This window comes from Triturus cristatus, chromosome 5_2, assembly GCF_964204655.1.
Source record: "Triturus cristatus chromosome 5_2, aTriCri1.1, whole genome shotgun sequence".
Classification (NCBI taxonomy): domain Eukaryota; kingdom Metazoa; phylum Chordata; class Amphibia; order Caudata; family Salamandridae; genus Triturus; species Triturus cristatus.
In genome coordinates this window covers 580,752,765-580,824,853 of record NC_140588.1, presented here as the reverse complement: position 1 = coordinate 580,824,853, position 72,089 = coordinate 580,752,765, and positions in this window count along the sequence as shown.

Genomic DNA, 72,089 nt, shown 5'->3' with positions numbered 1-72,089 from the left:
GCCAGCATTCACCTTGCCAGGCACAGCCCTATTCAAGTGCAGGACCTACCCCTCCCCTCACACCAAGGCAGGACGCTCTATTCAACCCCGGTCTGACTCAGCCTGCCCTATCCCTCCAAAACCAGACAGCCAATACACATAATAGCAGAGCACACTGGAAGGCTTAGGCAAGAAAGTACCTATACTCTAAAAGTGGTAGTTTCAAACACAGAATATAAAAATAACCTTCACTAAAAGATGTATTTTAATATTCTGAGCTCAGGCATACTAAATTCGTTTTTCTACCATGTTCTGTGGGTCAGTTAGGACTATAGAATGTAATAGCCCAGACCTCCCATTCTGGCCTAGGGAGAACAGGTAGCCTTACAGTAGTGAAAAACGAAATTGGGTGTAATTCACTACTAGGACATGCTACACACATCAGGGCATGTCCTACCTTACACATACAATGTGCTCTATCATAAGGGGGGCTTACAGGATGCCATGGGAAGGTTTATGGGCTGGGAAGTGGGTGCACTTCACAGCCAAGATGGCAGTTCTGGACTGCACGCAGACACTGCAGTGGCAGGTCTGAGACACACTTTACAAGCTGCTTCTGTGGGTGGCACAAACCAGTGCTGCAGGCCCACCAGCAGCATTCGGTTTACTAGCCCTGGGCACACACAGGCCACGCTACTAGGGACTAACAGGTAAACCAAACAAGCCAATCATGGAGGTACCAATTCATATGTCATCTTTACAAAGGGAGCATTCGCGCTGTGGCACTGAATGGCAGTGGCACAGCGCCCAGAGCATCTATAACCAGCAAAAACAGAGGAGACACAGCGAAAAAAGGAAGGGTGACTCACGCCAATGGTGCCAGGTCTAACATGCCCATATAATGAGTACTCCTTGATTGGAGCCATACTCATTGGTACTTGCTGTGAGAAGCATCACTTTCATAAAGACAGTGTCTGGAGAGCAGTCTGGAAATGTTATGTGAAAAAGAACCATATTGCACCAGTTCTGAAGCATGAGACAGTGGATCCACATCCCCAGTATTGAAAATATGCATTACAGTTTTAGGTCCGAGTGCTTTATGACCAAGTAAGGGAGTGCTAGTGTCTGACTGACATCCTGTCTCCCAGGTGTAAGAGAACATCATCATACCTGCACTTTCTGCTGGAGGACCTGAGGGTCTGCCCACAGCCTCGAACTTGACATGCCTGCTGAGAAAGGGAAGAAGTCAGTGTGACCCTGCAGGAGGATGGATTGTCGAAGAGAAGCCCAGCATGTTTTCCCAGACAGAGAGGAACATCCAAAGTAAGTTTGCTTCTTGAGAGAACAAAGCCAGGAGCTATCTGTGCTGTGAATGGGTCATCTGGCCCTTCTCTGCAGTTCCTGGTGAGAAGTGTACTTAAAGATTGTACACTTCAACCTCCATTGTGTCTGCCTGGTAACCACCTCAGGCCTCAATCTGATGCTGTTGCTGATGGCAGAAGAAGGAGCAACATTGCCACCAAAGAAGATCTGCTCCATCTGGGAAGGCTGCAACGGACAAGAATATATCCTAGCTGACCAAGTAGCCTGGTGGGGGCCATAGGACTCATCTGCCATAGAATAATATGAACTATAATTGATTGGGTCATGCTGGCAGGAGAGAGTATTGGGACCAGGGTATGAGGCCCACAGAAGATCGTAACTAGGAATACCACCTTGCATTCACTATCGAAATTGTATTGTTTAACATTTTAGAAAGACAAACACTTGGTTGGACATTAAGTTATGGTGTCTATTGGTTGGCCGCTGAGTTCTGGGCTCCTGTGAGTTGTTGACCCCCCATACACAACCTCCTTGAGAAGCAGGTAACTACTCTCCCTCGCTACCATGAGATTCCTGTGCAAAAATTATTGCACAGCCACAGAGGACAGGCTCCACAACACCAGGTGGCAAACAATTCAACCACCATGGTTGGGGTTCAGTACAACTTGTCTGCCCAGTAGACCCCCCCAACAGGGTCTGACAACCTAAATATTAGTCTTAAAATAATTTATAATACTGTCTTTAAAAATAAACAGAGATGTAGAGGGAGGTCGTTCCAGGGCTTGACTGCAAGGTAGGTGATGGAACGTCCTCTGCTGCGACTTTGATGTATGTGAGGCATGTGAGTGAGGGGGAGAATGGCAGAGTGAAAGTATCTGGAGCATTGGTGGAAGTTCAGGTGGTGGTTGATGTATGCTGATCCTTTGTTGTGCCGGTCTTTGTATGTGTGGGTCAGTATCTTCTAGTTGCATCTCTTCTGAATGGGAGCCAGTGGAGCCTCCTCAGGTGGGGAGTGATGTGGGTCTGCTTGGGGGGGATCAAGTCTGGTAGCAGAATTCTGTATGGTCTGTAGTCTCTTCAGGAGATGTGAGTTGATTCCTGCGTAGAGTGCATTGCCAAAGTCCAATCGGCTGGTCAAAAGGGCTTGGGTGACGGTACGTTTGATGTTGAAGATTTTACGGAGCATGCGAAGAGTGAAGAAGCAAGTAGAGGAGAATGCATTGATCTGGTTTTTCATGGTGAGTTTACTGTACAAAATGATGCAGAGGTTGCCAGCATGGTCTGTTGGTGTGGTTGAGGGTCCTAGTTACCAGGAGTCGTTCCACAGTGAGGTGTTGTTCCTGAAGATCAGTGCTTCTGTTTTTTCTGTGTTGAGTTTCAGGCAGTTGTCTTTAATCCAATATGCAATGCTTATCATAAACCTGTGGAAGATGACCCTTATGGTGGAGGGCTCCTCTAATAATGAGAGGAGGAGCTGGGTGTTATTGGCGTAGGGTATGATGTTTAGTCCATGGGTTCTGATGATGTCGGCCAGGCAGGTCATGTGGGTATTGAACAGGGTGGGGCTGAGGGATGAACCTTGAGGGACACAGCAGATGATACTTTTGTGTTCATTGATGTAGAGAGGCAGGAAGATTCTCTGGGCTCTTCAATAGAGGAAGGAGGCGATCCATCTGTGGGTGTCTCCTTCGATTCCAATGTGGTGGAGTCTCTTGATAAGGATGTGGTGGGATATGGTATTGAAAGCTGCTGAGAGGCCCACGAAGATCGGGCTGCGTTTTCTCCTCAGTCAATGAGGGCTCTGATGTAATCAGTGGCAGCAATGAGGGCGGTTTCAGTGCTGTGGTTAACGCGGAATCCAGACTGGGAGATGTCCAGCAGGTTGTTGTTCTCCAGGTGTTCCATGAGTTGGCGGTTGTTGGACCTGGCATCTTTTGGCATGTTTCTCCTGTCTTTTTGCTTTCTGACCTCCTGGTTCTCACTCTGTTTTTGCTGGTTTAGTGTCTCTGTGCATTTTCTCACTGCTGATCAATGTTAAGGTGCAAGTGTTCCTACTGCAAATTGTGTTTATGTATTGGTGCTTCCATAGTTGGCTTATTTGATTTACCTTTAAGTCCCTAGTACAGTACACTGTGGGTGCCAAGGGCCTGTAAATCAAATGCTGCTAATGGGCCTGCAGCACTGGTTGTGACACCCACACAAGCAGCCCTTCAAAGGGTTCTCAGGCCTGCCACTGCAGTGTCTGCGCGCAGTTGTGACTGCCATGTCGACCTGGCAAGTGCACCCGCTTGCCAGGCCCCAAACCTTACCTTTTCTTACATGTAAGGTACCCCCACCGGCAGGGTGCAGTGTATGTGAAAGATAGGACATGTACTGGTGTGTGTAACATGTCCTGATAGTGAAATACAGAGCATTTCGTTTTTAGGTTGAGTCTGAGCCAGCGCGCAAGCGCTGCTCTGGGTATGATCTGTCGTAGTTCAATACGGGAGAGAACCCCGCCCATTCTTTTCATTGGCTTGTCTCATTGGCCTTCATAAATGCTGGCTTCTGATTCCTAAATAGGCGTGTTAGTCCCTCCTTAGTACGGCCATGTCTTCATTTGTAACCTCCGATGGCTACTGGCCCCTTTACCTGGTTGTTAAATGGTATGTGTACTATTTATTTATTGAGTTTATCCTACTAGGCACGACAACGACGTGCTTTGCTTACATTCAACGGGCCATGCCCGCTTTCACTTTCAAAACAGCCCGGACAATGGCGACCATTTGCTTGCAATGCCATAGGTATCGCATTTAAATGCAAGACCAATAGCATTGCAAATTTCTTTTTGTTTTCTTTTTCAGTCTCCATTGGTGAGCAGTTGCATTTCCCCCTTGCAGGGCAGCTTCACCCGTGTATCCAGGGAGCAGTCGTGTAACCAAGGTGCCCTCTCAGCACGGCGCTCGAGTTGGAGACTGCCTTCACAGAAGCAGGTCTTGACTCCCTGTCAGCTAGAGCCTGGTGAGTGGGAGAGGCTGGCTGCCTTCAGCCCCTGGCTCCCGCACTGAGTGTGCCCTCCAAGGTGCTGACGCGGCAGCATAGCTTCTCACCTGGAGCAGCAGCGCACAGCCATGCATGAAGGGGAGGGCTGGAGGCGCGTGGCGGGATGCAGGGCTGGCAGGATCCTTCCGGGGGATGCTGCCGGCTCCATGCATTTATGACCGTAGGAGCATCATAAAAGCAGCAAGCCCCTATGCAGCCATGGCCGACGCTGGATGAGGGGATAAGAGATGGCGCTGTGGCTGCCACACACAGTGCCAGCTTCACAGGTCCTTGACTCACAGCCTCCTCCCCCATGGCAGTGCCCGCTACAGGTACTCCCAGGGAATGTTACCACCCCCTTTAATGCCTCTCTAACTCCGTCTCATTACCCTGATCCTCTTCCATGCTGTCTCTGTCTTGTGTCACAGTGTCTGTCTCCTGTACTCTCCTATTGTCATTCCTTTTGTTATCTCGTCACAGTCTCATTTCTCACTTCCTCTCTCATACCTTACCCTTTGCAACCCTCTTCCTCTCCTCGTTTTTAGTTTCAGCCACAGCATCCTTAATGGCTCTGATGGCTAGTTAAAGGATCACAAATGAATATTGCTGTATTAGTTTTCAAAGCCTTTTGAGAAATTCCAGTCCAACCTAGTTTTGTCCACAAGCCTTGTTCACAGGCCATGCCCAGCTGGGATTACAGAGCATTAAAATCCCAGTGGAACTGGATCATTCACTGCTTGGAAGTATGACAGGCAGATTTGTTTCCTGTGTCTAAGTAAAGGTAAAAGATTGAAAGAACACTTGTTTCACTGCACCTAAAGTTACGGTCAGAGCCGCCCGGTTTCGATTTGTGGAACCAGCTTCAAGTCTCTGTGTCGGATCAACATTCTGTGATTCTGACCAAATTACTTAACCCCCCCCCCCCCGTGCCTTAAAAAATGTATTCTTGTGTAATGTAAATGGTGTTCGTGTCGAGCACTCCCATATCTTTGGGTCGAGTTCGGGCCGGGGGCTGTCTGATGCACCAGTGCTCATGTGTGTCAGCTATCTCAGCCCCCTGAGCACATAGAACAATGGGAGAGGTACCATTGGAAAGGGAAGAATCCCCCTAGTGGATCCTTGCTTGGGGATTTCCCAAGCAGGGATCCAGCCACTAGACACCAGGGAGGGGGGAGCGGCCCCTTGGGCAAGGGCCTTTGCTCCCCCCATAATGAATTGGGGACATTCAGTCTTTCCACCCCCACAAAAATTACAGTCTTTCTCCAATCTGCCCCCACAGGGGGCAGAAAGCCCACTAGAAACCTGGCATTTTGATGGTAATTTAAACTAGGGGTGGGGGCTGCCCAAAACGGGCATGCCAATGCCCCCACCCCCTCCCGCAAAAATTGCAGTCTTTCTTTCCGTGCCCCCTGGGAGGCAGATGGGGGCAGTAGACCCCAATCTGCTTCCCGGTGGGGCAGAAAGCCCACTAGATACCAGGATTTTTTCTAAATTGAATTAGGGGTGGTGGCTGCCCAATATGGGCATGCCAATGCCCCCACCCCCACTATAAAAGTACTGTCTTTCTACCCCCCCCCTGTGTGGCAGATGTGGGCAGGGGGCAGAAAGCCCACTAGAAACCAGGGATTTCAAATGCAAATTAGGGGTGAAGGCTGGCAAATACGGGCATGCCAATGCCCCTTCCCCCTGCCGCAAAAGTACAGTCTTTCTGCCCCCACTGGGGGGGCAGATGGGGTCAGTAGCTCCCAATATGCCCCTTTGGGGGGGCAGAAAGCCCACTAGACAACAGGATTTTTTCCCCAATGAATTTAGGGGTGGGGCTTGTGCAGATGGGCATGCCAACGCCCCCACCCATCCCCCCCACAAAATTCCAGTCTTTCTGCCCCCCCTAGGGTGGGGGCTGCCCAGAATGGACATGCAAATGCCCCCACCCTACCCCCCAAAGATAACAAAAGACTTTCTGCCCCCAGGAGGCAGATGGGGCAGTAGCCCCTGAACTGCCCCCCCCGGGGTGGGCAGAAAGCCCACTAAGCACCAGGGAGTTTCTTTTTTTATATAAGTTGGGGTGGGGGCTGCCCAGACAAATGTCCTACCCCACAGCATTCCCCTCATTCTCCTGAGTAAAATGATATCTCACTTATGTGGGTGTCCAATTCAGAATCGGCTAAAAACATATTTTGAATCAAATGTAGCCCTTACAATTCTCTGTGCTATACCCTTAATCCCTATGTGTTTAGCTCTTCCCAGTCACAGGCCCTTGCCCCACCAAATCAAGTGAGGTATCATTTTACTCGGGAGACTGAGGGGAACGCTGTGGGGTAGGAAAGTTATGCCGGCATGGTGATTCCACACAAAAATATGTGCAACATTTGTTTTTTTCAGCTACATTTGAGGGATCCTGGGTAGGAGAATGTTTGGGGATCCACGCAAACCATACCTCGCCGGGTGTCTAGTTTTCAGAAATGTGTGGGTTTGGTAGTTTTCCAAGGTGACCACCGAGCCCGGGGCCAAAAACCCAGGTGACCCCCCTTGCAAAACCAGGTTGTTTTGTGATAGGTAATTTTGATGTCTCCTCAATACGTTTTGGGTCCTTGCCTGTCGCAGGTACTTCACCCACCCACGGGAGTGGGGTACCATTTTTATCAGGAGACCTGGGGGAATGCTGGATGGTAGGAAATTTGTGGATACATGCAGATTCCTGAACTTTCCCACACAGAAATGTGAGCAAAATTTAATTTGTGTCGGCGAAATTTGAGATTTGCAAGGGATTCTGGGTAGGAAAACGTTTGGGGGTCCATGCAAGCCATACCTCGCTGGACTCCCCTGGGTGTATAGTTTTCAGAAATGTATGGGTTCGGTAGGTTTTCCAAGATGGTTGCCGAGCCTGGGGCCAAAAACTCATGGGACCCCCGTTGCAAAACCAGGTTGTTTTTGTGATAGGTAATTTTGATGTCTCCTCAATACGTTTTGGGCCCTTGCCTGTTGCAGGTACTTGACCCACCCACACAAGTGAGGTACCATTTTTCTCGGAAGACTTTGGGAAATACTGGGTGGGCGGAATTTTGTGGATCCACGCAGATTCCAGAACTTTCCACCACAGAAATGTGAGGAAAATGTGTTTTATTTGTCAAAGTTTGAGATTTGCAAGGAAGTTTGGGTAACAGAACCTGGTGAGAGCCAGACAAGTCACCCCATCCTGGATTCCCCTGGTTGTCTAGTTTTCAAAAATGTATATGTTTGCTAGATTTCCCTAGGTGCCGGCAGATGTAGGGTTCAAAATCAACAGCTAGGCACTTTGCAAAAAAAGGGTCCGTTTTCAATTTGAAAATGTGGTGTGTCCATGTTGTGTTTTGGGCCGTTTCCTGTCGCGGCCACTACACCTACCCACACAAGTGAGGTATAATTTTTGACTTTCAATGCATTTCTGCCTTCCAAATGTAAGACAATGTGTAAAAAAGAAGTCACATTGAAAAACGGCCTATAATTCATATGCTGGTATGGACACCCACAATTTCGGAGATGTTCAAATAGCTACTTTTCTCAACTCTATATTTTGTTCCCATTTCAGAAATACATAGGTGACTTTCATAGCGATTTTTCCCTGTTTATATTTTTCCAAATGAATTGCTATATACCCGGTACACAATAAAAAACCATTGCAAGACTCTTCTCAGTTATTGGCTCTGGGTTCCTCGGGTTCTTGGTGAACCTACAAGTCCTATATATCCCCACAACCAGAAGGGTACAGTGGATGCAATGGTATATTGCTTTCAAACATTTGTCATACTTAGTAGACGTTACTGGTGAAAACGTTGGCACAAATGGCTGTTTTTTTTAATTCATTTTCAATTTTCTCTATTTTCAACTATTAGTTCCTATACAAAAACCTTGAAGGATCCACACAAATGACCCCTTGCTGAATTCAGAATTTTGTCTACTTTTCAGAAATGTATAGCTTCCCAGGATCCATCATTGCTTTCATACCCATTTTTACCATTAACTGGAAGGAGGTTGAAAGTGCAACAAATAGAAAAAATAGGCTATGTCCCAGAAAAACGCCAAAATTGTGTAAAATTGTTTGGTTTTCTGACAAAAGTCTGCTTGTCCCTGAAATCCGGGAAGGTGGTGATTTCAGCACCACAACCTCTTTGTTGATACCATTTGCAGGGAAAAAACCAGACGCTTTCATCTGTAGCCCCTTTTTCCCATTCACCCCTCCAAAAATAAATCGCTGTATTTTGGCAAATTCTGGGTTTCCTCCAGGGGAATCAACAAACTCTTGGTACCTTTAAAATCCCCATGATGTTGGATCCATTTGATGTGGATACCTTGTGTGGTCAAAAAGTTACAGGAGCCTAAGCGCGATCTACCCCAAATAGCAAAAACAAGGCGTAGCACCGGGTGGGGGGGGGGGAGGGGAAGGGCCTAGCAGCGAAGGGGTTAAAAAAAAAATGCAGAAGTAAAAATAAGTGACTAATCTGAGCTACATTTTTCTATCTTTCTATATACGGTTTCGTTTCGGTTGTGTGAAATAGAACTTTAGTGTTGTCCAGAGCTGCCGCTTTTTTTTTTTGTGCATACCGTTTGCTCTCTAGCTTCACCGACAGATGTGTTGCTCGCAATATGTATTTTTGCGGTGAAGCATTTCTGTCTTCGGGTATGTCTTCCCCTTATAGAGAATCCAGACAGCTGGTCCTGAATCCATGCTCCTCTGTCCAGATTTAGTTTTCTGCATGTGCATGCTATGATAACGGTCTTTGTTTTCGCCCACCCACCAGGTACATTAACTTAACATATCCTTTGGTGCAAGCTGTTTCTGGCAGCAGTTGTATATGTGCTCATTTGCCAACACTGGCTTGCACGGTTTTTCATCAGTGCCTTTGCCTTGCTTTTTGTTGTGCATGCCAATTTATTTAGGAATTATCATTTTTTCCTTTGCAGTGTGCGACCACTGAAGGGCATGCAGTGGGAAAGTCTGTTTACTAAATTGAAACTTTTCGTATGCCAGACAAGGCACCAAATTAGGGTGCGACTACTTGTTTATGGTAGACCAATAGCCCAAGGGACATGGCAAATATTGCTGTGATGTGCAATAGGATATGGGTGGAGGTGATTGGACAGTGTGTAGTCAAGACATTGGATTGGCACAAGGCCAATCTAGCTGTATGCAGTATTGTGTGCCAATTGCAAAACTGTGCCAGGAAATTTGGTCCAGGGTTGATATTACTACCGTCTTTAACATTTTTTTAGTTGGTTACTAAAAACCAGTACAATTGTAAATTCACAATCTAAAGACACCAAACATAAAAACAATTAAAGGATGAAGCTAGATAAAAAAACTACTCGATATATATGCTGTCATTGCCTGATAATTTAAAACCATACACTTAGTGACTGTTTGTATCAAGCTTCATTTAACAGAACCTGACTGTATGCAAGGAAAAAATACATCAATAATCACCTTAAATGAGCATAATCCACTAAGCCTAGACTGGAAAGGGTAGTATAAGATATGCATTAATAGCATAAAGTGCATTGAGTCACAATTTATAGCGAAAAATAAATATTCACCATATTTTCACATAAGTGTTCCATAACTGGAGCAAGTAAAATTCATCTACAGGAGAAAAAGCGCACCAGTATTCGCCATAAGTTGTTCAGATGATAACTAATCCATCACAGGGGCAAGTAAAGGGCCATGTGCCGGGGTAAAGTGCAACAATTCATAAATTACAATAAATAACAAATGGTCACTAGAAATTCACATAATAGAAGCTGATCCTTAAATAAAGCAGGAGAGAGCAACATGCAAAAGTGAATTGCACTGATTGGTGCCATAACTTACCCTTTAATAGAGCAGATAAAGTGCCAGGTGCAGCAATGGAGTACATTAATTCCTAAAATGTCAAAAGTGTATAAACTGGGGCGAGGCCAAGCAAGATGGCTGAGAGGACATAAACCGCTTCAGCTCCGGACCCCTGTGGCTGCCCTAAGCATTTTTCAGCACACATAGAGTTCTGGAATGCGCTCAAATCCACGTGGCATGAGCCTGCGCTAGACTGCAGCACAATGAGGGGCCGAGAAACTGGACCTGCAGCAGGCAGACGGTCTGGAGGTGAGAGGCATCGTGGACCCGGATCGATCTCCAAAATGGCGGCGAGATCAAAGCAGACCGGGACGGCCTTAGCGGTATGACTTCCCGCTCCCCCAGGCCTGGCGGACTCGCAACCCCTTCGGCGAGGAGCCCCCCTGAGGGCAGCGACACCATTACGTGGGCTCTGAGACCAGGAACCTGCCGCTTCAACCGGTGCAGCGGTGAGCACCTCGCGGCATAGTTAACTGGGACTCCGTGACCTGTGAGGAGGAGGGAGCGGACCAGGAAAGAGCGACAGAGAGAGAGAAAAACAGCGGCCGCCAACTGGATTATTATCTGGTGAATGTCCCGCCGGTGGTGAGCCTTCTATGCACAGGGGTCTCTGTGAAGAGAGGCCAGCCTGACCTCAAAATGGCGCCTGCGGGACGAGGAATCTCCGGATAGCGCCCAGACCCTGCATGCTGCCAATAAGGGAGACAAGGTAATATGCATGTCTCAGCCCCTGAGTCGTCCCGTCTGAAGTAATTATAGACTTCCAACTGCCTCCATTCGGCTGACGACTTCTCATGAGCATCTGCTTGACTTTTAGATGGCCACCAAAGTGTAACTGCCAGCAGCAGGCCCACCTTCACGTATAGGTGAATGGGTGTGTGGGGCTATATCTAAGCTGTAATTTCCGACGGAGTTCGCTACCCGCTACAGCCAGTGCACCGCCTTGCCCATATGCCACCAAAGATATCTCCGAATAAAGTATCCCGCTATTTTGCTACTGCAGACAAAAGCACTTCCTCTGACAAGACGGACCAGGTGGCGGCCATGGCGCTCACTAGGGAAGACATGGTGGCCACTTTACGCAACTTCAAAAGCGATCTATGTCAGGAGATAAAACAGGATCTCCGCGCCTCCATGGACCAACTGAAAGCTGATCTAACGGAGAAGATGGTAACCCTTCGCCAAGATGTGGATGCGGCGGGCACCAGGGTGCTGGAGGTGGAAGTGCAGATGCAGGATCTTGATGCCTGCACTAACAAACTGCATGACGCACAGCAGAGCTTCCAGACCCAGCTACATCAAGTACTTCTGAAGGCCGAAGACTTAGAGAACAGGTCTCAGAGGGAGAACATTCGTATCTGGGACCTGGAAGAAGGTACGGAAGGGCCAGACCTCGAGGCGTTTGTAACAGGCCTCTTTGCAGAGCTACTGGCACCTCGGCAGTTGAAGATAAAGATTGACCGAGTCCACCGGGTGGGCATTCCACAGGCCGGAGAACGCAGGAGGACGCGGGACATCTTGGTAAAATTGCACTCCTTTCAAACGAAAGAAGCCATCTTAACAGCAGCAAGGAAGAAAGAAGTGGCTGTCTTCCATGGATCTAAATGCATGCTGTTCCAAGAACTGGCGCCTTCCACGCTGGCACGCAGACAAGCGTTCCGTATTATCACTAACAAGCTACGGGATAAAAACACACGCTACCGATGGACCTACCCTTTCGGTCTCACCTTTGAATATAAGAAAAAATCCCACCATGTGACCGAGATAGGCAAGGGCCTACGTAGTTTGGGCCTATCATTGCTGGATGATGACAACACCTCGGGCCCCTCAAACAGCGCAGATCAGCCCCGAAGAGAGTCTCGTCCGTGGCAAACTGTCACAGAGACCAGGCCAACTACTAAGTGAGGTTCTTCCAAGAATAAAATTGACCTCATACAACATGATATATACAGACTCAACAACGAGACTCGAACACTGAACCCTCGCCTTTGAATATAAAAATAAGTCCCACCATGTGACCGAACTGAACGAGGGGCTGTGTATTTTAGCCTCCCAGTACCGGATGGCGACGGCGCCTCGGGCCCCTCCACCAGCGAGGGCCGACCCCTGAGGGAGACCCGTTCCTGGCAAACGGTCACAAAGAACAGATCGACGCCTATGTGACCATCCTGTTGAGTGCAGAGGGTTATGATAATTTTGACACCCATGGATTCCCCTACAGCGCTCAAGCGTGGAGCCACTGAAGGTTGGCGCAATGGGACATCAATGATACTGAAGATACGCACCATGACTTCGATCTAAAATGCCCAGGTGCTACAGTCACAATAGAGTTTTACAAGTATGCTCTATGTTATTGCAGCATGGCAGCCGGGGGTACGGGCCTTGGGTGCTCTGCTCGTAATGTTGTTCCTCTTCTTCACGAAGATTCTAGCTGAGAGCCTGTTGGTGATCTGCATATTTTTTATTGGTTTTGTTGGGGATTTGCTTATGGGGGGGGTTCCTGGTGGTGGTGTCGGGGTGGCACGAGATTCTCGGTTAAAAGAGGGCAGGCTCTGTAGAGCGGCTGACCTAGCTACATTGCAGCAAAAGCGCCTGGGGGGGCGGATCGCAGGGGGGGACCAATGGGCTGGAGAGGAGCACACAGATTCTGGGATGGTCTCAATAACGCCCAGGAACATGAAAGGTCTCAATTCGCCTCAGAAGCGCCAACAAATCTGGAAATATATCAATGACCGCCAATTCAAAGTTGTGGCGCTCCAGGAAATGCATTTGAAAAAGTCTGAGGATATGCGGCTCCACCACAAGGCTTACCCGTTAATCTATAAATCATCGACAGGTACCAAACACAATGGGGTAGCACTGCTCTTCCTGGAACTCAGCCAAATTCCAGCTGGAAGCAGTTAAGGCTGACCGTGAAGGGAGAGTCCTCATGGTGAAGGAGGCTACGAGGAATCATGTGCACATTTATCTCCTTTTATGCACCTAACTCGGGGCAGGTGACGTTCCTTTCCAACACACTCGACTTAATAGGGAGCATTCACGGAGGGCCCAGTGATTCTTTTGGGGGACTTCAAACTTACATGGTATGACACCTTAGACAGCTCCCATGCACACAGGGCGACCCTCACTTGCTTCCCCAAAGGGATTAAGCAAATATTCCTCACGTTAGGTCTCCACGATGCGTGGCGGACATTGTACCCCGACACCAGAGATTACACGTATTTCTTTCACGTCCACCACTCCTATTCTAGGATTGATTACATTTTCATTAGTCAAACACTTCTGGGACCCCTCCAGGCCACCCAGATCTTGCCAATCTCAATTTCAGACCATGGTATAGTATCTGTCAGCATAGCGTGGGGTGGGCCTAAACCTGACACATCTAGATGGTACTTCCCGACCTCCATCACCCAGGACAAGTCCCTCCGACAACATTTGAGGTCCGCTATTACTGAATTTTTTACACTTAATGCCCCGGCAGACACCTTCCCGCAAAATAACTGGGATGCTTTTAAAGCGGTCCTAAGGGGGTAAATACATTCAACTTAATGCAGTCCTTAATAAACAAAGGGTGAAGGAGCGCTTAGCATTGGAAGATAAACTTGAGGGTGTTGAAAAATCACAAAAGGAAACACCCACCCGAGCGCTTCAACGACAGCTCACCGCGTTGAGGGGCAAACTTTGTGCCATTTACAATAATAGGGCAGAATACACACTGCTTAAACTACGACAGACTTCATACGCACAAGGGGACAAAGTGGGGACCCACTTAGCACTTCAGCTGCAACAGAAAAGGGAACGCGCGTATATAGGGGGCATTCTAGACGCAGACGGTCACCTTACTCATGAAGACACCATTAAAGCCAATATCTTCGGTGCCTTCTATGGAGACCTCTACCGAGGCGCTCCCCCTGATCCCGCCCTTCAACAGCAATATCTCGATTCAATAGAGCTCTCACGCCTGACTTCCAACTATACTATCAGGAAGCTCAGCTGAGGGTGGTGACAGAGTGGATGGTTAGAGAATCCGATAAACACTGGCTCCACATGGACAGGGCGATTGTGGGGCAAACTATCTGGAATGTCCTGTGGAAAACAAAGACCGACAGGCCGGTAAACGCATACCTTAGCACACCCACATGCACCACTCTTACAGTATGGGACCAAGTCACGAAGCGGGAGGGATGGACCACTTTCCCCTCTCCTTACACTCCAATCCACTTTAACCCAGCCTTTCCACCGGCAATGAGTGAGGAGCCCTTTGACAGTTGGCGGGAAGGTGGCTGCTTAAAACTATTGGATCTATTCCATAACTTTGACATTTTGACATTCGAAAGCTGCAAACGAGAATTCCAGGTTACCCACAGGGAACACTACCACTACCTTCAGCTGAAGCACTGGGCCACCCTCCCACACGTGAGAGAAGCCGCTACTAGAGAACTCACGGCTATGGAGAGGCTGGTACACAAGGCAGGCACCATGAAGGAGGCGATCTCCTCACTGCATACCATGCTCCTAAATATATTACACGCCCCCTGGGCGTGCTACATGTCCTTTTGGGAACAGGTGCTGGGGCGGGAGATCACAGGTGAAGAATGGAAACATCTCTGGGGCGACATTACTAAACATAATCACTCGGTGGCCCTGAGGGAAGCACATTAGAGTGAAACCCTCTCCTATACTGAGGAATACATTCACCAGCTGCTACAGGACCCTAGGAATCTCTTTCTGTCATCCGATACACCGAATATCGATTTCACACTCAATGACAAAATAGCTAAACTCGAACGCTTGGAAAAGAAACTAATTCGTACAAAACTTCATGGTCATTTACTCACCAAATATCTACAGGCGAATATAATACCAGTTGGGCTACAGATTAGAAATGAACCTGCTATTTTTGTAGATCTACCAAAATTCAAAGAGGGTTTTAGTTTCATTGCTAACAATGCTTCGCGACATTGGATGGTTCTCGGAGTAGAAACTGCGGCCGAGCAAGTTCAGACTTTGACCAGAGAAATAGCCGCCCTCAAACAAGAAATTGCAGAGGATTCAACCTTGACCAACGCTAAAAGTGCTCTTGAGAATCTCACAAAATCACTCAAAGACTTTGAAACCACTACGCAGAATAAAAAACTGGATAAACTCTCCAAAGACATCAGGTTCTATGAGAAAAAGAACACATATCCCTATCTCAACGAAGACTACTACAAACAGGATACCTCTGGCCGCTTCACAGGCAGAGGACGAGGGGCCTTCAGAGGAAGAAGGAACTACACCACTTTTTCCGATTCTACGGTTAGTTCTGACAGTGATCCAGTTCTCCAGTGTGTTGAGATTGCCCTAACAAGGAATTTTTTTGCATGCAAGGAACAGCTATACCTCCAGGTATCCGGGACATCGATGGGGGCTACCTTTGCCCCAAGCCTGGCATGTATCTATGTGGGCCAATTTGAGGCTTATTACATCAACCCAGATACCAATCCCTTCCAGAGGAACATTGTCCTCTGGAGGAGATACATAGACGATGTGCTATGTATCTGGAAAGGCTCAGAAGAGAGACTCAACGAGTTTCTCACGTGGCTCAACGGCCTTGATGGATGTTTGAAATTTACATGGTCAGTGAGTAGTACAACTGCAGTATACCTGGATCTTGATATACAGGCCGAAAATGGGGGTCTGACTACTACGGTCCATCAAAAACCAACGGACAAAAACTCCCTACTGCACTACAGATCATTCCACCCTAGAGCACTCAGGGATAACTTGCCCGTGGGGCAGTTTCTGAGGTATCGCCGCAATTGTTCCAATTTACAACACTACTCTGAGCAATCCCAGGTGCTAGCCACTAAGTTGAGGGACCGGGCATACCCAATTAAGGTCATCAAACAAGCAAGAAAGCGAGCTTATAATACCCCGCGCGCTGCTTTATTAGAAAAAACCCCTAAGAAAAGCAGCGACTGCATTCCAGTAGTGACTACTTTTGGTCCACTCTCCACTAAAATTCGACAGACCATTCGCAGACACTGGCATCTGCTAAGTACTGCGAACATGCAAATGCCACCTCCCCGCTTCGCATTCAAGCGATCAACGAACATCCGTGATCGTCCGGTCCATACAAGACCAAGACAGGACCCCCGTGAGACCAACATTCCGCAGGGACATTACCCATGTGGGAGCTGTTCTGTGTGTGCGTTTACATCTGCCACTAAAAGTGTAACTCTTGCAAATAACACCACCTGGTTTTTAAACCAGTTTAGCAATTGTAACACAACTAATGTTATTTACAGACTGACATGCCCCTGTGACCTCCACTACATTGGCCTCACTAGCAGGAAGGTCAAAATCAGGATACAAGAACACCTGAGTACATTACGTGCAGGGAGACTAAGTACCAGACTGGTGCAACACTATCAGTCCCAAAAACATATGCCAAAAGATGTACGGTGGGTGGTCCTTGAAAGGGTGAAGGGGGACCTTTTCAATATGGAGACCAGATTAAGCACCAGGGAAGCACGCTGGATTTACCAGGAAGGGGTGGACAAAAATGGACTTAATGACCTTATTGAGTGGAATAGGGTAAGTGTATAGTCCATCAATCTCCTATACAGCCAGATAAAACTAGCTTGCGGTGGTATGCCAGAAATTTAGGTCCAGGCCCAACCTCGACCAAGGAGTAGAAACAGCAAGGGACTACCAGCGGACAACCTGTAAAAGAGAACTCTGTACCTCGTGGTGAGACAGGTCCGACTGATAGCTAGAAAAGAAATAGTTGTGACTGTGAAGTAAAATCTGGTAAAAATCTACAGAGCTACCTATTTAGAGTGATAGAGACATAGCTCTATTCCACCCCCCCAGGAACGAATAGTGGGCTGACAGGTTATGGACACCAGTCCAAGATGGCGGCGACGCATGACACAGATAGGAGCACCACATTAGACACTTCCTGAGCAGGGCGGTTCCCTTCCGGGTTAGTACACGAGTTGAACCAGGTGTATTTAATTCCAGGCAACAGCGCACCGGGTTGACGCGGTGCTGAGCTAACGCCGGACGCACAAGTGACTAAGGTGGGTGCTGCAGCAAGAGATACTAGTAAAGCAGGGACTCTGTGAATTCTTTAATCAGCTGGAACTTTTTAATTAGCTGGAAGCATGAGTGGTGATTTTGGGGCTACAGAGTGCGAGACGGGAGGGTCTGCAATATCTCGAGGGGGTCCCTTTCCCAGCCCTTATTTTAAATACAACCTCCGAAAACACAATGATGATGGTTTGAGTAGCGAAGATACAGCGTCTCATTACAGCCGCAATTTGAGACGCCGTAACACGTTGGGGAGACTGGAAAACTGTAAGACAGGGAGGCGCCATTGATACTAGTAAAATGAGGCGCAAAACCGAAGGATATACGGACAGTGAGTTATGATATGCCCAAATCCATAATAACAGACTCACGATCCATGATTATGTGTTACAGGCTCACAGTAGGAGCCGTCCAGAAGAGCCCAGAACGAATGCAGTTTATCGCATACCAGAGCTCCAGGGTAAAGGTATACCCGTCCTGGGTCAAATTCCGGTAAATGACATGGCCTATACGCTACGAGGGGAATAATATTCTTTGCCCATTTGCCAATTGATGTCGCTTCGTGTTGTTGTTTGTCTCTCTACCCTTTGTCTCTTACAGAAGTTTTTACGAAAAGACAGGCGGAAATGCAGGGTTGAGAAAAAAACCCCACGCCCTGATGAAATTGCCATGAGTGTACCCAAAGGCAATGAAACATGTCGGCATTTTAAATTGAAGTAGACACACAGCACGGAATAAAATTGTAAGCCAGTGTGTACTAGTTCACTTTTATATATAAGTTGTGGGGATTCCTTGGTGCACACAATTTGGCACTATACCTTTCTTTACACACACCTTAGCACTCTCTAGGTTGTTACCTATTTCTCTTCCCTTACACTCAATTTGTTTTCGGAACGAGGGCTGCTGATGATGAGACCTTGAGGCAGCAGGCGAGTACCTTCCTGCTTAAACCTCCATGGTGGTGCTACCGTGAGGCTCCCTCGTTCCTTTCCTACACTTTTTCACTTCTATTGGGTGTTTTAGAGACAGACATTTGGGATCAATGAGACAATTGTACCTCATATGAATTTCTTCTTTTCTTTTTCTAAATAGGTGAAATCATACCCATAAGCAGCGTTGATGGTGTGACCACATGCTCAATAGTTTGTCTTAAATATAAGACTAAGGGTATAGATGCTTGACTGGTCTTTCACCTTGGGAACAGGTCACTTGTTGTATGAAGTGATCCAGAGGCTCCTGGCCCCAGCTACGACTATAATTACCGAGACAACTGGTACCCTCCCCAAGGTTATTTCCCTTTTTTAGGGGAAGGCCAATGGAGACCACCGCGAGGACGAGGTGGCAACTGGCCAAGAGGGCCTCCGAGAGGCCAGCAGAACCCACCGAGCGCCAATTGGGACAGAGGCCGCGGTACAACCCCGAAACAAGTTCGGTTCCAGCCAGAGAACCACGGAGAGATATCGACGAGGCGCAAAGTCTACAGATGGTAGAGCCCAGTGACAGTCCAGTGGTCAACATCTCTACATACAACCTCAACGCCGACGAACAGGCGGTACTTTGCAAGGGCCTATCTTTTGTCCCAACTGCCCATCCGAACTCATTCAACCTTAAAACTGAACTCCAAGGGTTTTTCCGTAAGATCCGTCTCAGGTATTTTTTTAAAAACAAGGAAGACAGTCTACCCAAGTCGGTCACTGGATTAAGGCCTCCATCGAAGTTTTTTCCACCGGCCAATGCTATGAGTAGCAGGATTTTGGCTTACGAGAGCATGGTTCTGAACGATGTTGGCACTTTACTCTCAACATACAAACACACCATACCGAATACCAGTAAGTCTGAGAAAGCGGCTCTCCAAACCCTCCGAAACAACAGAGATATTGTGATCAAGTCTGCCGACAAAGGCGGGGCTATAGTGGTGCAAGATACGACTGCATACAAATCGGAGATTCTACGGCAATTACAAGACGGTGTTAGCTACTCAGTGTTGAGGTCTGACCCAACGAAGGACCTGATGGAGGAAATCCATTTAATAACTCTGGATGCTTTAAACTGTGGTTTTCTAAGCAAATTGGAATACGAATATTTGAATCAACAACATCCACGACTACCCACCATCTATACGTTACCCAAGATACATAAGGATATCCTACATCCACCAGGTCGTCCTATAGTATCCGGTTGCGGATCACTTTTGGAACCTCTATGTAAGTACATAGACATTTTCTTGAAACCATTGGCAGAAGAAACAGAAACATACCTCCGAGACACCATGCAAGTTATTGCAATGATTGATCAACAACCCTTCAACCCATGCGAGCAGTTACTTGTCACTTGTGACATAGTCTCGCTTTACACCAGCATCCCGCAGGAGCCTGCATTGACAGTTATGCGAGAAGTACTGGATCTAAGACCAGCACCAACAAGGGTACCTACAGACTTTATCATAGCTCTTTTGACCATCGCTATGAAAAAGAATTTCTTTTACTTCCAAGGGAAGTACTATGTACAAACAAAAGGAGTCGCGATGGGGGCTGCCTTCGCACCAGATCTAGCGATCCTTTATATGGATAACTTTGAGAAGCGGTTTGTCCTCACCAACAACCCCTTTTTGGCACATGTCAACACTTGGAAGAGATATATTGACGATATATTGATGATTTGGAATGGTGAGACGATCCAACTCAATTTGTTCCACCAATGGCTAAACCAGTGCGACCCTAACATTCAGTTCACCATGCAGTCCAGCACACAGGAGATACCTTTCCTCGATTTAAAAATCTTCCACGAAGATGATAAACTTCTTACTACCCTATATAGGAAGCCAACGGAAAGAAATTCTCTACTGAGATACAGTAGCCACCACCCGCGCGGCTTGCGCGACAATCTCCCAGTGGGACAGTTCCTGCGGATCCGCAGGAACTGCACGAAACGAACTGACTACACTACAGAGTCTGAGAACCTAACAGCCAGGTTAATACTAAGAGGTTACCCAAAACGCCTGGTTAAGAGGGCCCGGAAGAGGGCATGGTACAACCCACGGGACATTCTGCTTTCGCCTAAACATCGCAATACATCAAGTCAAAATAACAAAATGATTTGTGTTACAACATTCTCCACACGCAGTAATGCAGTGAAAAAGATCATCAATAAACACTGGAACATTATATCCACGGAGATTGACCAACCTGACCCACCGATGCACTCTTTTAAGAAAGCAATGAGCATTAAGGACCACGTGGTACATTCCTTCCTTGAGGACCCGGTTGAACCAACGATTCTTTCACTCTGGAGTTTACCACCAATCATAGGTCACTTCAAGTGTGGTTCGTGTAAAGCATGCCCCACAACTATGCAATCAAAGAAATTTGAATACCAGCATCAGACCATTACTTTACAATCACATACCAACTGCAATTCTAGCAACGTCATCTATGGGATCCTGTGTCCATGTGACCGACTATATATTGGCCAGACACAACAGAAAGTCAAGGCAAGAATCCTTCAACATCAAAGTCGAATCAGATGCAATGTGACAGGTGCACCCTTAGTTGATCACTATCACCAACTGGGACACCATCCCGAAGAAATGAAATGGATCGTCTTGGAAAAGACAGAACTGGGACCTCGGGGAGGTAATATATCCTCTATCCTGCTCATTAGAGAGTCAAAAATGATGATCCGCTTTGACACTATCCTAACTGGTTTAAATGAGCAAGACCCGAGTAATGCCCAATTAGCTACCCTCGGTAGCACATGAACTAGGTTCTTTTTTGCTCTGTTCTCCCCAGCCCTTTCTCTAACCTGTGGTTAACGTTATTTCTGAGACACTGTATGATGTTGACCATGAGCTTTTTCGACCAAATGTACGTATTATGCACATGCATTTTTTGATTGTTTTTCTCTCACCGGAACCATACTTTGTCTTATCCAGCAAGCTTGTATCCATTGACATGTATTAACATTACCTTCTGACGTCATTTTTCTAATGTAACCTCCTTTTATTTTCTCATCTGTAATTGCTGACTGATATGAGCACATATGTCTGTCTGTTTTAACAACCACTGTTCCCCTTTTTCGTTAATATGTTGTGCCGGTTCTCATCCCTGAGACGCTTTGAACCAATGCATTCATTGTATAACAGTTTTTTGTTTTTTTTCTTTTATGTGCTTACTTAATTGATCACGAGCCTCACTGTATACTCTTTATTTTATGCAATGTTGCAATCCCAAAGTGTACAATCGATTCTCTCTTGTTACTTTTACGTGATCCCCTACGTGCACATTCCTTTGATTAGGTTGTTCCCCCGGGCCCCGACGATGCCCTTTCAGTTTTGTAATTTTCATGTACACATTTAATTTGAAATTATTCTATTTACTCTATTTATTTAGTGTGGGACTTTATTTACCCACCTTCTATCTCCCAACTTTGCAATTGAACGACTCGAATGGTCTTTCTTCTAATCTCCCGTGGTTGTCAGCATCCAGCTGCTGCACCCGGTTTAACGTCACGCGGTTTCAGCGTTCTCCTTATCTGGGAGCCGCTCCGCGTTCTCAGTTAGCCGTTGGAGTCGAGCGAGCTCAGTCTGGTACGCCGTCTCAAGGTAAGGGAACCTGTCGGATGACACTCCGTTCACTTGGATCAGTTTGACCCAGGATTTTCTGTCCCTGTCCATTTCTTTAGTCCCCCTTTATCACTCATAGTCAATTTTGGCCTTATTCATTGTTTTTATTATGTGCACCACATGATTAATCGCCCTCTTGTTTTTTCTTTTTGGGTATAAGCTATTCCTGCTGGTTTCGACTTATACATTTTCTCAGTTTTGCGATTTACTGGACTTTTTAGTCCCGTTTCATGACATCTCAGTCTACGGATGATAATGTGGGTTACCTGGTCCTGTTAGCTCTGTATTTCTCTAGTTTAGGACCACCTTTTGTTTCACTTATTTATAGAGCGCTCTCTCCATTTGTTTTTAGAGGCTGTTTCCTCGGTGATTCGTCTCACCCCACATACCGATTATACAGCGGTGTGTTTCCGATGGAGTATTCGTTTCCTCCTTTTTTCAAATAATAAACGTGAGTCTAGATTTATTTGGAGTCATCACCCACCTCCCGTTTTTCTAGCCATTTGCACTCTTGACCTTACTGTCGCTTTTAAATTAACTTGTAGGTGACTCTCACTCCCACCTGACCTTTGAGCCCTTGTGCCCAGATGCCAAGCTGTCACTGATTTGATGCCCTCTCTTTCTCTGGTAATTATGGCAGCCATATCCTTATCCAGTCCTACAGTTGAATGTCCGCTTGGCACTATTCCTTTTTAATCTTCACCTATATCTTTGCATAGGTGCCTACCTTCCCCGGTTCACCATCCTCTTCCGTCCTGAGGAAGACCCCACCTGTAAGGAATTAATTTACCTACCTTTGAAGAGGGGTCGAAACGTCGACATCCCATCATGCCAGTACCCTCAATAGTGCGTTGAGCACTGTGAACTCTCATTTGTATATGGCTTCCTGGCAATAATAATTGATTTTGTCTATGAATGACTTTTGAACATTTGGCACGCCACTAAGGTGCCCAACAATTGATTTGTACCATTGTTTTGAAATTGTCTATGTCACTTACTCAAATACCCTACCCAACTCTTCACTCCCTTCCCATCCCCGTGGCACCCTGCACATCTGTAAATAGTGTGATTTACTGTATGCATTTATATGCCTGTTCCTAGTGTGATTAAATAACACTATGGTTTTGCCTTATAATTGTTGCAATATTTGTTTTGTTGATCTTTCTTAAATCTCCATTTATACTCTGGGACCACTTCTATTCCATGGTACACAAGGCAGGCACCATGAAGGAGGCGATCTCCTCACTGCATACCATGCTCCTAAATATATTACACGCCCCCTGGGCGTGCTACATGTCCTTTTGGGAACAGGTGCTGGGGCGGGAGATCACAGGTGAAGAATGGAAACATCTCTGGGGCGACATTACTAAACATAATCACTCGGTGGCCCTGAGGGAAGCACATTACAAGACTCTCTTCGACTGGTACCTTTACCCCACTAAACTCGAAGGAATCTTCCCTGACACCTCAGATCTCTGCTGGCGGGGCTGTGGGTTGCAGGGGGATTTCCACCACATCTGTGGGACTGCCCGGGTATTCGGCCTTTTGGGAAGAAATCCTCTCTCATATAAAAAGCATACTGGGGTATCCCGTTCCGATTACTATATAGGGGGCGCTACTTGGCATTCGGGATCCCGGCCTGGAACATCAAACAAAAGTTGACAAGGCTATACTGGGGGCTTGTCTGGGGACGACAAAACTTACAATAGCATTTGCCTGGAAGAAGAAAGCCACGCCGGAGATATCATTATGGCATGCCCGGTTGTGGAGAATTCTCTCTATGGAACGTCTTGCAGACATTTTCTGGGATGACTTCAAGAACTTTGAAAATAAATGGGGCCCATTAGTGACCTATCTGTCTAGAGGTGTGCCCTCGCCGGTTTGCCCTCCCTCATTAAGGTCTATGCATCTTTTTCAATTCTAACTACTCCGACATGAGTTGGCTACAGCGCTCATCTCTCCCCTAAAAGCTCAGGCCATGCTCTTACAGTCTCACTTTTTTGACACACCCGGACTACTTGCTTCACTTTTGTATAGCACCACCACCACCAGGGTTGGGAAGGGGGATGGGTTGGGGTGGGGTTTTCTGGTTTATATTTGTTCTTCCTATTGCTTACGGGGTTGTTTTTAGGGTTGAAAGCTCAAAACAAAAACAGCCATCGGCGCGGTTGACAGCAGGGGGTTTGTAGCAGACCTAGTACTATGTGAAACTGGACTTCCACTAGCTGAAGGTTTTGACTCTGGGTCCTGTACACCCTTCTGTACTTTGAGTGTTGTATTTTCTTATGATGCTGAATAAAAAGATTTTTGAGAAAAATAATTTTTATAAACTAACTACAACTATAGTGTAGCCGGCTGATGTGTAATATTGCACATACTGATGGCTAGCACTGTTATGGTCACTTGCTAGACAAACATAATAACCAACTTAGATCTACGGACCATAGGGCAGGAGCTGGCATGATTGCTAAATTCGATTTCTGATGTTCAATAAATGCAATGATCACAAATGTTGGTAATCAAGACAGTAGTCGTAGCTGATATAACTGATTTTTGGGTAAACTTTGACTGGGTGTGTTTTCATGAAGTGTGAAAAGAGCAAATGCAGGCACGACATGCTTTCCTGCAACAGTCAGCGCGCCATGCGTGTTTTCACTTTCCAAGCAGCCCGTGACAATGGCGGCTGCTTCTTCGAATTGGCCTCGCATTTACAAGAGTTTGAGCTATTGGCATTGTAAATGACAATGCCTTTTATTTATGTGTTAATTATCGAAACACATAAATAAAAGGCATTTTCATTTACAATCCCAATACCTTAAACTCTCACACATGCGTGACCTATTCCATTGCAAATTCTTGTTTACTATTGGAAGGCTATCGGTCCCATAGGATAGAATGGGAGATACGTTGTTACACCTTACAAGTATAATTTGCCATTGGTACAAACTAGAGAAAAGGAGTTTGGGCTCTCTGAACTCAGAATTTAATAACACGTCTTTCAGTAAAGATGGTTTTTAAATTATGTGTTTGAAAAAGCAACTTTTAGAAATAAGGCATTTTCTTGCTTAAACATCCTGTGTGCCTCTGCTGGGTTCTGGATTGACTGTCTGTACTTGGAGTGACAGAGGCTGGGGATGTATGTTCATTATAGACAGTCACTGAGGGTGTTGAGGTGTGCCCTGACTCTCCTGGATGAGTCAGGCCTTGGCAGAATAGACCTGGGCTGCATTTAGAGAAGTGGGAGGAGATTTCCGTGCACCTGAATAGGCCTGGTCTGCCTTGCACAATGATGTCTCCACCTCCTGCCAGGAAGCTGGGTCAGAGAGGACAGAACTGGTTTGAACTAAGCACAGAACTCTCTGCCACAAGAGAACAAAGTGAAATGTGGGATAAATATTGGGACCCAGAGCTTTAGGACTCTTTTGGATCAAGGAGGCTGGCAAGAAGAAGAGCTGGAGACACTGTGAGGAGGAACTATCACTCTGCTATGTGCTTTGCTGTGTTGGCCCGCAGTGGATGCTTCTATCTTCGGCAGAAAAAGGACTGGATTGTACTTTCTGCAGTTTCTCCAAGGGCTTGAGGTAGTCCTTGCCCCCTGTTCAAGAAGCTTCAGGAACAGCAAAGACTTTAAGTTCATCTGCTACGAGCACTGGAAACTGTGTGTTTTAAAGCACCACTACACTTCACACCACAGCCCCAACGCCTGCTGGCACTCCTGACTTCAACTACGAGGAGTTTGATCTGCAACGCGTGTGACTTCAAGGACCTGACAACTCCAGCACCAACCTCTGGAACTGAAGCCTGCCAATGCTGGCTCTTCCTGACACCGTAGCTGGCCCGCAACGCCGCGATCAGCCAGAACTGTTTGAATTTGTTGTTCACGACACCGTGATAGCCCCGGGCGGTGTTATCGGCTTTTAAGGAAGTGTATTTTAAGTCTTTTTTTCATTATTGATATTTCTAAGAACTGTATGGTGAAATGTTCTTGTTTTTGGTCTTGTTTTTAACAGAATATTAGATATTTTCCTAAAACTGGTGTGGTGTCCTTTTGTACTGTTTTCACTGTATTACTGTTGGTTAAATGCAAATACTTCACGCACTGCCTCTGAGATAAGCCTGACTGCTCGTGCCGGGCTACCAAGGGGGTGAGCAGGGGTTATTTTGGAAGTGTATTCCCTTTAAACTCACTAGGAAGAAAGGCCCCAACTTGGACAGGGTAACAACCTGCCAACTAGAGGTACCCATTTCTAACAGCGGTTTGATGGCCTTTTCAAGGACCTTGGTGGGTAAAGGGGGCAGAGAGATGGGACGGTAGTTCTTGAATTCACTGGGGTTGGCAGACGGTTTCTTGAGAAAGGGTTTGACATCAGCATGTTTCCATTCATTGGGAAAGTTGGCCATGGCAATGCATGCCTTGAAGATGGTGGTGAGTTTGATGCTGATAGTCTTGCTTCCGAGGTTGAAGATGTGGTGGGGCAATAGTCCATTGGTGCTCCAGAGTTCATGATGGCTTTGGCGTTTTGGGTGGTGAGTAGATCCCAGTTGGTTAGCAGGTGGCTGGTGTTCACCACTGTGGGAGCTATGAGGCTGAAATTGTTGACGGCGGTAGGTTGGGGTCTGAATCGTTTGTAGATGTCAGAGATCTTCTCATGGAAGAAGTCCGCCAGTGTGTTGCAGAGTTCCTGGGAGGGGATAATGATGTTTTCGGAGGTTGAGCGGTTGTAGAAATCTCTGACGATGTTGAATAGCTCTGATAACCTGGTAACTGATCCAGAATCACGAAAGCAATTTGACTTTAAGGGAACTCTCTATTAACCACAACAAAAAAGACACTGGTCCCAGGAAAAGACAGAAGACATAGCTACTTATGCAGAAAGGAAATCAAAACCATTTCTTATTAGTTAGCCTCCATTAGGGACAAAGTGATCAAACCACAGAGGAATGACCAGGCTAAGTGTTATTACTGCATGGGCTGGACCAGCCTAGAGGTAATGGAGCCAGGACAATATGTGAAAAAGTGCGTGGGGGAGAAATATGCTATAAATCTTAAAATTTCAATCAGTGCAGCATCTACTTTTCTACTAGTGAGCGATCATCACTAGTAAAAATGAGTATGTGGAACAATAAGTTAATATTTTACCTATGTATTCAAAACATAAAATAAATGATCTGTATTTAAAACATATTGTAGGAGCATTAAAAGATGATTTTCCTAGTGTGTGCTTATATCACAAATTAAGCAACCAGCAAAACGTCTAATGGGAGAAGCTCCTAAAGGTTGGACACTACCAGCACATACAAAAGGGTGACCCCAAAACAACTTCACACCTAAGAAATGATTTTAGTAACCACTCAAGCTACGAACCACAAACAAATTGGAAAAGTAGAGACAAAGCTCTCCATCTGCACATACTTTTCTTACTTGCTAGAAGGAGTACACCTGGAAAGCCTCACCAGTGCAGGTTTTCAGGAGTGCTTCTGGGAAGGTCATGTGGCATTCACAACAGGATCCTATTCCTGCGGTGTGGAGTTTCACACCACACTTTTTTGTTCCTCATAGGAAGATCCTTTTTTGAAACATTCCTCCCCCTCAAAATCTGGGGTGATCTATTCCTCTTTCTACTTTGGAAAGGGATTCATGTCAGCTATTCTTGGAAAGGGAAAGGTGAGTTTGTGAATGCCAACAAACGTCCATGGGCATGTTACAAACTGCCGTGGCCTGCAATGCCTGTGTTCCCACCGCTTGAGTGGGAATGTTGAAGAACTCAACACTCGCGCTGAGGATTTCCACACATGTAAATAGGCTTACACTTGCCAGGAATCAACTTGTGAGTTCCTGGCAGGCGTAAACAAGGTATAAAAATTTGATCGTAAAAATACCTTCATGACCAAATTTACCTTTGTGATTAGGCCCCTTAGACACTTGAAATGCTAGGGCCCTTGTGTGATACAGCAAAGTTGAAATAAACATGTATATATACTTTATTTGGATATAAAAATATCCTTAAAAGAACACCTCAAAGTTACAACAGCAATACACATTATTAAAAAAGACAAAAAACCATAGCATAAGAGCAGTGGTTGTTAAAAACGTCAAATTGCATTAAAAGCTTCACTGGTGTGTAAATGGTAAAGGAACTTAGTATGCAAAATGGCAATGACAACATGACGTTTAAAAGGCATTCGATTTCAGGTGTTTAAGAGTCAGCCATAAATGCAATCCAATATTTCGTAAAATAGCAGCAGATTGTACAAAGCAGCAGTCAAGTAAGAGCAATTTTAGCAGCATTAAATAGATTGCAGAATGGAATGGAATATCTCTTAACCCCTTCGGTGCTCATGACGGAACGGTTCCGTCATGAGCCACGGTTGAGCTGTGCTCATGACGGAACCGTTCCTTCATGACCACGCCCGCGCAAGATTCCGTCAGCACAGCGGCGGAATTTGCGCAGCATGGAAGGGGTTAAAAAAGGGCACGATGACATACCATTCCCGTTACTGCCTAAAAGTGCATGTCGTATAAAGGTTGTAAAAGCAATATTTAGAGCTGTGTTTTCTGGCATTAAAGCTGCAATAATTGCTTGTCTACACGTTCGGATTCCCAGCCTATTCCACTCAATTTTCAGTTTACGTCTACGTTGTGACATAAAAGAGGGACAAAGGCATACTATGTGCTCCAGGGTTTCAGGAGTCATGCCGCACCCTCCGCACGTTACATCCTCTGACAGACGGCACCAGATGGGCAGTTCTTTTAGGAATTGCCAATCGCCCAGTCTGACAGCCATCAAACTGAGTTTTAGGTGCAAGGAGTAAGTACAGGATAGGTAGGATGCGGGGGATAACCGACCATACGAGATCATTGTTGCCCATGCATGTCTGCGTTTGGCAAAATGAGCTTTATCAATAATCAGGGACCTCATTCGAATGCATTTCTTAATGCTAGTTTTAAATACTGACTTACTAGGGTTGAGGTCCCATAAAGCACCCGCAGACATATCTTGGATCGAATCCTTAAAAAAACGACTATAAGAGCCGCATGGGTTTTTCTGGGAGATATCCAGCCAAATTAAAGACTCCAATGAGCCTGTGTTTGCTTGTCTCAGTTTATGGCACAGATTTAAATACATTCCAGTGCCAGAAATTTCATAATTTAATAAGCCCAATTCAAGTCTAATCTGAGCAGCAGAGGCAGTTTTGGGCAAATGGAGAATTTTTTTGTAGAGTTTGGTCACATGTTGGTTAAAGATGGAGTTTAGTTTCCCCCTAAAAATCTCAGCGCCGTATGTCAATGTCGGCCCAATTTTTGCTCTCATAACTTCCAATAAAGGGGATAGACTTGGGCCAGACAGATTTCTTGAAAGCTTGCAGAGGTTCACCTGGAGATTCATAGCTTTTACTGAAATGGCCTTACGCTGTTTATTGAAGTTGCCCCTGGAGTCAAAATTGACCCCTAGATATTTATATGCATTTCCTATTGTGAGACTCATATTGTTATACAGCCATCCTCCACCACGGTAACGTTTTCTAACGAAAATAACCACTTGGGTTTTCTTTAAATTAACCTCTAATCTATTCATGGTGGTGTAAATTTCTAGTTTATTTAGTAGCCTTTGCAGCCCTACTCGTGTCAGACTAAAAAGGACCAGGTCATCGGCATATAAAAGATTACTTATTGATACACCTTCCATCTTGGGCGGGTGGCTATTTATTTCTTCAAGGGAGGATGGCAGGTCCGCTATGAACAAATTAAAAAGGAGGGGGGCCAGCACACATCCCTGTTTGACCCCTCTGGTTGTCATTATTTTCCGAGAGAGATGTGTGCCAGTCCCCAACTTCACTTGTACCCATGTGCCCGAGTGCAGTTGGATGATCGCATCCAGGAGTTTGGCTGGGATCCCCCATTTTTTTAACTTCTCCCATAGAGCAGCCCTTGGTACACGATCGAATGCGGCTTTAAAATCTACAAAACAACAAAAAACCACCCTGGATGTAACTAATGCTTTATCGACAATTATAGACAATGTCAGTAAGTTGGTCACAGTGCCGGAATTAGCGGTGAAGCCAGTTTGATTCATTGGAATCAAGTTGTTCTGCTCGGCCCAGGATCTCAGCTCCTCCAGTAGGGTTCCTGCGTAAAACTTGGCCTCAATGTCTAATAGGGCAATTAATCTACAGTTGTTTGGCAAGGCATGAGAGCCTGACTTGTAGATCGGGTCGATTATTGCCCCTCGCCATGAATCCGGTAAGTTGAGCTTGTCAATGCGAAGTTAAAGAGATTGGTTAGGTATCTTGACCATAGGTCAATATTTGTTTTAAACAAGGTCTGTGGTAGGCCATTTGGACCCGGAGCGCCATCTGGTCTTGCTTTTAATAATACTTTAGTGACCATTTCTTGGGTGACCTCTAGGTCTTCACTTCGTGGGTCTAAACAATCCATGGACCTGCTCCAGTTCAAATATGAATTTGTTGTTTGTACACAAGTTGGTCGCACACTGCTCGTCACACCAGCAAGTTGCCCCAAAGGACTGTGGTAAATGTAGTGGCGACGGCGGGTACGCCTATGCCACGATGTGTAAAGAGAACAGTATGTGTTGCATTTAGCCATCCCTGGACACGTGTTTCGAGGTAGTTGCCTCTCGTCAGCAGGGAGCAGGACAGTGTAAAGGGGTGCCGTGTGGACTGCCAAAATGTAATTAAAAACAGGTCAAGTACCTCTCATGGCGCGCAGGTGCAGATCCAAGGCTCGTCAGCCCGTTAGCTTAAGGGAGCCGTAATAATTTGTACACAAGTTGGTCGCACACTGCTCGTCACACCAGCAAGTTGCCCCAAAGGACTGTGGTAAATGTAGTGGCGACGGCGGGTACGCCTATGCCACGATGTGTAAAGAGAACAGTATGTGTTGCATTTAGCCATCCCTGGACACGTGTTTCGAGGTAGTTGCCTCTCGTCAGCAGGGAGCAGGACAGTGTAAAGGGGTGCCGTGTGGACTGCCAAAATGTAATTAAAAACAGGTCAAGTACCTCTCATGGGGCGCAGGTGCAGATCCAAGGCTCGTCAGCCCGTTAGCTCAAGGGAGCCGTAATAATTTGTACACAAGTTGAATTTGTTGTCAATGGGTTAGAAGCACATTAAACTATAGACGCTGAGACCTCTGAGGCCCTAAAATGGTCTGTCAAATAGGCAGACCAGTCGGCTTCTGCAATGTTTGCTGTCCCAAATCTAGATGAGCTGGAGTTTTGGCGATAGATTAAGGCCCAGAATCTTTTAGAGTTGCAGTTTTTGCTCTCCCATAAAAGTTTACACCAAAATTGGCCTAGATGGCGCCGTTTGTCAATTTGTATAGCCTCCCTGAGGAATTTCTGGTTGATTTTATACCCATTCAAGAACTCGTTGTTTCCTGGGGATGACTTGAGAATCCGCAGAGCTTTGTCTCTAGATTTCTTCAATACCCTTGTTTGACTGGAGATTGAGAACTGGCAGCTAAAATGAGCCTTGTGTACATGTTGTTTAGATGGAAAACGGCTTATCAATTGGGAGCAGAAGGACGACCACGCGCCAGTGGAGAAAACCACTGCATCGGTGCTTTCTGTTATAAATACCAAGCATGCTTTCATGATGTTTGAGCTGATGTTGTCATTCCATCTTAACCGTTTTAGGTTTTCTGTATAGATTCCTGGGCATGTTGTTGAAGCAAGTTTATGGTACTCTGGCTGTATATTGAGGGTAACCACTTGTGGACGATGATCACTTTCTGATCGAGGAAGAATGCTATAGTTACCCAAGTGGTGGAACAGCGCTGAATTACAGATGGTATAGTCTAAGTAGGAGCATTTACGGCCATTTGTCCAGGACCAGTTAGGAGGAGTATCATTCATAGATTTGCCGTTCATTACCAGAAAACCTATGCTGTAAAATTGCAGCACACAAAGCTCGCCAAGGCCACAATACACTTGGTTTGGGGGTTTGGACTGTGCCTTGACTTCTGTGGTTGTGAATGCAAAAAGCCCTTCATAATCAATAGGATTACCCTGGAAGAGGTTAGTATTAAAGTCTCCGGTAATAATGTAATCTGAATGGAGATAATCCACCGCCAGGTCACACACAATTTTCATTAAACGTGTTAGATGGGCCTTTTTTGAGCGAGTGCTCGGATTAATGTACACATTCAGGAGTAAAAGAGATCGCTGTTTGTTCCATGCGCTAATTTTGACTCCGAGTAACCAGTCTTCGTCAAAGTTCAGTAACTCAATCGGGCCTTTTAAATTATTTGAAACATAGATCGACAGACCACCTTTGGGGTGGCCATAGAGACAGGTTCTGATTGCCGGTTTCCAGAATTCGATGAAACCAATGACTGGACTGATTTGGGAGGCCCAGGTTTCCTGAAGGGCTATTAAATCATGACCAAAAATAAAGGAATGCATCTCCAAGTTGGTGATTTTCTGAGAGAGACCACACATGAACATAGGGTGAGCAAAGACTGTGACTGAGGGGTCGGGGTAGTTATGAGAGGAGATAGGTGGCATCTTGATTGGACTGTGACTGAGGGGTCGGGGTAGTTATGAGAGGAGATAGGTGGCATCTTGATTGGAATAAACATGTTACCTCATTTAAACTGTTCTAGAAGTCACAGTACATAACCTGGGGAAAGATTTAACAAAAAAGAAGATTGAGTGGCACAAACAGCCCACTTAACCTTTATCCGCCTCCACTTTCTATTGGTTGCTTCAGTGGTCATGATTACTTTAGATTAAATACTGTTTAAATGATCCTGTATGAATAAGGCCGGGCAGATTGCTATTTTGCCATGCAAAATAAATCTTGTTTCAGTTTCTGGATCGAAAAAGACTGGTGCTTATTTAACATTGATTCAAAGATCTCATCGTACCTGCTTTACTGTTGAAAGTGACAATTGGTTTAAAAAATGCCATTTTGAGTCACCACATAAAGAAACTGTATGCTCCATTGAAGTTACATTCCCAGTACCTAATGAGAAAACTCAGTAGTCTATTTAAAGTTGCAAAAATCACCTTATGTAATTCATTTCAATAGTCACTTCCAAAGTCTCATTGAAAGCATTCAGACATCCAATGTTTCAGTATACATTCTGTTACTGCAATCCACCCTGTCCTAATGATACTGCACAGACCCCTCAAAAGCTTGTTGTCCTCTATACTTCCCCGCATCCAGTTGGAGATAATATAGCCATACTGTGCATCTCATGCCATTCCCTGCTGCATAGTAGACACACAAAAAGCCTTCCTACACATATAAAAGTAGTAGGCAAACTCACCACACAAATGCTCTACAAAGTAATAGTGCCATCCATGGACACAAAATAAACATTCTGAACATAGTTGACTTCATGTTTTGACAATTCAGCTATCTGCTTCTCCCACCAAAGTTTTTTAAAACATTTTAAAACATTCTGAAAGTGCTACTATTTAACATTTCAGGGAAAAGAAATCCTTCAAAGTGTTGTATCCTGAACAACAACAAAGCTGATTAGAACATTGGAACGTTGAAAGCTCCATTGAAAACAATGGAGTGCTCCGGGCTTATAATGGCTGGTATAAGCCCGGAGCACCAACATTCCAATGTGTCTTTGTTCACAGCTCTGGCTGTGAACAAAGGCTTCAGGGAGCCTGAGGGGATTTCAATCCCCTCCCGCTCCCTGAAGGCTTTGTTTTGTTAGAACATTCTGCCCTCTAGTGCAGAATGTTCTAATAGCCTTATAGCCCTTCGTAGCAGGGCTATACCGGCTTTTAAAGTCCCTCTGCTTTGTTAAAGTCCCTCGCCTTCGGCACTGGCCTTTAACGCTGCAGCGGGCCTTTAACAGCCAGTATAGCCCGCTACGGCGGGCTATAAGGCTATATTAACAGACCTATCATCTGTTTACATGTCACTGTAGAGCAAAGGTCTTCAAACTGTGGGGCGCGTCCCAGCAGGAGTTCATCAGTGGCGGCCAGAACAGCTGGCGGGTGGAGAGGCAGGCGCGTGGTCAGGGGCATGGAGGGCGGTTTGGAGAGGGATGTAATGTAAAAAAACATTTTTTTTAATTAAATACTTACCTTGTCACGAGTCCCGCATCTCTGCTCCAGCTCTCCTCCGTCGTACTCCAGGAACAGGAAGCACAGACAGGCTTCCCTGACCAATCACCATGCTGCAATGCAGCGTTGTGATTGGTAAGCACCCAGACTCCACATACCAATCAAAACGCTGTAATGCAGCATTGTGATTGATCTAAGCATCGTGGTTCGCCGCTCAGCCAGGGCATGTGGGCCTGGGCATGTTCTGTAATGCAGCCTGCTTGGAGAGCAGGGAAAGTGCGCATAAGTGTTTGGCTGGTCTCGGAAGACCGGCCAAACAGTCATGTGCACTTAGGAGTTGGCAAACCACTCCTCCCCTGCTCCGAGAGCAGAGCAGCACGGAAACATAAAATGACAATAACTCAAAGCTAATACCATTTTATATTTCCATTTTTTGCACTGCTTAAAAGCAGTGGGCGATGCTCCTCCACCATAGTGGAGGACCCGCCACTGGAGCACGTGGCTGCATTCCTAGGAGGTACGCAAATGTGCCTGCAAGTACTTCTAAATGAAGATGCCCTGGAAGCCTGACCTTGTTTTATGATGTGTTACACGCCTTTTTCATTTACATGCAGAAGTTGAAATGTTTAAAAACAGTGTGAACTGTAATCCTGAGTGCCTCGGTATAAGGTCAGTAAGAGGTGTGGAGAGGCAAAAAATGTGACAAAAAAGAGCAAAATATTCTGCAATTATTCAGTTATTTTTTTCACTTTCAGGTAACTGCATATAATACAATGTGCATACACCTTAAATTAAACATAAATGCAAGTTAAAGTAATTAGATGTATGTGTGTGATCAGAAATTTAAAGATTTTAATCTTGGTTGGCATAGTGGGGAATTGCAACTTGTGCATTTATTGTGCTGTGAAAAAAACCTGTGAATATGTAATTATAAAGCAATCCTTACTAAAACTCTCAGGAGCGACCACCTCTGGGTAAATTATATGTGATGATATCACTGATGACATTATTCAACCTTTTTTTCTATGCATTACTCTATGAACGAGTATGGCATTAGAGGTATAAAAGTGGGTATAAAAGTATAAAATATCTCAGAATAATGTGAAACCACATTGATGCCATTACACATACAAACCAATAGGGTGAAGAAAACTTGTGTTATGTGCAACATTGATCCTATAATATATACTTCATGGGTAGGTGGGTTCATATTAACAAGCAGCCACATGTAGAAGGATAACCCCTACTTCACACTGTGTTCAATCTATAAACAACTGTTCAGAGAAAACGAAGTTCATACAGGTTCTCAACATCTGTTGCATCAATGCCCTACTACAGATATTCTTTACCTGTCTCAAAAACGTAACAGGCACCATACCTACAGAAGCCGCAGCCCGTGCAGGTTAGAGCGATGGGGTGGTGGGGAGGTGTGGCCTGGTTGGGGGCAATTTCAGAAGATGACGACGAGGGAAAATTACATATATCATTTCCCCTTTTCATCGTCTGTCAAAATCCCCGCCCACCCGGCCCCACAGCCCCTCTGCTCTTACCTGCACAGGCCGCTGCTGACCTACACTAAGAAATGCAGTGGATATAAGTAGAAAAGTGGGCACTGTTAAAGCTGTTTACTCTATGGAGAGAGTGTATTCTGTACCACAATCTTACAGACAGTGAAACTCTCATGAGAAATACACCATAAGTATTAAATGTGTCTACAAGCAACGGTGTTCACTGTATGCAAAACGTATTTCAATAGTTGCAATTACTGCTCCAGAACCCAAAAAGGATTAGTGTTAGATTAGAATAGGGACATATGAGTTAACGTGAGCGGTGGAAATGTGAGTCTGTTAGCTGGATTGAAAAGGATAATGGAGGGATAGAAGAGAGATGAGTGTGGAAAATGTTAATTGGGAGATCATAGTAGTATATTGAGGTTTGGGATGAGTAAAAAGAAAGATGGAGGAGGGGAGAGGCTCTAGAAATGGATTAGGGAGATCATAGTAGCAAAATGAGTTTGGGGATGAGTCAAAGGACAAATACATGAGGAAAGAATTTAGAAAGGGTTTTTTGGAAGATCATAGTAGTAAAATGAGGTTTGGGGTTATCCAAGGAGGGATAGAGTAGGGAAGAGTCTAGAAAGGCTTATTTTGGCGATCATAGTAGTAGAATGACGTGCGGTATGAGTCAGAGGGTGGAGGTAGAGGTAGAGGAGATATTGAGAGAGTTATAGAGTGGAACATAGGGTAGTGTAAAGGAGATAGTCAACTTTTTTTTTTTACAGTGGACGTAAAGTGATACATATATACATACATAAGTACAGAGAGGGTATATCTGTATAAGGAAGATAATATATCAAGATATACATTGAATTTAATAAACTCAGACTTTCAAGTGTTGCTGTACTGTAAGAAAATGTATTTATGTATTGTTTAACTAGTTTAAAAAAGTATTTTTTCAATATTTCAATCGTGAAGCTTTTGTAAATGAAATAGTTATAGCAATATTTACATGTTGTCATAGATAAATAAAATGGAGAGCCTTAAGCATCTAATCAAATAACTTATATGAAAACTATGAAGTGACCTATAGACATGTTAAGCATAGAATATATATATTCTACTCGATGAAGAGAGTGTACTCTGTACCACATCCTTTTTCTAATATACATACAGCATGTTATGTAATGTAGGCTTTTTTGTATATAACTTGGGGGCTCATTACAATGACGGACGGAAGCCCATCCACACTGGTGACGGTGGCAGAAAACGTTTATTTCCCTACTCTGGATGCGGTCATTGCGACCACCGAATTACAATGGTCCAACAGAGGCCATTTTCCATCCGTCGTGGTCTTTCAAGCTCTGCACATTTTTTGCGTATGCAAGGGTGTGCAGAAACACGTTCCGTCCGCCAACCAGATTACGATGTTGCAAACAGCCCTTACCACCACCACGTAAAAACCACCACGTTGCGGATGGCAGAAACACAACAACGGAGTGGAAGAGCCGAAACAGAATCCTTCTAAACCACTGGAGCAGCCATAGATCCTGCACTACAGGCCTTCCCGCTGCTCTACCTTCTGCACCTCCATCAGACAAAACACTGCCGCGCTCAACAGCAGAGGTACGTACCAAACATCTTCACGCATGCAACCCCTGAACAACTACATTTCCCAGCAAGCGTGGCGGCACCATGATGAATGTGGCAACCTGCCAAATGCAAACTGTGAGGCCCACCCAATCCTCATGAGTGACCCTCGGTGCCCCTGAAGGCAATTGGGGCCAATGAGGAGCCCCGCAGTTGCAGAGCACGCACACCGCAATATCAAAAAATGTACGCAAAAGGCTCCCATTGGCTGATGGCTCATTCACATAGTGGTTGCCACACCACAGCGTCCTGGAAGCTGCGACCGCAACCCTGCATAATTCAATTGGGGCCAATGCGTGTCATCGCTGCGGATGCCAGCTACCACGCATGCGAACACATTCTGCATTTGCATTGGCGCCATACGAATTACATCACAACTCATTTGACTAAAAAGATTGGTCCACCCCATGTGTCATGTTGTGGGGCACGAGGCCCCCATGCATATAAAGTAACCACACAGACACCGTACATGTATAGGAGAACTGGCCCAGGGCACGTGTGCCTGGCCCCGTTTGTTGGAAGGGTCACATGTCCAGTGACGCCTGTGCTGGGTGACTGTGGGGTGGGGGGTAAGCCAGCCCTCCGGAAGTGGCTGGTACATCAAAAAAACTACAACAGTGACCAGCTGGTATGATAGAGTGTGACCTTTGAGTCGAGTCTTCACACACATGGTATGTCCAAGAAAAGGAGAGTGAAATTAAATACATTGTCTTGCCTCATGGCCAGCATGGGCTGAAATGAGGGAAGGAGTCAAAAAGAACAAAGGTCTCTCGCACTGTACCAATGTTGCGCAATGAAACATCCAACCTCAGAACATCGCTTGTATATCCCTTGACATCTGACTGGTGTCTCTTGACCAGGGCTTTGTCTTGTGAAGGGCCAGTGATGTAGGCAGACAATTAGAGGTGTCCATTGTCTGCAAATCAGACATACTTGTAATCCCTAGCACTTCCAACGCACGTACTGGTGTGGCGTGCAGTGTGCCTAGCTACCATTGCCAGTAAAAATGTTCTTACACACATCATAGGAGTGCACATGTGGAACAAACAAACAGCTCTGAATGACATCAACGGTCATTGTCAGCCATGTGGGCATGTATTCACAATCCATGTGCATTTTTGCCTCATTCAAGTGAACATTGCAATGCCTGATAGCAAAATCATCACACACTCACACAGGACTGACCCCGTAATGTCCACCTGTGTCTGTCCACCATGCTGTAATCCATGTTGCGTTGTCCAGATGACACTCACGGCACCCTAATTCCGTAATCTTGTTGTGTGTTGTGGGGCTAAAGCTTGCGGTCGTGCAGTGACAGCAGGACATGTAACTCAGCACTGATGTTCGGAAACACAAGTGCTGTGCCATCAAACCACAGGGAAGCTCATCTATACTATATGCCATACACATCGACTTTTTTGGATGTTGCAGTAGTCAGTATGTCGAGTGAGTGAAGACAAACAACGTCTGAGTGCAGGTCACTTGTGCATTCCACCTGACCATGAGTCCTGTCAATGTTGAGGTTGTGTGAGTGTCTGGGTAAGCTGTTCACCACATCTCATCTGTAACTCATCTCATGCATGTGTACCCTGACAGAGTACGTAGGAGGAGATCACCCATCTTTCGACCTGTCCCCAACCTGGCAATGATGGAGGACATCGAAATCATCAGGAAATTCAGTTTGGATCGCCACGCACTATGAAGCCTATGTGCTCAGTTGGAGCCCCATTTGAAGCCCAGCAGAAAATATCTGGCTTAATTGTCTGCTACAGTTAAGGTGATAGCTGCACTGCATTTCTTCGCTACTGGGTCTATCCAGTACACTGTGGCCAGCTCCGGTGGGATGTCACAGCCCATGTTCAGCATGGAGTTGTGTGACGTCCTGTCAGCATTGAAGGACAGCCACGTCCACTTACCGAGGAGGGATGAATTGGCAGCTATGAGGGGGCAGTTCTATGACCTGGGAGGCATTCCAAATGTTGTGGTAGCCATTGATGGTACCTACAGTGCCCTCGTTCCACCACAGGCAAGTGAACACATCTATATGACCTGCAAACACTACCACGCCATCAACATGCAAGTGGGATGCCAGGCGGATCAGATCATCTCACACACGTGTGCTAAGTATCCTGGGTCGGCACATGACCCTACATCTTGCGGAACAGCACCATACCCCAAATGATGGCCAATCTGCACTCCGAGCTGGCCTGGCTTGTTGGTGAGTGGGCTGTGTCAATGACTGTGATGTATGTGTGACATACTGCTCACCTCACATATTCAGATTATACTGTTTGCCTGTTTGTCTCATAACTAGGTGACTCTGGGTATCCCAATCATCCGTGGTTGCTGTCCCCACTGCGGAATCCAACAATGCCGGGGGAAGGCCAATACAATGATGCACATGGGAGGACACATTGTGTGGTGTAGCACACTTTTGGATTGCTGAAGTCAAGATTTAGTTGCCTGGACAAGACTGGTGGTGCACTTATGTACTCACCACTGAAGGTATGCCAGATGGTAGTCGCCTGCTACATGCTACACAACCTGGCTCTGTGCAGAAGGATCCCCGTGATTCTGGATGAAGATGAACAGCAGCAGGCCCGCGCTCCCAGCTCACACATGCCCAGTGACGATGACAGTGTTGAGGAAGAAGGCCTTGACCAGCGTCTACAGCTCATCGTCAACTACTTTTGTTGAGTGTAAGTTAACAATGAGCATGTATGACTGTGTCTGTGTGCCTTGCTGTTGTCTTACAAACCTTGAGAATTTTCGCTGGCATTTTGTACACATACAGGACTATGCACAGGATTAGAGAACTTGGGCAGGCAGGGACTGAGCTAAGCCTGGGCAAAGCACTACGCTACGCTCGCGTAGTTTGCGAAGTTCGCGCTACTTCGCACTACGTGAACTGCACGTAGCACAGTGCGAACACGCGTAGCATAGTGTTGTGTAGTGCTTCGGTCATTTTTTGCTTGCTCGCGGTCCTCAACGTCAAGTTGGCGACCGCGAGCAAGCAAAATGACATCCCGGCGAGACTTTTTCATTGTTCGCGATCAGCAACATCAAGTTGGCGATCGCGAGCATGGAAAATAAACCTCCCGGTGAGATTCCCAACGCGAGGAGGTCAGGTTTCTCATTGCGAGTGGTTGCGTATGCTCGCGACCGCTCGCGATGAGAAACTACCAGTTCGCGTTGAGAAAGCTGTTGCTCGAGTAAAAATCTACTCGAGCAGCAGAAAACTACAGCTCGCACTGTGCAAGATGCCATTTTCAATGACTGCACAGTGCCGGTTGCTTGTCCGCACTGTGCAATCATTGAAAACGACATCTGGCACAGTGCGAACAAGGTACTACGCAGTTCGCGAAGTGCTACGCGTAGCTCGCGTAGTGCGAACTGCACTTTGCGTAGCTTCGCGAAGTGCTACTTCGCGAACTACGCCCAGGGTTAGACTGAGCACCCAGAAGCACCTAGAAGTACTCAGAAGCACAGGACTCAATTACTATAGTGCCTCACTAGCTCTCCTACTCACTCGGAGGTATTCAAGCGACTGTACACAAGTAGATAAGTTGAAGACAAGAAACGCTTTGAAATGAGCATTGTTTACTATAGTGTCAAAACATGCAACATACGTGCCACAACAAGTTGAGAATGGATGAATACAAAAACAGTTACCATAGTGACACATTCATTTCACATGAAGCAAGATGTCATAACAATAATCCCTCCGGACAAAGACCCACGAGCATATCCCCACACCCCTTGCTGGGAAGAGTTGTATGAGATGTCCCAGGTCTATGGGCTTTGTAAGCAGATCCCATTCCTCAGCCAATACATGGTGAAATGTACATCCCATGTGCTGTGTCACTCTTATCACTGGATGGCTCACTTCCCAAGTGTGGGGCCACTAGCCCACCTTTCCATGATGTCTAAAAGGCACCCGTGTCCTGTAGCAGCTGTGACACTTTGTTGAATCAGGGTACTAGGGCCTGACTAGCACAGAATGACAATGGACAATGTCCTCCACCCACGGAGAGAATGTTCAGGAAGTACTCCTGGACCACGCAGAGAACAAGCTCTGCGGACACGTCTCATGTGACAGACATATACTAATGTACTTGCAAACAACTACGCCATGTAAAGTTCGTGCTCTACAGCTGCATGATGGAAGCCGGGCTCATGCCAGTCGACAATGTCCATGACGGTCAGATGACAGCCTCCCCTTGCTCAGGTCTGTGGTACCAAGCGAAACAGACCGCAGAGGTCAGCAGAGTCAAAGCTAATGCAGACAGGGCAAAAGTCAGTGAGCTGAATGACAATTCCTGTCAGTAGGCATGAAAAAGGTAAAAGGATATTGAATTAGTCACCAACAGTTTCTAGTTAGTTAGTAGTTATGAATCCAAGAAGGCAGAGGCAGCTTCGAAGGCAATCATCTTCAGCAAAAAGGACCGCCATCCAATCCAGCAGTATGAAGGAACAGATGTGCTCCTTGAACCACAAGGATGAAAGGAGCATCCCATGGCAACTTGGGAGAGGTTCGATGTAGGCATGACACAGAGGCCATAGCGCAAATGCACTGGTGCAGCTGGCAGCCTGTCTGACACATTGAAAGGCATCCCACAAACGTGTATCAACGAAGCAGTCCTGGTCAAGGACCAACAAAGGACTCACCCACAGCTCATGATCCATGGCAGCAAGGGATGTGTTTGAAAGGCAGACATCCATGGCCCAGTGAAAGGGGCATTTGCGACAGTAGAACACAGGTTGCACGCAGGTGAAATAGGCATAGTGGAAGGTTAGCCTATAACTGATGTGTAGCACAGCTAATGGGACACATCCAAAGAGAAGCTGCATGCAGTCACAGTAAAGATGCAACTGACTGGGGTTCGCCTGGACCACAGGATGGGCAGACATGGCATGAGAGCACTCTTAGAACCGGTTCTCAGCTGTACAGCAACAAGTAGTGATATCAAACCTCTAAATGCAGTCTGGAAATTGGAGGAAGGACACCTGAAAATGAAATGAATGGACAAGGCCGGAGCCCACAAGTTTGAAAAAAGTGTGCAATGGCCTTCAGTATCAGAGGCTTTTGATAATTTTTGTGTCAGTTCCCCGGAAAAAAGTTGGAGTGCTGTGTTCAGTAGTGACTGAATCGCGCGGGACGGTCAAGGCACCTGGAATTCGAAGGTCTCAGGGCTGATGTGTGAGCGACTACTTGTGGAAACAGAAGCCCATTGTGCCTGCACACTTATTGAAGTAAGCTTTCCTGTGGAAATGTGAGGCAACAAATGACTATCCACAATCACATATGGGGGAGTAAGGAGAACAATGCTACATCAATGAAACACGACGTGCAACACTTCCTATATGCATGATGCCTGCCCTGTAACCACAGCAGTTGTGCTCATTCAGGATTCAACTTCGGTTGTAAAACAGATTTAGCGTGGGTATGTTGTCAGGGGCTGTTGTTCATGTGGGTAAACATGCGTAGATCGCACATGTCACATGAAAATCCCTGGGCAACAGTACTTGAGTGTGTGAATGCGACAATGTTACCATCGTCCACATGACAGGATGTGTTGTGATGCTGACTCTTGTGGGCACACTGCTAAGGATTTCGTTGGTCTGCGCTGTGTGATCTGTGACAACTTCCGTCATGTCCATGATGATGTTATTAGGGGGATGGGAGCACACTGCTTCACCCCGCCGCACACTTCACCCCTTAGCATTCTTGTAAATGCAGTTCAGTCATGATGCTTACTTGTCATGTGACTGAGGTGTTTCACCTGAATTGGGCAGGGAGAGGTACAGAGACCCGAGTAGATTGTGGCAGCTTCCTCAGCAGACACTGATCACAATGTATCTTACCCTTACTGATGTAGTAGGACAACGCAACACATATGTGCCTAGAGATTCACAGCACTGACCTGCACCAACCTTGGTGACACACGAGAACGGTAACAGAAGTAAGCTTTTCAACTGAACTGCATTTACCAGGATGCTACGGGCTAAACTGTGTTGAGAGGTTCAGTTGTGTGCTCCAGTCCCCCCGCTGTCCATGTTGATGGTGTTGGCCTGTGTTATCTGTAATGCATATTGTACAGTGTTGCCTAATGGTGTGCTTTTACGGTTATTCCATAATATGTCAACGCACTGTTATTTCCTTGTGTCTTTCCAGGTACCTCCACTCTCTCAATGGATTTTCGCTTTTACATATTTGGATACATGCAATGTGAGTTAACATGCTACTTACTTTAATGAAAATGCTCTTAACACAAAGGCATACTGTTTGAGTTGTGTTTATTTTGCAATGAGTGATAGGTGAGGGGTGAAGTAGAAAGTGATGTTACATGGATAGTTAGGGTAGAACACATAATGGTAGAGTTCCAAAATCCAACTGAACACTCCCATCCTTGTGGCAATGTAGTTTTGTATTTACAACAAAGTCAATTCTCGGTGTTACAGTGGTGACATCAGCGGTTGCACCGAGAACTGGAATGGCACGGTGCTGTGCCACGTGATCCTCCCGGGGTCTTTTTCGGGAAGCCACCTCTGCCGTTTGGCCGGGGGGGGGAACCTGCTGCATGCTCAGAGGTGTCTGTGTTTCGCTGTGGTGTGACTCAACCCTCCCTGTGGCCACTGCTGAGGTGGAGTGACTATCATCCGGCTGGCCACGGGGGGTGGGGGTTGGCAGTGATTTGAGCCGCATGCATGTCCCTCAGGACACACACAAGCTGGCCCATGCACTCCACATGTTGTCCTAAGCGAGTGTCCATGGAGCTCTGCAGCAGGCGGAGTTCCCGCAGTTCTTCAAGGACCTGGTCCATCTGTCCCTGGTTCTGCTGGTAAGCACCAAGGACAGTTAGCAAAGTGTCCAGGGCCTCAGTCTCATTGTCCTCCTGTGGCTGTCCCTCAGTTGGCCTCCCATCTGCTCTGCTGCCACGGACCTGTGGCGGTGCCAGGCGCTGCTGCTGCACACTGTCCCCAGCAGTGTTGGAGGCAGCGGTGGTGATGGTGGAGGTGGCTGTCACACAGGTCATTGCTGCAGGGATCTGCGTTGGCGGTGTAGCTGTTGTGGGAGTAGTGGTGGTGGGGACAATGAGGGCCAGAGACTGAGCTGTCCTGGGCATGCCGGAGGGGCCAGGTCGGTCCTCCTCATCTGAAAAGACATGGGAGTCTGCATCCGAGGGTTCACCTTACTGGGGGGGAAACTGGCTGGGCTCGCCCATGGCATGGTCGCCTGCTGTTGCTAGTGAGTCACCTATTGGAGAGAGGTTATATTGTCAGCATGTTCAGTACACAGCACGACTTTGATGTTCATGTTTAGCACCTTATTATTATTATTATTATTATTAATATTTATAGAGCGCACAGCTACTTCCAACGGAAGTGTCCCGGCGCTAGCATCCATCAAGAGAAAGGGAGAAAGGGAGAGGCTTATTAGCAGACGCAGGAGTCTTTACGGTAATCCAAACAGCCAGGTTTTCAAAGCTTTCCTAAAAGGAAGTTCCGCCTCTAGCTGGCGCAGGTCATTTGGCAAGGAATTCCATAACATAGCTGTTTTAATGGAAAAAGCGCGCCCACCCATCCTTGCCTTCCTAAAGCGCGGGGTGACCAAAAGATTGCAGCTGTTTGATCTGAGTGTTCTTGCTTGATGATATTTCTGAAGCCTTTGTTTTAAATAAAGAGGACCTACACCTCCAGTTGCTTCTTTCTAGTTTTGGAAACAGACTCTGGCTCATGGGTTTTCTTACACATATATGATTATGTAAGGATTTCCTTACTGGTCAACACTTTTTGTTTAGTCTTTTATCTATATGGACACTTGTCTCGTTGGGTGTTTTTTGGAACTTTTCTGCTCTATAGTTCCTGTTCTGCTTCGGATTTTTCACGCTTCATCTGTCACCTTAACCTTTCTTTGTTTTTCACTTACTCATTTCCGTTGCTGTAGGGTTAACTTGAAACCTAGAAATCTTTTCTAATAGTTTCCTTTCATTGATTATTTTTAAGGAGAAGAAATTTTAGAAATGGACAATCAAAGTCTTTTTTGTATTTACGTTAGAACACTCCAATGTTTTATCCATGATTACTTTTACAGCCTTGAGGAAGTCACGGTGGTGACGAAACGCGCGTTGGCTGTTTCTGATACGACATTCTACGTGTCAAGATCTGTGTCTACAAGAATTGCACAAAAGGAAATGTGTATATTAACATCTTCTGACATGGGATGTAACATGTTAGATAAATCTCTTTGTGTCTAACAATTATTAAATCTGTGTTTACAGCATATACTTGTACGTTTCGTAACATTTTCTATATCAAGAGGTTATCTCTCTACATTACGTGGTGCTTGCAGTTCATGAGATCAATTTCCACAATTGTGTTTGGTTATATTTGATTAGAGTGCCGGGATTTCTTTGTGTGTTTGTGCTACGGGCCATGTATGACCTGTTTGACTGATATCCTTGGTAGTGGGATATCTGACCTCGAGTTGGCACCTATAAAATATTTGTTCCATAACTAAGTGTATGTACTATATCGAAATGCCCTATTATCTGACCTAATTGTTTATGTGATTGTGCGACTCAATATCCACCACTACCTTGTGTGTTGGTCAGCCCATGGCACGGTCGCCTGCTGTTGCTAGCGAGTCACCTATTGGAGAGAGGTTATATTGTCAGCATGTTCAGTACACAGCACAACTTTGATGTTCATGTTTAGCACCTTATTATTATTATTAATGTTTATAGAGCACACAGCTACTTCCAACGGAAGTGTCCCGGCGCTAGCATCCATCAAGAGAAAGGGAGAAAGGGAGAGGCTTATTAGCAGACGCAGGAGTCTTTATGGTAATCCAAACAGCCAGGTTTTCAAAGCTTTCCTAAAAGGATGTTCCGCCTCTAGCTGGCGCAGGTCATTTGGCAAGGAATTCCATAGCATAGCTGTTTTAATGGAAAAAGCGCGCCCACCCATCCTTGCCTTCCTAAAGCGCGGGGTGACCAAAAGATTGCAGCTGTTTGATCTCAGTGTTCTTGCTTGATGATATTTCTGAAGCCTTTGTTTTAAATAAAGATGACCTACACCTCTAGTTGCTTTATGAGCCAGCACCAGCGCCTTGAACTGGACTCTTTTCCTTACAGGGAGCCAATGCAGGCTACGCAAATGAGGAGTAATATGATACCGTAAAGGCACATTTCTGATGAGCCTAGCTGCTGAGTTTTGGATACGTTGCATCCATGGGCAGCATTTTCGCGCCGAGCTTAGCCAATCTGTATGTCCACCTTTTCGAACAGCACAATGTACTAAGTGAGTCAAATCCATTCAGAGAGCAGATAAAGATATGGAGAAGGTACATTGATGACATTCTGGTAGTGTGGCATGGATCTGTTACCTCTCTTTTAGATTTCCATGTATGGCTTAATGAACAAAACGATTTCTTACGCTTCACAGCAACTTATGACAAAACCCGATTGCCTTTCCTAGACATCGTGATTAGCCCGGACCAAGGCAGACTGGGGAGTGAGCTATACAGAAAACCTTCCTCAAAGAACTCTCTTTTGAGCTTTCAAAGTCACCATCCAAGATCACTCCGGGAAAACTTACCCATAGGACAGTTCCTGCGTGTTCGCAGGAATTGTTCTGATCTAACTACTTTCAATCGACATGCAGAAGAGCTATCTTGCCAGCTACAAGATAGACAATACCCCAAGAACCTGGTCAGACGCGCTTGGAAAAGAGCCACCAACAACCATCGAGGGGCACTTTTAGAGCCTGCAGTACCAAAACCACCACTGTTGAGAATGACCTGCGTCAACACATTCAGCACATGGTCTAACCATGTACAAAAAACTATCAGGAGACACTGGCGGATTCTAAATGTAGGGAATGAGGCGCTACCACCACCCCTCTTCTCTTTTAAAAGAGGTACTAACCTTAGAGACAACCTAGTTCACACAAGACCACGGGAAAAATCTACCAACATCACTAATACCCTGTGGAACCTGCCACCGGTACAGGGGCATTTCCCATGTGGCCAGTGCTCTGTCTGTCCTCAAACTCAGGCGACTAAAACCATTGATATCGGTACCAACTCACCTTGGATTCTAAGAAAACACACAAATTGTAACACCGACAGGGTGATCTATCTCATAACCTGCCCCTGTTCATTGCGATATGTGGGTATGACCACACGAAAGATCAAAACTCGCATTAATGAACATAAGAGTACTATCAGACGGAATAAACAAGCCACCAAACTCACCAACCACTTTCTGTCTTTGGCTCATAAACCGGAGGACTTGAGATGGGTGGTCTTAGAGCAACCCTTCATCCCCACTCATGTCACAGACATCAGCAGATTTTTGTTCTTGAAAGAACAAAAATGGGTGTTCAAACTCAAAAGCGATCTGTTTGGCTTGAACGACGATATCCCATGGTCATCTTTGTAATCTATAATTCGGAGAGAGACTCACATATGATGCAGCCTTTGGATCTCCATTATTTTTGTACATTAGATATCGCTCTTAACATTTGAAGTGTCTAGTACGGGTACTAAATCAATGGCCACCCCTCCAGGTTCTATGAATATTAAATGTGGCATCACTCCCCACTGAGCTTAGGTTCTACACCCCTACTCTGACTAACATCTGATCCTAGATGAGGACAACCACCAATGGCTCTGTTGGACTACACAATCGTACTGTTTATATCCCGATTGTGCCATTCTATATTCTAAATTAGGTTATGTGGCCCTCCAGTTCATTTAAATATGTTAAACCGCATGTATAAACCCGCAAGGTGAAACTCTAACAGCACATAATTTTCTTATATGCAGAGCAGCCTTTTACACGCCTCGCGCTTCATAGTACACTTTAAATGCATCACTTTGGCAGACATTCCATCATGTCGCCGTTATCAGCTCTGTATAAATCCAAAGGTGAAACTCTAATAGCATATAATTTTTTTGTATGCAGAGTAGCCTTTTACACGCCTCGCGCTTCAAAGTATACCTTGAATGCATCACTCTGGCAGACATTCCAACATGTCGCCGTTATCTGCTTTGTATAGGAACTACGCTACATAACTACATTTCCCAAGTTCCCCACGGACGAGAAATTACACAACCTTTCTGTCCCTTTGAGCGTTCCATATACAATAACGAAGTCGGACGCCCATTGGTCTATATCAGGTTACTCCCTCGTCCGGTCCGCCACCTCCCCTTCCAGCTCAGCTTCTAGCGTGGGGTACCGACGGAGAGGTGAGTCCTGACGCTCCGACATTCGACTTCTGTTCTGACGTTCTGTCTTCTAGTGCGGTATACCTTACACAGAAGTTACAGATGGGACATGAGTCTCTCAGCACAATATGACACGCTGCTATGTTTTTGTTGTCTCAGCCGTAGTTTTCACTGCTCTAGTCACTGAGACTTGTGTTTAATTATTGGCCGGCTCCTCATCGTGTGCAAGCGTTACAGCGCACATATAAATATGTAAGCATATCATGACATCTGTGCCATTAGCTCCTTATCGTATGCCAGCGTTACAGCGCACTTCTAAAGATGTAAGCGTTCTGTGCCATCAGCGTTCGCTTTCCCCTTACTAGACTGTTTGATTCTGCCTTTTTTCATAGTTGCACTCACAAACGACACATTGTGGAAGTCTTTTCCCCCCCTCCCCCCCATCATAACACTATGGGATTAACTACCATGGGGCTAATTTTTGTATGCATTGATGCTCTCTTCCTCATAGAGCGGTGCCTCCTGTCCTGAGCGGATGCCAGGCGAGGCGAGGTACATACCCGAATATTGACGGGTAAGTACTTAACCAAAAAATTTTTTTTGAAATTTTCTTGATGTTTCTACCATTTTGTGCATACAATATTCACACTTGTATTGTGCTCATGACTGTTAGTACACTGTATCTAGCGTTTTCTGTGTTGGATATTGATAATTTTTAGAAATGATTGACTTTTCTCTTCTATTGTAACTAGGTTTCTGGTTTCCCCTCCCAAAAATTCCAGGGAAACGGACTAGCATAAAAGGTCGTATTGGGATTTCATCCCAACTACTAGTTTACATAAGTTTCCTTTGTTCACGTTTTTGCAGTAGCGCTAAAGGTCCTGATGAGAGCTTGGACTCCATAGTCCGATAGCCGAAACATGTAGACCACCACCCTGACAGTTATTTGTTACACTGTCCACGCACTGTTTTTAAAGTGGCATCAAGATAGCACCAGAATAAAATTGTTTGTGTCTTGATAGCCATTTTTAATAGCACTTTTTCCTTTTCCTTTTATATTCTTGGCACTGCAAACCATCACCCTACTTTTGGTCACCCACGACTGGGACTACCATACAACCGCCATTATTACCTAAGTGGTTGGTTTTTATGGTTTAGTTCAGAGCTCCCAAATGATGAATAGCCACCTTTGTGGGTGATGGGAACTCAACCTCTTTGGGTACACCCCAGATGGTTTTCACTCTTCTGAATATATCAGGTATCCACACAGAATATTTTTTAGACCCACAGTATTTTTGGTATAATACGTTGCAGTCTTCTCATCAGATAGTCAGGGAGACCTAAATATAGACTATTCGCGTAGTCAAGTTGAGACGTAATAAGAGCATAGACCACTGTCTTCCTACAATTCATGGGTAGGAAGTGAAGAAATCTGCGTACAGCTTTTAGTCTCCAAAAACATTGAGAGGAGACATGCGTAATTTGTGCCTTATGTGTGAGTTGTGAGTCAAACCTGAAACCCAAGTTCCTTGCAGAGGTTACTGGTATCGGAGGAGGATTTAATTCTGCTGGCCACCATAACTCATTACTAGGAGGACTAGGTTGATTGAAAAATAAAACCTCAGTTTTATCCGTATTTAGTTTTAGGCAACTGTCTGTCATCCAAGACGAGATGTTTACGAGGCATTGCCTAAAATTAACAAAAGCTGTCTCGCTCTGTTCTTTAAAAGAGAAGACAAGTTGCGTGTATCTGCATACGAGACAACATGCACACCCCATTTTTCCACAATTGTCGCCAAAGGGGCAAGATAAACATTAAAAAGGGAAGGGCTGAGTGCCGAACCTTGAGGCACCCCCTGTAACATAGACCTAGGACTGGAAACATGAGGATGTAGAAACACCTGTTGTGACCTATCCTCCAAGAATGACTGAAACCAGCGCAGCACGGTCCCCGTCACTCCTAAATGATGTAACCTATTCAGGAGAATCTTGTGGGAGACCGTGTCAAACGCTGCAGAGAGATCCAGCAGCACCAGCATAGCACAGTTTCCTAGGTCAAGGGTTTCACGGATTGACTCAGCGACCTCTAGGAGAGCCGTCTCAGTGCTATATCCTATCCTAAAACCTGACTGGGAATCATGCAGATGATTATTAGATTCAAGGAAGTTAGAGAGTTGCCTCTGAACTTCCTTTTCCAAAATTTTTGCAGGGGCCGGTAGTAGTGATATAGGTCTAAATTTTTTTAGCTCTGCTGGGTCGGCATCCTCTTTCTTTAGGATAGGCCGAACAAAGGCTTTTTTCCAGTCAGATGGAAAAATACCCGTCTCCAGAGACGTATTCCAGAGAAAATTCAGGGCGTCATTGAGAATGGGCGCTAAGAGTTTAAAAATTCTGGCCGGACAGGGGTCATGAGGGGAACCTGACTTCACTTTTATCAGTTCCTTCAGGGAAGCTTCCTTCTCAAATCGGCAAAAGGTTGCCTAATTGTCAGATGTATTGACAATTGCCATATCCTGCATTTCTACCGCCGGAAAGGCAGAATAGACGGTCAAAATCTTTTCATGAAAGAAAGTAGCAAGTTCCTCACAAAGTGCCAAGGAAGGAGGAATCGTGCTTTTTAGGATCTGGGGCTTCATAAAGCCCTCTACTATCCTAAAAATCTCTCTGGGGGAATTATCAGCCTCCCTAATTTGTTTTGCCATAAAATCTCTCATGACCTTATGTTTCAGCGTATGGAATTTTTTCAGTGCTGCCTTATATACCCTTTTGGCTGAGAAATCGTAGTTCTTTCTCCATGCTCACTCTAGCCTTTTGCATTGACTTTTTTCATGACGGAGTTCCGTATTAAACCACGGACCTTTCATTTGAGATGGCCTTACTTTTTACCTTGGCATTACTATGCATTCATAACAGTTTTGTCAGCAGTTGAACGTGATGTGGAGGTACATACATTGCTCGTTAGCGATGTGTCATGGCTGAAGAAACAAATTCTTATGTACAGATAATGTATTTCCAAGGACAGGTCCTCTGGTACCAACTTGTTGCTCATCCAATTCAGTTCATGCTTGGACATTTGTGTCTTTTCTATGAGTATCTGACTACTATGCCGCAACTTCATGATTTGTGTTATGCTTTTTGTACTTACCTCCTGTGGTTTGTGAGGTTTGACAGAGTTTCCATGCATGTGTTGTGTTGACCAGGGTCTTTCTGCTTTTAGGCAATGGGACTTGGACTTTGACTTTTTGTGATCGCTTTCTTGTATTTTGCTTTGCACTTACATGTGACTTCATCACTGACACTGAATCCAAAACTATGGCAGACGGAAGGCTTTTCCGTCCGCCATCGTAATTGGGCCCTTAGTCAGCACCAATATTTTATCTCATTCCTAACTCCTGTCATTGGCGCCTTAAGAAGATGTATTTCTCCAGATATATCTTTCACTCACACGCAGCTCTTCATATTTATGCTTATTTACTAACAACTCATATCATGATGTGAACATTAAAACTAACATCTTACTTTTCATTTATGCTCATGCCAAATTAATTTTCTATGCCCTCACATGGCTACAACTCATCTTCATATCTTTTGCACTCCTAAACATTCAGCCCATGTGAGACAATTATTAATGTAATCACTTCCTTAACATGTATATTATTGTAAATATTAAATATAAAATGTCATATTTTTGTTCACTCATGTCAACCTAATTGTACGTGATGTTTCTTACTCAAAAGCATAGCTGTGAACTTATCATTCTTATCAAGTCCATATGATTAACATCCAGCCCCGTTGTCATTTTCAATAAGGTTACAAACTAGAATAAAAATAAAACTACTGGCCATTTCTTGTCCAGTACCTCTTTCTTCCCCCCCATAGACCTTGCCCTATAATGTACCTCTAAACAAAAATAAAACATCTGCCTTAAAAAATTCCCAACACCCATTAAATTAAAATCTGCTTATTTTTGCATGTTTTGTTAACTGCCTCTTCCCTCATCAAGTTCATTCACTGCATACTGTTTATAAATTACCTTGCATCTCCTCATCTACATTCAGGTCTCCAGATTTAAAAGAGTCTAATTTGAGAATAAATTGAGATTCCATTAGTCGAAATTCTTGTCTCTGTCTCCTTCTCTTAGCTACAATATAAATCACTCTGGTGCCGATTACGATCCTGTAAAAAATTTCCCCGTACGACTCGTACAAGTGCCGTACAAACTGCCAAGTACGATTCGCATGGGAAAAAGTCCATACGAATCGCATTAGGAATAATTCCCCACACGTCCTCGGGTCGGAAAATGTGTCCGACACGTCCCCGGACGATTTACCGTACAAATGTGAAAAGTGAAGTCCGACCGCGCAAGTACGATCCATCCTGTGCATCCGATGTTACAACCGTGTGGAAAAAACACCGTCCGCACCGAACTCCCATAGCAACCATGGAGACATGTGCCCACATACGTGCCCAACACCCCCCCAGCCCCCGTGAGTACGCGCCGTACCCCCCCAGCCCCCGTGAGTACGCGCCGTACCCCCCAGACCCCGTGAGTACGCGTCGAACCCCCCGTGTATGTACACCCGTGTACGTACGAGTCAAACCCCCACCCGTGTATGTACACCCGTGTACGTACGAGTCGAACCCCCACCCGTGTATGTACACCCGTGTACGTACGAGTCGTACCCCCACCCGTGTATGTACACCCGTGTACGTACGAGTCGTACCCCCACCCGTACGAGTCGAACCCCCACCCGTGTATGTACACCCGTGTACGTACGAGTCGTACCCCCACCCGTGTATGTACACCCGTGTACGTATGAGTTGTACCCCCACCCGTGTACGTACGAGTCGTACCCCCACCCGTGTACGTACGAGTCATACCCCCACCCGTGTGTGTACACCCGTGTACGTACGAGTCGTACCCCCACCCGTGTACGTACGAGTCGAACCCCCACCCGTGTATGTACACCCGTGTATGTACGAGTCGTACCCCCACCCGTGTATGTACGGTACGCACCGTACATACACGGGTGGGGGTACGACTCGTACGTACACGGGTGTACATACATGGGTGGGGATACGACTCGTACGTACACGGGTGTACATACACGGGTGGGGGTACGACTCGTGTACGTACACGGGTGTACATACATGGGTGGGGGTACGACTCGTACGTACACGGGTGTACATACACGGGTGGGGGTACGACTCGTACGTACACGGGTGTACATACACGGGGGGTTCTGCACATACTCACGGGGGCTGGGGGGGGTACGGCACGTACCGGGCCCCCTAATCTGCTCGTTTCACGGCGTACTTCGCTTTTCCGGCACTTTTTGGGTGCCATAAAAATATTGCCGTCCGGACTGCTGTCGGTTCGATTCGTACTTCCTGGGTCGTGAAACGCTGCCTGAAAGCGTCCCGACGTCACGTCGGAGCATTCCCGGATCACATTCGTATGTATATTTTCGTCGGTCGGTGTTTTGTACGACTCGTACGGAAATGGTGTTTCCGTTCGAATCGTACTTGCATGTTTGTGAAGTTTTACAACCGGGTACGGTTCGTACCCGGTTTCTCCAGGATCCTAATCGGCACCTCTGTATTTTAACAAGCTCCCATCACCTTTATGTTATTTTCAAAAATGTTTTGCTACCCCGTAGTTGTTAACCCTACTCTTGATAGCCCTTAGATGTTGCAATACCCACTTACGTGCCTTCAAAATGTTATTTCCCACGTAGATCTTCATACATAGGCATTTCTGTATATAAATGGCATATTCACTTTTACAAGTCAAATTACTTTTAATGTTGATGGCTTGCCCAAATGACGTGTTTATTGTAGAATCATTTTCCCCTTTTTTGCATGCCTTGCATTTGCTGCATTTCCTAACCATCTTTGGGTTTCAACCACGTCCCTGCCTCCATGATGTCACAGTCTACTAATTAAACACAAGGAGATGATGGACAGAGTGCTGAAACTTTTCAGACACTCTCCCCCAGTCACAGTTCTGGTTTAAATCCATCATCGTTTTTTTTTTTAGCTCACTTCGCCACCCTAGATCATACCCAGCTATTTGTAAATCAGTCTTGACCATGTGACTCATGGGACCAGACCAGCCGGAACTGCCCACACAGGTCTTCTCTGGACAGGAAAGAAGCATCCTGTGACCGGTTTCTGGGTTACACCCCTCATAAACCAGATTAGGTTGAATCAAGTGGCAAAGTGAGAAAGGGACCCACTTCTGAGCATACCCTGTCAAATTGGACCAAACAAAGCAAACACAAGGAGATGATGGGCGGATCGCTGTTCAGACACTCTCCCCCAGTCACAGATCGGGGTTGAATCCATCATCGTTCTTCAGCTCACTTCGCCACCCCAGATCATACCCAGCTATATGTAAATCAGTCTTGACCCTGTACCTCATTGGAACAGTCCAGCCTGAACTGCCAAGCCAGGTCTTGCCTGTACTGGAAACAAGTATCCTGGGACCAGTTTTGGGGTAACACCCCTCATCAGCCAGGCTAGCTTGAATCCAGTGGCAAAGTGAGCAAGGGACCCACGTCTGGGCATTCCTTGCCAACTTAGGGCGAACAAAGAAAACACAAGAAGATGATAGACATAGCACTGAAACTTCTCAGACACTCTCCCCAGTCACAGATCGGTGTCAAATCCATCATCGTTCTTCAGCTCACTTCACCACACCAGTTAAGACCCAGTTATATGTAAATCAGCCTTGACCCTATGCCTAATGGGAACAGTCCAGCCTGAACTGCCAAGCCAGGTCTTCCCTGGACCGGAAACAATCATCCTGGGACTGGTTTCGAGGTAACACCCCTCATCATCCAGGCTAGCTTGAATCCAGTGTCAAAGTTAGCAAGGGACACACGTCTGTGCATTTGCTGCCAACTTAGGGTGAAAAAAGCAAACACAAGGAAATGATGGACAGAGCACTGAAGCTTTTCAGACACTCTCCCCAGTCACATATCTTGTTTGAATCCATCATCGTTCTTTAGCTCACTTTGCCACCCCAGTTCAGACCCAGCTATATGCAAATCAGTCTTGACCCTGTGCTTCATGGGAACAGTCCAGCTGGAACTGCCCAGCCAGGTTTTCCCTGGACAGGAAAGAAGCATCATGGGACCGATTTCGGGGTAAGATGCCTCAGCAGCCAGGCTAGCTTGAATCCAGTGGCAAAGTGAGCAAGGGACCCACATCTGGGCATACCCTGCCAAATTAGGGCGAACAAAGCAAACACAAGGAGATGATGGATGGAGAGCTTAAACTTTTCAGACACTCTCCCCCAGTCACAGATCTGGGCTGAATCCATCATTGTTCTTTAGCTCACTTCGCCACCCCAGTTCAGACCTAGCTATATGCAAATCAGTCTTGACACTGTGCCTCATGGGAGCAGTCCAGCCCAAACTACCAAGCCAGGTCTTCCCTGGACCGGAAAAAAGCATCCTGGGACTGGTTTCAGGGTAACACCCCTCATCAGCCAGGTTAGCTTGAATCCAGTTGGCAAAGTGAGCAAGGGAACCACGTCTGGGGATACCCTGGCAACTTTTGTTGAAAAAAGCAAACACAAGGAGATGATGAACGGAGCACTGAAACCTTTCGGACACTCTCCCCCAGTTACAGATGTGGGTTGACCCTTTGTCTCATGGCGGTGCAAATCACAAATTATGGAGCTGCTTTTAAATCTTTTAGAGAGCTGTTTTCCTTCTTGGAGAGAATCTGCTTCACCTTCTTCAGGCCCATTGCAGTCCTCAGTATGAATATTTACAATGTAAAGCAATTTAAAATAAGAGAAGGGTCCAAACTTTCCTTTGCCACGATGGTGTGAATATACTCACCACTTTCAAGGGCGGCTTGGGCAGTACTAAATTCTTTTGCATTGCACAAGCACCAGCTCACTCTTTTGTAAATAGGGGTCAACGTTCCTTAATCTGTTTGTGGATATTGATAGGCAACCAATGAAAGGCAAAGCTGTATGGAAGCTGAGGTATTTTGGAAGATTTGCAGACTCTATATTAAAGTCTACCACACATTACTTTAACACTTTCTCATTATCAGGTCTTTATAGCACTACAACCAATAAGAGCTTGCTTCCTCAAAAGCTAAAATCTCTGTCTAATGCCCTCTTAGACTTCGCCTTATATGCACTCATTGATGCTTCCTTCACCCCTGTTCTGGTTCCTGAGATGCTTGCAATACTCTTCAACATCTCTTGGGCTGCATGTCTCATACTTGTGCACACTTGCCAGTTCAACTCTGATAAGCGTGTCTATATTCTAGGACACATGGACTTTGTTCCTGGTGATGAATCCACCAATCTTCACTAAGGCCTTGGTTACAAGTGAGCCAGATTTATGTGTGGGTATACCATGTGGCTGAAAGTATTGTTCTGAGTATATGAATAGCGGGGGTTACCATACGGAGGTATTCACACAGAATATAGAGTTGGAAGTGTGGACTTACACAAATATCGAGTTGTAAATATTATGACACAGAAATATCGTCAGCAAGACTATTGTCGTCAAGAATATCAAATTAAAGGTAACAAATATTGTTTATAAAAATATAGAAGTGATTAATATCATTAGCAAAAATACAGTTGTTTAAAATATCGATTTTTTAATTAGAGGTATGTATTTCAGTATATATTTTAAATATATTTCATATTTTTTTATATAAGTATTGTTTATGTTATTTAATATATGTGTTACATTGTTAGTAATTATTAATTTAATTTAATTTAAAAAAATCATTTTTTAGTTTCGTAGAGGGTTGTGGGTTTAAAGGGGAATAGGGTGGGAAGTAATTTAATTACAATAAATTAATGAATATTTTTTATTTAATAATATTTATTTAATTGAGATTTTATAGTGTTAATTGTGTTTTATATTTTTGGGGGTAAACTTTATGTGTGGGTTGTGGGGTTTATAGGAGTATAAGGTGGGAAGTAATTTTTTTTAAAATAATTATTAATTGGTAGTTAATGAATATTATTTAATTGTATTGGTAATTAATTATGGTATTGTGTAATTTATTTTAGGTGCGGGTTGTGGGGTTCACAGGGGTAAAGGGTGGGAAGTAATTTATTTTTAGTTAAGTAATAATTAGTTGATAATTAATAATAACTAATTGATAATTAATTTTCCTAATTGTTTAATTATATTTTTTGTAGTGTGGGTTTTGGGTTTATAAAGGTAAAAGGTGGGAAGTTATTTATTTTTAATTAATTAATATTTAGTTGATAATTAATATCAATCTATTAACTGATACTTTATTAGGGTAATTGTTAAAGAAAATGTTTAGGGGTAAAGGGTAGGAAGTAAATACATTTTACTTATTTCATAATTAGTTGTTAAATACTATGAGTTATTTAATTGAAAATAAAATTTAATGGTGTCATTCATTTTTTTACAGTTTAATTTTAGGTGTGGGTTATGCAAGTATATTTTTTTATTTTAGATGTGGATTGTGAATTGTGTGGTGTTAGAGGGTAGGAAGTAAAGAAACTAAATTTAAGTAATAATTTATGTTTTTGTTAATAAATCATTTCTAAATAAAAATATTGATTTGTTTGAAAAAAAAAAATCTTTTATTTAATATAATATTTGTTGGTATTTCTGATATGTATTTTACATTATAATCTATTTTTATTTTTAAAATGTTTAATAGTAATTAGTATTATATTATTTTTGAAATTGTTAACATATTTATATATTTATTTTGTTTTTTTAATATTTTTATTTTGTTCAGGATATTTTGTTTGTTTTTAATTTTTAATTGACTGGAGTGGGAATAGTTAATTTTACCCCTCCCCAATCCAACACTTTTCCTAGTGCTGCACTCGTTAGAGTAGTAAATGTAATTTTTATCCCTCCGGTATCCAACACTTTCCCTACTGGTGCACTCATTGGAGTGGGAATAGTAATTTATATCCCTTCGCTATCCAACACTTTCCCTGATGTTGCACTCATTGGAGTGGGAATATCACATTTTACACCTCTACTCTTTAATAGTTTCCTTGGTGTTGTATTTGCTGGAATGGGTGCTGTAAATATTTTCTATTTATAATTTATCTCTTTTACTACTGTTGCATTTATTGGCGGGAGATTTGTAAATTAAATTTTTATCCAGTGTTAATATTTATTTGTTGTGCTAAATGGAAGTGGTAAAGTGCTTTATATTTATTTTAATAGTTTGCATAGTTTTGTTTAAATTGTAGTGGGTATAGTATGTGTATTAAATGTTATAAATAATGTTGTATTGTTACATTTGAAATTATTATGTTTTGTTCATTTGAAATTATAATTATTTTTAATTAATATTATTTGTGAATTGGAAATTATTTTTGTTAGGTTTAAAGATATTTTAATAGTTTAATGTTTTAATTTAATTAGAATTTTTTATTTTAAATAGATGTTATGTTATTGGCATATGTATATATTTATTTGTTATTTTTTTATAATTTTAAAATGATAAAATACAGAACAATAAGTAGTTTAATAATTCTTTTATCGTAAATATATACATATTAATTATTATATATGTGTGTTTAACTTTTTTGAATTAAGTATATTTGTTGAATTTGTTAAAATGTATATTAAATCGATTTATTTTAAAAGAATAATGGTATTTAGTATATTTAATATTTATTATTTTACTTTATATATATATATATATATATTGTGTTTCCCAAAGATGCTCTCAGCATTTGAAAGGTCACTCGACCGTGCCCCCACCAACCGGTGTTTATCTCCTCGCTGCTGCCTGTTTCAGTTTTGCCATCATTTTGCTCATGGTCGACGCGTTTCGAGGCAACGCCTCTTCTTCATGGACAGCCACACGCATTGAACAACATCTCATTTCAGTGTCATTTTATTAACATTTGCCATGATTGGCTTTTGCGTAGTGCAAGGGGATTAGTGCATTATGGGTATTCTAGTCCAATGAGATGAATTCAAATCCATAACGCTAGTAGTTACAATGTCGTGCCGCAATTTTTAGCCTTAATCTTTACCTTAGTAGGTTTGGCGCATTTGAAGCAGGCTTATTTTATCGCTGGGACACGGTGCTGCACGAAGTCAAACATTTTGCTCCACAGCCTTTCATTTCCAGAAATGGTGCTCCTTTCCACGGCGAGCAGCCGTGCAATCATTTTGTTTCCCAAAGATGCTCTCAGCATTTGAAAGGTCACTCGACCGTGCCCCCACCAACCGGTGTTTATCTCCTCGCTGCTGCCTGTTTCAGTTTTGCCATCATTTTGCTCATGGTCGACGCGTTTCGAGGCAACGCCTCTTCTTCATGGACAGCCACACGCATTGAACAACATCTCATTTCAGTGTCATTTTATTAACATTTGCCATGATTGGCTTTTGCGTAGTGCAAGGGGATTAGTGCATTATGGGTATTCTAGTCCAATGAGATGAATTCAAATCCATAACGCTAGTAGTTACAATGTCGTGCCGCAATTTTTAGCCTTAATCTTTACCTTAGTAGGTTTGGCGCATTTGAAGCAGGCTTATTTTATCGCTGGGACACGGTGCTGCACGAAGTCAAACATTTTGCTCCACAGCCTTTCATTTCCAGAAATGGTGCTCCTTTCCACGGCGAGCAGCCGTGCAATCATTTTGTTTCCCAAAGATGCTCTCAGCATTTGAAAGGTCACTCGACCGTGCCCCCACCAACCGGTGTTTATCTCCTCGCTGCTGCCTGTTTCAGTTTTGCCATCATTTTGCTCATGGTCGACGCGTTTCGAGGCAACGCCTCTTCTTCATGGACAGCCACACGCATTGAACAACATCTCATTTCAGTGTCATTTTATTAACATTTGCCATGATTGGCTTTTGCGTAGTGCAAGGGGATTAGTGCATTATGGGTATTCTAGTCCAATGAGATGAATTCAAATCCATAACGCTAGTAGTTACAATGTCGTGCCGCAATTTTTAGCCTTAATCTTTACCTTAGTAGGTTTGGCGCATTTGAAGCAGGCTTATTTTATCGCTGGGACACGGTGCTGCACGAAGTCAAACATTTTGCTCCACAGCCTTTCATTTCCAGAAATGGTGCTCCTTTCCACGGCGAGCAGCCGTGCAATCATTTTGTTTCCCAAAGATGCTCTCAGCATTTGAAAGGTCACTCGACCGTGCCCCCACCAACCGGTGTTTATCTCCTCGCTGCTGCCTGTTTCAGTTTTGCCATCATTTTGCTCATGGTCGACGCGTTTCGAGGCAACGCCTCTTCTTCATGGACAGCCACACGCATTGAACAACATCTCATTTCAGTGTCATTTTATTAACATTTGCCATGATTGGCTTTTGCGTAGTGCAAGGGGATTAGTGCATTATGGGTATTCTAGTCCAATGAGATGAATTCAAATCCATAACGCTAGTAGTTACAATGTCGTGCCGCAATTTTTAGCCTTAATCTTTACCTTAGTAGGTTTGGCGCATTTGAAGCAGGCTTATTTTATCGCTGGGACACGGTGCTGCACGAAGTCAAACATTTTGCTCCACAGCCTTTCATTTCCAGAAATGGTGCTCCTTTCCACGGCGAGCAGCCGTGCAATCATTTTGTTTCCCAAAGATGCTCTCAGCATTTGAAAGGTCACTCGACCGTGCCCCCACCAACCGGTGTTTATCTCCTCGCTGCTGCCTGTTTCAGTTTTGCCATCATTTTGCTCATGGTCGACGCGTTTCGAGGCAACGCCTCTTCTTCATGGACAGCCACACGCATTGAACAACATCTCATTTCAGTGTCATTTTATTAACATTTGCCATGATTGGCTTTTGCGTAGTGCAAGGGGATTAGTGCATTATGGGTATTCTAGTCCAATGAGATGAATTCAAATCCATAACGCTAGTAGTTACAATGTCGTGCCGCAATTTTTAGCCTTAATCTTTACCTTAGTAGGTTTGGCGCATTTGAAGCAGGCTTATTTTATCGCTGGGACACGGTGCTGCACGAAGTCAAACATTTTGCTCCACAGCCTTTCATTTCCAGAAATGGTGCTCCTTTCCACGGCGAGCAGCCGTGCAATCATTTTGTTTCCCAAAGATGCTCTCAGCATTTGAAAGGTCACTCGACCGTGCCCCCACCAACCGGTGTTTATCTCCTCGCTGCTGCCTGTTTCAGTTTTGCCATCATTTTGCTCATGGTCGACGCGTTTCGAGGCAACGCCTCTTCTTCATGGACAGCCACACGCATTGAACAACATCTCATTTCAGTGTCATTTTATTAACATTTGCCATGATTGGCTTTTGCGTAGTGCAAGGGGATTAGTGCATTATGGGTATTCTAGTCCAATGAGATGAATTCAAATCCATAACGCTAGTAGTTACAATGTCGTGCCGCAATTTTTAGCCTTAATCTTTACCTTAGTAGGTTTGGCGCATTTGAAGCAGGCTTATTTTATCGCTGGGACACGGTGCTGCACGAAGTCAAACATTTTGCTCCACAGCCTTTCATTTCCAGAAATGGTGCTCCTTTCCACGGCGAGCAGCCGTGCAATCATTTTGTTTCCCAAAGATGCTCTCAGCATTTGAAAGGTCACTCGACCGTGCCCCCACCAACCGGTGTTTATCTCCTCGCTGCTGCCTGTTTCAGTTTTGCCATCATTTTGCTCATGGTCGACGCGTTTCGAGGCAACGCCTCTTCTTCATGGACAGCCACACGCATTGAACAACATCTCATTTCAGTGTCATTTTATTAACATTTGCCATGATTGGCTTTTGCGTAGTGCAAGGGGATTAGTGCATTATGGGTATTCTAGTCCAATGAGATGAATTCAAATCCATAACGCTAGTAGTTACAATGTCGTGCCGCAATTTTTAGCCTTAATCTTTACCTTAGTAGGTTTGGCGCATTTGAAGCAGGCTTATTTTATCGCTGGGACACGGTGCTGCACGAAGTCAAACATTTTGCTCCACAGCCTTTCATTTCCAGAAATGGTGCTCCTTTCCACGGCGAGCAGCCGTGCAATCATTTTGTTTCCCAAAGATGCTCTCAGCATTTGAAAGGTCACTCGACCGTGCCCCCACCAACCGGTGTTTATCTCCTCGCTGCTGCCTGTTTCAGTTTTGCCATCATTTTGCTCATGGTCGACGCGTTTCGAGGCAACGCCTCTTCTTCATGGACAGCCACACGCATTGAACAACATCTCATTTCAGTGTCATTTTATTAACATTTGCCATGATTGGCTTTTGCGTAGTGCAAGGGGATTAGTGCATTATGGGTATTCTAGTCCAATGAGATGAATTCAAATCCATAACGCTAGTAGTTACAATGTCGTGCCGCAATTTTTAGCCTTAATCTTTACCTTAGTAGGTTTGGCGCATTTGAAGCAGGCTTATTTTATCGCTGGGACACGGTGCTGCACGAAGTCAAACATTTTGCTCCACAGCCTTTCATTTGACTTCGTGCAGCACCGTGTCCCAGCGATAAAATAAGCCTGCTTCAAATGCGCCAAACCTACTAAGGTAAAGATTAAGGCTAAAAATTGCGGCACGACATTGTAACTACTAGCGTTATGGATTTGAATTCATCTCATTGGACTAGAATACCCACAATGCACTAATCCCCTTGCACTACGCAAAAGCCAATCATGGCAAATGTTAATAAAATGACACTGAAATGAGATGTTGTTCAATGCGTGTGGCTGTCCATGAAGAAGAGGCGTTGCCTCGAAACGCGTCGACCATGAGCAAAATGATGGCAAAACTGAAACAGGCAGCAGCGAGGAGATAAACACCGGTTGGTGGGGGCACGGTCGAGTGACCTTTCAAATGCTGAGAGCATCTTTGGGAAACAAAATGATTGCACGGCTGCTCGCCGTGGAAAGGAGCACCATTTCTGGAAATGAAAGGCTGTGGAGCAAAATGTTTGACTTCGTGCAGCACCGTGTCCCAGCGATAAAATAAGCCTGCTTCAAATGCGCCAAACCTACTAAGGTAAAGATTAAGGCTAAAAATTGCGGCACGACATTGTAACTACTAGCGTTATGGATTTGAATTCATCTCATTGGACTAGAATACCCACAATGCACTAATCCCCTTGCACTACGCAAAAGCCAATCATGGCAAATGTTAATAAAATGACACTGAAATGAGATGTTGTTCAATGCGTGTGGCTGTCCATGAAGAAGAGGCGTTGCCTCGAAACGCGTCGACCATGAGCAAAATGATGGCAAAACTGAAACAGGCAGCAGCGAGGAGATAAACACCGGTTGGTGGGGGCACGGTCGAGTGACCTTTCAAATGCTGAGAGCATCTTTGGGAAACAAAATGATTGCACGGCTGCTCGCCGTGGAAAGGAGCACCATTTCTGGAAATGAAAGGCTGTGGAGCAAAATGTTTGACTTCGTGCAGCACCGTGTCCCAGCGATAAAATAAGCCTGCTTCAAATGCGCCAAACCTACTAAGGTAAAGATTAAGGCTAAAAATTGCGGCACGACATTGTAACTACTAGCGTTATGGATTTGAATTCATCTCATTGGACTAGAATACCCACAATGCACTAATCCCCTTGCACTACGCAAAAGCCAATCATGACAAATGTTAATAAAATGACACTGAAATGAGATGTTGTTCAATGCGTGTGGCTGTCCATGAAGAAGAGGCGTTGCCTCGAAACGCGTCGACCATGAGCAAAATGATGGCAAAACTGAAACAGGCAGCAGCGAGGAGATAAACACCGGTTGGTGGGGGCACGGTCGAGTGACCTTTCAAATGCTGAGAGCATCTTTGGGAAACAAAATGATTGCACGGCTGCTCGCCGTGGAAAGGAGCACCATTTCTGGAAATGAAAGGCTGTGGAGCAAAATGTTTGACTTCGTGCAGCACCGTGTCCCAGCGATAAAATAAGCCTGCTTCAAATGCGCCAAACCTACTAAGGTAAAGATTAAGGCTAAAAATTGCGGCACGACATTGTAACTACTAGCGTTATGGATTTGAATTCATCTCATTGGACTAGAATACCCACAATGCACTAATCCCCTTGCACTACGCAAAAGCCAATCATGGCAAATGTTAATAAAATGACACTGAAATGAGATGTTGTTCAATGCGTGTGGCTGTCCATGAAGAAGAGGCGTTGCCTCGAAACGCGTCGACCATGAGCAAAATGATGGCAAAACTGAAACAGGCAGCAGCGAGGAGATAAACACCGGTTGGTGGGGGCACGGTCGAGTGACCTTTCAAATGCTGAGAGCATCTTTGGGAAACAAAATGATTGCACGGCTGCTCGCCGTGGAAAGGAGCACCATTTCTGGAAATGAAAGGCTGTGGAGCAAAATGTTTGACTTCGTGCAGCACCGTGTCCCAGCGATAAAATAAGCCTGCTTCAAATGCGCCAAACCTACTAAGGTAAAGATTAAGGCTAAAAATTGCGGCACGACATTGTAACTACTAGCGTTATGGATTTGAATTCATCTCATTGGACTAGAATACCCACAATGCACTAATCCCCTTGCACTACGCAAAAGCCAATCATGGCAAATGTTAATAAAATGACACTGAAATGAGATGTTGTTCAATGCGTGTGGCTGTCCATGAAGAAGAGGCGTTGCCTCGAAACGCGTCGACCATGAGCAAAATGATGGCAAAACTGAAACAGGCAGCAGCGAGGAGATAAACACCGGTTGGTGGGGGCACGGTCGAGTGACCTTTCAAATGCTGAGAGCATCTTTGGGAAACAAAATGATTGCACGGCTGCTCGCCGTGGAAAGGAGCACCATTTCTGGAAATGAAAGGCTGTGGAGCAAAATGTTTGACTTCGTGCAGCACCGTGTCCCAGCGATAAAATAAGCCTGCTTCAAATGCGCCAAACCTACTAAGGTAAAGATTAAGGCTAAAAATTGCGGCACGACATTGTAACTACTAGCGTTATGGATTTGAATTCATCTCATTGGACTAGAATACCCACAATGCACTAATCCCCTTGCACTACGCAAAAGCCAATCATGGCAAATGTTAATAAAATGACACTGAAATGAGATGTTGTTCAATGCGTGTGGCTGTCCATGAAGAAGAGGCGTTGCCTCGAAACGCGTCGACCATGAGCAAAATGATGGCAAAACTGAAACAGGCAGCAGCGAGGAGATAAACACCGGTTGGTGGGGGCACGGTCGAGTGACCTTTCAAATGCTGAGAGCATCTTTGGGAAACAAAATGATTGCACGGCTGCTCGCCGTGGAAAGGAGCACCATTTCTGGAAATGAAAGGCTGTGGAGCAAAATGTTTGACTTCGTGCAGCACCGTGTCCCAGCGATAAAATAAGCCTGCTTCAAATGCGCCAAACCTACTAAGGTAAAGATTAAGGCTAAAAATTGCGGCACGACATTGTAACTACTAGCGTTATGGATTTGAATTCATCTCATTGGACTAGAATACCCACAATGCACTAATCCCCTTGCACTACGCAAAAGCCAATCATGGCAAATGTTAATAAAATGACACTGAAATGAGATGTTGTTCAATGCGTGTGGCTGTCCATGAAGAAGAGGCGTTGCCTCGAAACGCGTCGACCATGAGCAAAATGATGGCAAAACTGAAACAGGCAGCAGCGAGGAGATAAACACCGGTTGGTGGGGGCACGGTCGAGTGACCTTTCAAATGCTGAGAGCATCTTTGGGAAACAAAATGATTGCACGGCTGCTCGCCGTGGAAAGGAGCACCATTTCTGGAAATGAAAGGCTGTGGAGCAAAATGTTTGACTTCGTGCAGCACCGTGTCCCAGCGATAAAATAAGCCTGCTTCAAATGCGCCAAACCTACTAAGGTAAAGATTAAGGCTAAAAATTGCGGCACGACATTGTAACTACTAGCGTTATGGATTTGAATTCATCTCATTGGACTAGAATACCCACGATGCACTAATCCCCTTGCACTACGCAAAAGCCAATCATGGCAAATGTTAATAAAATGACACTGAAATGAGATGTTGTTCAATGCGTGTGGCTGTCCATGAAGAAGAGGCGTTGCCTCGAAACGCGTCGACCATGAGCAAAATGATGGCAAAACTGAAACAGGCAGCAGCGAGGAGATAAACACCGGTTGGTGGGGGCACGGTCGAGTGACCTTTCAAATGCTGAGAGCATCTTTGGGAAACAATATATATATATATATTAAACGATATTTTATACAGCTATATTAATGACCGATATTTTTTCCAATAGTTTTGTACTTATTAATATAGGATGTGGATATTTTTGGCATCGATATTTATAACTCGATATTGTGGTATGGGGATATTTTAGGTGTCGGTATTCTGTCAGTGAACCCATACGGACCTCACAATCTGGGGACAATTTTGCTTCCATTTACCACCTACTCTCTTCAGATGGTAAACAGAAGGGAGGAGCAGTGCAGGGCATGGATGGGTGGGCGGCCAGTGAAAGAGCTAGTAGACAGCAGCAGCTGTGGGTTGGCAGTGGGAGGCCTTCATTGTTTCCCCTGTGCCTTGGGAGGGGATGAAAGTGGGGGGCAAGGAGCGACACCAGGCTAAGCTTGCAACCCAAGTCAATTGTTATTTCACTGCCTGGATTTTCCAACCAGTAAAACTGAATCAACGTTGTAATCCAGAGTAATCCAGGTGCAGGAACACCTCGTCAGTTATAATGTGCAGAGTAGAATTCCACATGGTAATTCTCCCCTGCAAATGTTATATTCGTGGCCTAAGTGGCCTTGACAGTTGGATGAACTTTCCACCAACACTGATGCTGGAGTCAGACTATCTTTCTGCCATCCTCTCAGGTGTTCTAGAACTTGTATCTAATTGTATGTGTGTCTCTGCCTAACTCCACAAAGTAATTAACTCTATGAATTGCTTCTCAACAAAGATTTCTACACTTTTATGATTGCTTTCATTAAGTAGAAGATCGATTCTAAAGTGCTTGATGTAGTTGACAATTCGTGACAAACGTTTTCCCCCAATAAGTACCATCTTCATTTCCGAACATACAAAACGTTCTCATCTTCTTCTTCTTTTAACTTACATTCTATCGAATCCAGTGAATGATTTGAAGACGTACAGACAGCTGACATTCCCTCTGACAGAAAGCTCGGGGTATAGCTTCTGATTTCTATCAAGGACCCATATGCCATGTTTGTACTTCCACCTTCCCAGACAGCTTCACTGCGTCAAGGACTTCCCAGGTGCATCTCAGGTGTGCCGCTCGCCGTTGATTCCAGAGGATTGTGCTGGTTGTGCTATCCGGAGTGTTTGGGGATTTTAACTTTGCTGCCCACGGACCTCAACTGCACTGCGGGAGTTGCTGTGTGTGCCCTAATCGCTGGCGGGACTGCGAGGACCAGTGTGCACAGCGCGGAAATCACCGCAGCACCTGGGGCCTCTTCCCGCCAGCTCCTCCCAGAAGTTGCACCATCTCCTTTTAAGACTTGCAGCCCCTGCTTCGCGGGGGCCACTCGCCGTTGATTCCAGAGGATTGTGCTGGTTGTGCTATCCGGAGTGTTTGGGGATTTTAACTTTGCTGCCCACGGACCTCAACTGCACTGCGGGAGTTGCTGTGTGTGCCCTAATCGCTGGCGGGACTGCGAGGACCAGTGTGCACAGCGCGGAAATCACCGCAGCACCTGGGGCCTCTTCCCGCCAGCTCCTCCCAGAAGTTGCACCATCTCCTTTTAAGACTCGCGGCCCCTGCTTCGCGGGAGCCGCTCGCCGTTGATTCCAGAGGATTGTGCTGGTTGTGCTATCCGGAGTGTTTGGGGATTTTAACTTTGCTGCCCACGGACCTCAACTGCACTGCGGGAGTTGCTGTGTGTGCCCTAATCGCTGGCGGGACTGCGAGGACCAGTGTGCACAGCGCGGAAATCACCGCAGCACCTGGGGCCTCTTCCCACCAGCTCCTCCCAGAAGTTGCACCATCTCCTTTTAAGACTCGCGGCCCCCGCTTCGCGGGAGCCGCTCGCCGTTGATTCCAGAGGATTGTGCTGGTTGTACTATCCGGAGTGTTTGGGGATTTTAACTTTGCTGCCCACGGACCTCAACTGCACTGCGGGAGTTGCTGTGTGTGCCCTAATCACTGGCGGGACTGCGAGGACCAGTGTGCACAGCGCGGAAATCACCGCAGCACCTGGGGCCTCTTCCCGCCAGCTCCTCCCAGAAGTTGCACCATCTCCTTTTAAGACTCGCAGCCCCTGCTTCGCGGGGGCCGCTTGCCGTTGATTCCAGAGGATTGTGCTGGTTGTGCTATCCGGAGTGTTTGGGGATTTTAACTTTGCTGCCCACGGACCTCAACTGCACTGCGGGAGTTGCTGTGTGTGCCCTAATCGCTGGTGGGACTGCGAGGACCAGTGTGCACAGCGCGGAAATCACCGCAGCACCTGGGGTCTCTTCCCGCCAGCTCCTCCCAGAAGTTGCACCATCTCCTTTTAAGACTCGCGGCCCCCGCTTCGCGGGAGCCGCTCGCCGTTGATTCCAGAGGATTGTGCTGGTTGTGCTATCCGGAGTGTTTGAGGATTTTAACTTTGCTGCCCACGGACCTGTAACTTGTGGGGAAACTTGCGAGTGACACATTCTTGTTGGTCCTCAGGGAAACTCCTCTTGTGTGTTAAAGGTTACACACTGCCAGTGTAAAATCATTACAGCTTTTTTCACAGGACAAACGATGCACTTCAGCAAAAGAAACAAACGTAAATTTGCCAATCCCACAGCACACGTCGCAGCTGCTAATTTCTTTGCGTGCCGATTTCCTCGTATCGCTCTCTTTCCTCTTGTCTGCATACACCTCAGCAGTCTCTCTCCACCGGCAATTTCCACAGTAACTGTTAGCTGACTAATAATAGGGTATCCACAACCATCTCTCCTCAACATGTAAGTTCACTCTAACGTGTGAGAATCTCTTGTTTCCATGCAACACGGTACAGAAGAAAGATACTGGCACTTACATATTAGGGCGACCGATGGAGTGGTCACTGGTGGGGCTCTTAAGTGTCAGTTTCCTCAAAATACGCAATTACTCTTGAAGTTACTTGAAGTCCTTTTACTTGAATTACTCTTGAAGTTCCTTTCTCTTGAAAATCCTTTAAGCTTCATAAAGCATAACCCAGAACACGCGTTAGTTCCTCCAAATCGTCACCAGTGTAATAATGAAGGATGTCTCGTAGACAGGCCGCTTAGAACAGGTTGTAGGTTTATTAGACAGGTAACAAAGTCCATATAAAGATCATCAGTAAAGCCTCAGATCTCCAGTGGAGCCCCACCAGGAGCAGCCTCCCTGCTGCTCAGCCCCATCTCTCCAACTGCCAACTCCTCCAGTCCCTCACACCCAACATTCTAAGTGACATCACACACATGGCTGAGCAGCAAGGAACAGGACAGCAATGAGGAAGATGTACAAACAACAACAATAGATTATAGCAGGACCTCAACTGCACTGCGGGAGTTGCTGTGTGTGCCCTAATCGCTGGCGGGACTGCGAGGACCAGTGTGCACAGCGCGGAAATCACCGCAGCACCTGGGGCCTCTTCCCGCCAGCTCCTCCCAGAAGTTGCACATTCTCCTTTTAAGACTCGCGGCCCCCGCTTCGCGGGAGCCGCTCGCCGTTGATTCCAGAGGATTGTGCTGGTTGTGCTATCCGGAGTGTTTGGGGATTTTAACTTTGCTGCCCACGGACCTCAACTGCACTGCAGGAGTTGCTGTGTGTGCCCTAATCGCTGGCAGGACTGCGAGGACCAGTGTGCACAGCGCGGAAATCACCGCAGCAGCTGGGGCCTCTTCCCGCCAGCTCCTCCTCCAACTCCACCCCCTATTTTACATACCACACCTTCACGCTCCAGCGGGACGCGCGCGGGGTGAAGCTCGGGGCGAAGACCGGGCAAAGAGCGGGCCGTTTGTGGCCGTTCGAGACTGTTCGTGGCTGGGCTGGACATATCCCTTGGAAAGTGTGCTCCGTCACAGGTAACAAGTAATGGCTACCGGTCTATTGAGGTTGGCCCCTAAGGGCTGTAATGTTGTAGGGACTTTGGACAATTTTATTACACGTGCTAGCAATGTCCTCGCTTATGAGATCGCTGCCACAGAACGTAGGTTATCCCTAGATCCATCGTTAGGGAAGCGATCATCCTTGGGAGCCATTATGACCATCCCTTCCCCCGATAACTCAGTACTATCCACATTAGGTGGCTCTTCAGCTGAGGTTCTGCTAGATGATCCTTCCCCTCTGGTTGTTCCCACCCAACTTAATCCAACTGTTCTTGGGCACAATCAGCCCGATTACTCTTTCCCAGCTCCTATATTCAATTGTGCCACAACGAGATCCATGACGGATCGGTCCATCAGAAGTAAACGCCCCCGGGTGAACCTCCCTGCTACAAAAGGCAAAAAACGCGAAGGGGCTCCCGTGAGATGTCCCACTAAAAAGAAACAAAAAAAGATGCCTGTCCCTAATCAAGATATCAATACACCCCTAATTCCCACCCAACACCCTGCCGTACCCTCTACACCCACTGTTCCATGGTTGGAAGATCTTGAGGGAACGAGTCTCAGTGCTTTTTGGGATAGAATGGCTGCTCTAATCGACGGAAGGCTGTCCCCCTTAGTTGAGCGCCTTGTTGCTCTGGAAGGGAAATTTGCATTATTATCAATTCAAAAACAGCCTAATACAGTGGCATCAGTACATCCAGCTCTGAACCCATCTAACCGTCAATCGACCATTTTATCCTGTATTTCATCTACTGAACAGGTGGCCGCCCATCTTACCGCTCCTAACCCAGCCCAAAGTGGAGGGGAACTAATCCCCAATAAGGACTTTAGGCATGCTCGCTCTGCCATACCACGACAGGTTAGTGCACCCTGTGAATTGGGTAACCCAGAGAGTCCTTCACCCCAAATTCCTCCCCTTCCCTCGACCAACTCTGGATCTAACTCCCCCCCTACCACTAAGATTCTCCCAAGACTCGACCTACCACCAGAATGTAGTCCATATGTTGTGGTTTTAACAGGTGTACCTGTACTCCCACAAGATAGAGTCGAACCCTATTTGTCTTTGAAGTATAAGACAATACACTGGCTGAACGCAAATAGACCTTTGCCTTCAAATTTGAATGGGGAAATTCTGATGGTTCGAAGAGTATCCTGGGTAGGCCGGGGTGTGAAGAACATCAGGGGTGATTGCATAATTGTGAATTTTAGAGATCCAAGGGTGGTAAAATATGTCGGTGAGGGGGGTTGGAGTAATATGGCTGATGGAATCCACTCCCCCCTCCTCTCTTACTTTTATCCGCTAGGAGCACCCAAACATAGGAGGGACACACCTATTGCACAAACGACTACAGAGAGACCGTGTATAGCTCTCAGTGGAATTCAAGAGTCTGATACACAACTTGCCTATTCTAACATACCTTGCTATAATAGGTTCAGTTCCTTGGACTGCATTGATTGACTGGAGCAAGACTCTGACCCCAGGTCCATGGCCACATTGCAGATGGAGCCAATTGAGAGCTCGGCTCCATCATTACAGCCCCAGGCATTCACGGGCTCAGACAATTGGACATCCCTGGATGTTGGCTATGACCCTGGAACACGGAGAACACTTATAAGTCCCTCAGTAGCGCTGCTTGATTGTTTAAAACCCCCAGATGATAGGTATCCCTTATTAATAGGTACCGACCCGGGCATCCCACCTGCCCTGATTCCGTCCCCACATCTGGGTGGAAGCCCCAAAATAGGGTTAACACATCAAACAGAGTTGAAGTCAATGGACACCCTTCCTGATAATACTCCCCTTTTTGTTCGCCCTACACAGTCAG